We start from the raw sequence: 72,089 nt of genomic DNA, 5'->3' as shown, positions 1-72,089 counted from the left end.
CCCGCCTAAACCATATGAACTGAGAGTGAGGTAAAGGAAGTTCTCCAAGAAAAACAGAGGCACTGTTAGCCGCAGCAGAAGTAAATGGATGTTGGCAGGCTAAAACAACAAATACGCAGCACCGGCTCTAAATAACATCAGTGGAAACCATAATCACCAATATTTACTCAATGTTTATTGTGCTCTGGGATAAGCACTTTTCATTAATTTCCTCACTTAATCCTCACAAAAATGATCAATGCATATATTATTATAATTATCCCCACTTAAGGGATAATGAAACTGAGACACAGAAAGGCTAAGTATTCATCATTTGACTGAGGTCATGTTGCTAGTGAACAGCAGGGTTGAGGTTTGAACTTTAGCCATGGGACTTAAGAATCCACATGTAATTTTGTGAGCTGAATAATTCCCCCACCTCCACACCCCACCCCTACCCCTGCTAAGATATCCAGGTCCGAATCCCTGGAACCTGTAAATGTTAACTCGAAGGGACTTTGCAGGTGTGATTAAGTTAAGGATCTTGAGGTGGGGATGCTATTCCGAATTAGTCCAATGGGCCCCAAATATAATCACAAGTACATTTGTAAGAGGAAGCCAGAGGGAAATTTGTCAACACAGGAGAAAAGGCAATGTGATGACAGAAGCAAAGACTGGAGTGACACACTTTGAAGATGAAGGAAGAGGCCAAGACTAGAGGCATTTAGATGTCTTGTAAAAACTGAAAAAGGCAAGGAAGGAAACATTCTCATTTAGAGCCTCCATAAGGAAATTTCTCTTCTGTTGTCTCCTCCTCTACTCTCTCCTCCTCCTCCTTTCTCTCCACTTCTCTCCTCGTCCTCTCTTCTCCCCTCCAGATCTCCCAGCACTGCTTGCATATGGCTCCCCAAATGGCAACCCCATCTGTGTCAGGCAGAATTCTAAACTGATGCCCAAAACTCCCAGCTCCTGGTGCATGGGCCTTGCATAATCCCCAGGACTGTGAATACCATGGATTTCTCTGCCATGATTCAGTTATATTGTATGGTACTTTCTCCTTAAGAAAAGGGGTTTAGGCAGATGGCTCACCTAATCTGGTGAACCTTAAAAGAGTCTGGGCTCTCCCTAAGAAAAAGATGAAAAGCATGAGAAGAATTCAACAGAGGAAGATTCTCCATTGCTGGCTTCAGAGAGGAAGGACAAGGGTTACAAGTGGCCTCTAGGAACTAAGAACAGCACCAGTCAACAACCAGCAAGGAAATGAGAATGTCAGCCCTGCAACAACAACCGCCACACAAAACTGAATTTGGCTAACAACCCAAGAGAGCTTAAAAAAGAATTCTTCCCCAGAGCCCTGATAAAGGAACACAACTCAGCCAATGCCCTTATTTCAGCTTTCTGAGACCCTGGGCAGAGAATCCAGCCACACAGGGCCAGGTGTTAGCTAATACATGGGTACTGTTTTAATTTGCCAAATTTGTGGTAATGTGTTACACAATGATAGAAGACTAGTATATTACTCCTGGGTCTATGCAATCTCTCAATTCAAACACCCACCAACTATAGTCTTCATGTCCTTAAAGAATAGAGAGAGCTAGTGTGGTGGGGCATGTCTGTAGTCTCAGCTACTTACGAGGCTGAGATGGAAGGATCACTTGAGCCCAGGAGTTCGGGTCCAGACTGGGTGACAGAGCAAGGCTCTGTCTCAATAAATAGATGAATAAATAAATAAATAATAAATAAATAAACAATTTAAAAATGTTTAAGCAAAATAAAATCATCTTGTCCCTAGTTGGGTCAAGGGTCCACTACTAATCTAGACAGCACTGGCTGTCAAGGGTCCAACACTGGTCTAGACAGCACAGATTTTCCACCACCTACACAGTAGTGGTTGCAGATATACAAACTCAGGAAAAGAGAATAGGCAAGGCAGCCAAGCTGGCCGGTGTGTTCTGCTACTGTCCTTCCAACTTGTATGTGACAGCTTTCTATTAGTCTATCTCCTGCCTTGCATTATGCACATTTTCTCTCACCTAACTAGTTCCTGAGTTCATCAAAGGCAAAAAGGTGGTATAGTGCAGTAAGACAAACATTATCTTAGGGGACACAAAGAGCTGGGTGCAAATCGACCTATTTGCTGTGTGAGCTTAGACAAGTCACTTAACATCTCAGGATTCCGTTCCCTATTTGTGAAACAAGAGTAATATACCTACCTTGCAGGGCTGCTGTGAGAATTAAATGAGATGAAATAGGTAGTGTCCTTTGTGAGTCTTTGATAAATATCAATTCCCTTCTGCCATTTTTAATCCATTTTCTATCTCCACCGTAGCAGCTGGCACAACAGTGTAAGCTTATTCCTGCATCACATCAAACAAATAAAAACAATCCACACGCTGATGGAAAGGAGTAGGGCAACCAATAGCATGGAAGTAGCCCAATTATTACATGAGCAAGGTGTCAACACAGGAAAGGACTGGTAAGGAGTCCCTTGGATTCGAGTTCACCCTGAAAGTAATAACGAATAACAAAAGGATAGCATCAGGCATTAATTGGAAGCATTCTGTAATGTGTGCCAGGCACTGTGCTGCGGGTTCCCTTGATGTAACTCATTTAATGCCTAACAAGGGCCATTCATTGGTATTGTCATTACTCCACTTTACACATGAGGGATGAGATCCAGAGAGGTGAAATGATTTACCCAGGCTTGGAAAAGGCAGGGTCAAAATTCACCCCTGAGTCTATATGACTCCAAAGTCCAAAGCTTTTACCTACTCTTCTTTAAATCGCCATGAACATGACATTCCATTTTTGGAAATAAAGTTGGTGCAAACACCTGTACCCATGGAGACTGAAACTGAATGATAACATACAGTTCCTTTCATGGACTTCTAAACTCTTTTCAAATATTTAAATTTCCAGGAAATTTTTTTTAATCACAGGGAGAGAAAAATATCCAAGAAAAGGATAAAGGGCTTATGTCTGCCAAACCAAAAGTAGCTATTCAAAAAACTCCAGAGCACCTCCATTTCCTTGCCTAGAGGAACACTCCACTGGGGAAGTCTTCCAAAGAATTTCTGCTGGATTTTTAGTTGTTTCAAAAATTAAGACAAAACAAGAAGACTGTTTTCTGTCTGCAGAAGCCAATAGTCTCTGATTTTTTTTTTTTTTTTTTTTTTTTTTTTTTTTTGGTGAGGACTGAAACCTTTCCAGTGGCTAAAAATTCTGTGCACTGCTTGAGGTATCAGAGAAATTCTGTGTCACCCTTGAAAAACAGCATTTCCCCCAGGAACCTGGCATCCTTATCTTTATTCTTCACCCAGACCTGGCATGGGGTCCTCACCTCTCCACCACGTAGTTTCACAGCTCACCCTGGCTGCTACAAATGCCCCAACGTGCACTCTGATAGTTTTAATAACCTTCTCCATTCCCCATTTAAGAGTCAGCCATTATTGCTCAAGCCTTTTCAAGCCAGCTGGAAATTCACCTTGCCAAGAATTCTATCCTTGTTGGACACTCCCCCCTGGCTTTTCAAACTTAGTAAAAAGAATTGAGACCTAGCGGGAAAAGCCCGCCTGTCGTTGCTTTCTTTCTAGATTGTGTATGAAATCTCCCACAGGGCTGCCCTGGCTCTAGGCTAATTAGGCTGTTTTATTATACAACAGTATCAGGAAAAACTAAGGGCAGTTATTTACAACAGCCTCCAGGCCCTTGTCTCTAAGAGTCTGGAGGATCTGTAGAAATCAGAGAGCAAGACACTGAGGCCTACAGTATGATTTGCTTACATGGATGTCCAGGGTGTGGTTTTGGTGCCTAGGTTCTATTTAAATAAAGTGTTAACTAAAACCAAAACATTGGATATTAGAGTTTGCTAAGTGATCAGCGATCCCCAGTGACCATGTCTGTGAGTGCAGGGTTGGGCCAGAAAAGCTCCGTTATCTAGGAAAGTGCTATTCAAGGTGTGGTCCACCAATTATCAGAGACCAGCCCACCAGGAGGGAGGTGCAGACGTGAAGATAAGCATTTAGAAATCTCTGTAGTTATTTGACAGTACTGGGACATTTTACAAAAGTACCAGTCTGCAACAGATTAGAAATACAAAAATTAAAAATGAGGTTTTTATTGGCTTAATGCTTGTTTTTTAATCAGAGTTTGAGAAGCACTGGTATAAAAGACAAACTGAAAAGAAGAAAGGAAGAGGGGTGGAAGAAAGGAGGGAGAGAGGAAAGATAATGAAGGTAAGAGAAGTAAAAATAATAATCTTTGGATTACATAATTATTTAAAACATGCAAAGTATTTTTGCATGTATTATGACACTGGGTCTGTCATCTAAGATCTTCCTTCTGTGTTTCAAGCACTCCAAGCACCTGTCCATCTTTTTCCCTTGTTCTCTTCTTTCCCTGGGGTATGTTCCTCTACACTGGCTCCCTCTGTAATTATGATCCCAGTTCATATGTCACCCCTCAGGGAGCCCTTTTCTAGCCACCCAACCTAGAGTGTTCTCCCTCATCCATGCCACCCATCTCCGTCATGGGGCCATGTTTATTTATTTTTTCTTCTATGAAGCTTAATCCCAAACTATCGTGTTAATGTATTTGCTTATTGTTTCTAATCAATCTCCCCACTAGAATATGAGTTTCTTCAGAACAGACATGCTGTCTGTTTTGTTCACTCCATAACTCTCATGGCTAGAGAGTGCCTGGCATAGGGACAAGTACATGAATGAATGAATGAATGAATGATGAATGGCTGAATACCATAGGTATCAGTGTTTCCATTTAAAATGTAAAGAAAATAAGAGTTTTAAGATTTTACCCAAAAGAATTTAGAGTCTTTCCCAAGGATGCCTAGCTCCTCAGTAGAACCAGGGCTCCAAGTGAGCCTCCTGGCTCCAAAAGTACTGCTGCTTCTACCTTACGACGTTACCAGAGGTAGACGTTTCTGGAGAAAGATCTATAGAGCCTTGTAATACCCAATAAGAAAAGTCACATGGGGTGCATGTAGGTACAGGCAGCTTGTGCTGTTGTAAGTAAAAATCCCTCTGAAATTAAGGAGAAAACAGCAAAGGCGCAGGAGATTGAGTAGGAGATCTGCTTCCTACTGAGTTGACATCTAACCCTCGCTACCCTCCTCCCTGCCAGCCGCCTGCCAAAATCCCTTAAGTGCTCTCTGTACTTGTAAGACTGGTAAAAGTTAGAACTCTGGGGCCAGACACACTGGAGTTCAAATTCTGAATTTTTTTTCTTACTTGGGCCATAAGTAAATTCCTACTTTGCAGGGTATGTACACAGTTAAATGGGACGACATAGGCAGGTGCCCCCAGGGATATTCAACCAAGATGAATTCCCTTTTCTTCTTCCAGCTGACATCTCTTTAACATCAGCTAATTATGCTGGTGGCAAGTGGATGGAAGAATGAGTACAAAACGAATGAGCATTTACAGCCCACACAGCTTTTCCAGGTAGTTAAGGGCTTACCAGTTACCTTTACTGTGTGAATGTGGTCTTTACATTTACCATCCCAACTAAAAAAAAAATTATCCAGTCTATAACCTTACATGCAGTCTCACTGCTAAGAAAATGACCTGCTAAGAAATTGATCCTTATTCATCTCATAAAGGAGTAAATGGCTGCTTCCAACGCCAAAGTACAATTATGTGAGGAAATAGTGTTCTTGAAAACTCAGTCTCCACTTTATTTGTGCTTTTCTTCTCTGGCAGCTTAACAAGTAGAAAGATTATGAGCTTTGAAAACAACTAGGGAAGGGTTCAGATACCAGTCCTGCTACTTGTCTTCATATGTCTAAATCTCAGTTTCTGGATCTATAAAATGGGCATAACACTTCTTACCTTGATGTATTCTTTGGTGGGCCTGGAGATCGTATAGCACAGGCTATAAAAGGTGCTCAATAAATGAGAGCTTTAATCCTTTCTCCAAATATTTGGTCCTAATCACAGGAGAAAAGGTCTGACCACAGAAGCATAAAGTGAGGGGCACCGTTACAACAGAGCATGCCTAGAACATAGTAGGTATTCAATAAATATTTGGTGAATGAATACAATGGAAGTGTGATTTGTTTGCAACTGTCAAAGAGGAAAAAGGTTCATAACCTGAAAACTGGCATGGTGTCCAGAATTTCAGTTGATGACATTAGCACTTATTCACAAGAATCCACCAAGAACTAGAGCAGTTTTGTCTAAAGTCTTTCGTTGGGCCATATTTCAGCTCCTCCCCAACTTGGTTGAAGACCCCATGATCTAAGGTCAATTGTGAGTGATGACATGGTCTATTAGGAGTTAGGTTGAACGTACCAAAAGTAATATGTCCATGTCCACCAAAGCGACCCTATACTCCCTGAGGGAGGAGCAGACCCACATGGAAGGAAGATTCCAGGCTGCCACCCTCAAAGCCATCTGGCCTTGATTTAGAAACACACAGTTCCTTCCAAGCAAGGCCCCTTACTGCATCCAAATTTTTAACTGGGTTCAACCCTTCCTGTCAAGAAAATGATGCCTGAAATGCCATCCTGAAATTTAATATCAGAAGGAAGAGAGTCAGGCAAAAATTGAAGGTCCTGCGAGGAACCTCCGTGCTGGGGTTTGCAAAGCTATGCAGAAATTAAGATCCAGCACTTAGCAGCAGAGATGTAGTCGTCTGTCAGACATCAAGCCTGGTTTGCGAAGCTGTCAGTCACTGCTGTGAACTACAAAGTCACTGCATGAACTGGCCAGGACCCAGGAGGATTTCCACAAAATGAAAATCCAGATAAAGCAATGCCACCGAGTCCAGGGAACACTGGAATTCTTAATAATCCTGGTGTTCCAGGCCTCCAAAGCCACATCAGGGCTCCTCTCTCTTTGTCTCTCCCCCGTCCCATGTCCTCTTTCCCCCATCCTCTGGCTCTTCCCCCATCTCCCGCCCCACTCCCCTCTTTTATTTACCAAATTTTGCATTATTCAATACATTCTTTATCAAGCACAGACTGTGCCTTTCTCTCCTCCTTTCTGCCCCAGGTTAGTTTTACTACAAAGTTGTGGCCTTCAGCCTCCACTGGGCCTTACGTGCTACTTGGAGTCTTTCTGCATTTCTCTGGCTGGCACTCTCCCATCCTCCACACAGGCAACTTCATACTCAGCAAAGCTTCTAGCTGGGCATCACCCTCTTTACTGACAAAAGCTCCTCACCTCCTCCTTCACAGTGAAAATAGAAGCCATAATGCAAGACTTCCCTCACCCATCTACTGCCCGGTGCCCCAGTGTGGGATCCCCGCTGTTGTGATCGCAATGGTGAGAATGTTAGTAGATGCTCAGGACCCCATTCCATCCTGTGCTACCTCCTCAGGAAACCAATCCTGTGGGTCAGTCCTTCTTTCTCTCTCCAGATCTTTTCTACCAGTTCTTCTCCATCAGTATTTAATACACTTGAGGTTATCCCATCTTGAAAACAAGCAGACAGACAAAACCCCTCTTCTTCCTGGGCTAGCCCTTCTGGTTCTCTCTTGCCTTCCCTCGAACCTCAGACCCTCACTGTTGAAAGCAGGTGGACACTCACTGTCCCTCTCTTCTCTCTAATGAAATTAGGAATTAAGGATTAAAGTAGACTTGAGTCAGAGTCATTCTTCTCCCATCTGATTTGTGTGATGGGGGGCATAGTATTTAATTTCTCTACATCTAAGTTTTCTCATGTGAAGTGAAATAAATATTAGTTCTACTTATTGGATTGCTGTGAATATAAAATGTAGCAATATTGATAAAGAGCTTAGCACGGTGTCTGGTACAAAATAAGCTATCAAAAATGTAGCTATTGTTATTATTATTTGATTTTTTTAAACTTTGCAATCTGGCTTCTTCCCTTGTCATTCCACCACCATTGCTCTTCCCAAAAATGTCATTATTGCTAAATTCAATCAAATATGATTTTTCAGGCTTGGCATGGTGGCTCATGCCTGTAATCCTAGCACTTTGGGAGGGCAAGGTGGGAGGATCACCTGATGTGAGGAAATAGTGCTCTCAGTGTACTCAGGAGTTCAAGACCAGCCTGAGCAACACAGTGAAACCCCATCTCTACTAGAAATACAAAAAAATTAGCCAGGCTTGGTGGCCCACACCTGTAGTCCTAACTACTTGGGAAGTTGAGGCATGAGAATTGTTTGAACCTGGGAGGCAGAGGTTGCTGTGAGCTGAGATGGGGCCACTGCACTCCAGCCTAGGTGACAAAGTGAGACTCAGTCTCAAAAAAAAAAAAAAAAAAGATTTTTCAGAATTATCTCACTTGACCTTTTTGCCACAATTGGTGACATTTTTCCTTGTAAAACAAGTTCTCCATCCACTTGTTAGTCTCCTTCCTCTAACATCCTGATACCTATCGATATCTCTCAGAGTTTCATGCCTCAACCTTCCTATTTTTTAATCTTTATATTCTCTCAGTAATCTCATCTATTCCTATAGGTGATTCTATGGTATTTTAGGTATTCTATTCCTATGGCTTCTACAAACTGACAATGCCTAAATCTAAATCTGCACTCCCAAACTTTCTCCCAAGCTCTAGATTAAAACATCTAACTTCCTGTAGGGCATCGCTACTGAGATGACTCTCGGACACTTCCAACTGTCCCAAGCAGACATTATCAACTTCCCTGCATGTCCCTGTGTGGACCATTATCACTCACCCATTTGACCTTCCAGAAACCTAATGACACGCACTTCCTTCACTCCCCTCCATGTCCAATTCCAATTCTACCTCCGACATGTGTATCCCATTTGTGTATCTCCATTCCTACTGGGGCACTGCCTTGCTTAGCACATAATTGTCCCCTGTCTAAATTACTGTCACAAATTTCCAGCTGATGTATGTGTCACATCTCTTCTAATCTGTTCTCTACTCTGTAGCCAGGAAGAGCTGTATTTGTCTAGTTCATTTGAGTCAGACTTTTGAAAATACAGAAAAGTACAAAGAGTGGTAAAATGAACACTCATATTCCCACTACCCAGAATTAACAGTAACGTTTCTAAAACTAAAATCTTACCATATGGCTAGTCTGTAAAATGCTCATTGGCACCTCCTTGTCCTAAGGATCAAGTTCAAATTCAGTTGCAAAGTTGACATGACTCTCCACGATTTCCAATCTCTTCTCACCCACACCTCCCAACTCAACAATGTGAAATCCAGATCACAGCCAATTATTTGTGTTCCTCCCAAAATGCCAGGCTCCCTCTACCCTCCAGGCCTTTCCACTTTTGAGGAGGAGGGCATAAAAGGGATGAGAAACTGCCTGAGTAAGGAACAGTGCAGAAATAAACATAAGAATGTAGTTGGCAGTCAGCCCATAGAAGTGATGTTCAGAGCAGTACCTTAGATCATGCAAGTGACAACATCACAGAATCTTAGAATTGCTCAGAAATGTATTTAAATCCAGCCCTCCTGCAAACACCCCTGAACTTACCCATCATGCCTTCAAAGAACCTATATTTGAAAAGTAGTAAAGAACATGCACTGTATGTTTTGCATGTTATGGCTTTTTAATGTACTCAAAGGAAAGTATATTATACATGGAGACAGATGATTATAATTCTCTAAGGCTTTTGGAAGGCAGAAATCTTTCCCCTGACATCTCTCCCAGGGGGTAGAGGTGATCTTTGAACGCAAAAGGAAAGAAGGTCAGTAACTTCAATTAAGTAGTCCTTTTCATGAAGACAGAGGTTTCTGGCAATTCCTTTGTTTTATAGAGATAGTTAAAAGGAAACCAAGAAGGAAGAGAAATCTTTTCACTTCTTGTGACAGGCCTTGCTAATTGTCTTATTTTAAGGAAACACTGGTTTTTTGTTTTGCTATCCAGTTACAGTAAATGATGCCTAGAAAATGGCACAGCCATTGTAAACCAAAATTCTCTTATTTTAGTCTGTACCGAAGTCAGTTTCCAAAAACGCCTACGCCATTCAATGCCTGATGCCATTTGGATTAACAGAAAAATTAGTGAAATATCAGTATTGCACAGCCACACAAGCAGAATTATTTATGCAATGAGTAGCCAATGTGAAGGAAAATGGATTGTACAAATAAGCTGCCTAATCCACAAGGTTGTAATGGAAATTGCTTCAATTTCTGTAGATGATTTAAGATGGAAGCTTTGTTGTTTTTTTCAGGATTCAATAGTTGTTAACTGATCACACCTCTGCTTCTACAATGATTTTTGTAAAATATGAGAAGAAAACCAAAGGAACTTATTGCTGATTTTTAAAAGTTAATGAAAGAGAAAGAAAAGGAAACCTGTGGGTGAGTTCTTTATACGTTATGCGGGGTTTTTGTTTGGTGATTGATGGTCTTCATTACGTATGAGAACTACCCACCCCGCCTGCCATAGAAAACATTGATTCTGGAACATAACTGACTTTCCAGTAAAGTGTAATATTTTCAAAGTGTTGCCATTTCCATTATGTAAAAAGTACATTGCCTTTTAGAACAGGTGTTTTGGAAAAATTAAACTTGTGTCAAAATGGATATTTTAATTTGTAATGGGAAGTTAACACAGATGGCTGTAATGAGGGCTCTAAACTATCTTTTAATTTATTATTTAGAACCTTATATCATTATGCACACACCCTCAAAATGTGCAATCCTCCAAGCACAGTTCTCAGCAGATGTGCTCAAAGGTGTCAGTAATACCTAAGTGATGATCTGAACTGCATGGCAAAGTCAATAGAAGGTTGATGGAAATGTAGATTACAATGGAACAGACTTTTGGAAAACAGTCTCCGTGTGATGTATACGCCATGCTATTCAGCGAGGGCATGGGTGTGAGCACGTAAACACACACACAGAGGAATCCTTCAGAAGCACAGCAAGGAAGTCAGAGCATTGTGGGCTCATGCTTATTTCTAGAAGCATCACCCATTGGAAGGGGCTGAGTCAGTCCTTTAGATTAATATAGTGGTCATGATTTAGTACCAACTATACAGCAGGTACCACCACTAGTCCTTTAGAAGAATGATCTCATTTTATTCTCTCAACAGCTATATTTAGTAAATTGTAATATTCCTATTTTACAGACAATAAAATAGAGGTGTGCTTCATCACCAAATTACCACAGGACCCTTGGAAAAGGTAGCAAGGTCATTTATTTATCCAAGTCATATTTGTTTCAGAAACGCATGTTTTCCAACTTCAATAGGAAGCAAATTTGGTTTTATGTCAGATTTGTTCATTTATTTCAAGGAATTTGTAATTGAGATACAGAGAATAGCTCATTTTTATTTAGTTATATTCTTCCTTTGACAACAGTATGCTTTATTTGAAAAGCTGAGGATAAATATTGGGAAGAATGACATGGTACCAGGTATTAGAGATGGGTAAGGATGGCAAGAAAATAAGGCTGGAAACATCAGGGCCAAATCATTAAAATTCCATGTGCCATCTTAAGAAAGTTGAGCTTTATCCAGAGGATGATGAAGCACCTTTGAAGGACTTTCATCAGTGGCTACTTGATTTAACTCCACTTCTGTCTCCAGGATTGAGTATAGCTCTGCCTCAATCTCTTGTAGCTAAAATCTTCCAGAATTTTCAGCCTCATGGCATGTTAAAATTCCTAAAGCTTTTCTTCTGCAGTGAACTTTACCATCGGAAAGGAAAATCCCGATGTCGTAGACTTTCCCGCCCAGCCAGCATGCTCAGCCCTTCCCGCCTGTTCTTTGATAGGGTAATTCCTGTCTCCCAACTCAAGGAGCAGAATCCTCCTGATCCATTCAGAGCAAGAAGAAAAGATGACAGTGGCTCAGCACTTGTAGCATGAACCTGCATAACTGCCTCTGTAATATGTTTCTCCCTTTAGCCACCCCATTTACCTTTAGCTGTTTGTTCCTTAAGGCTGGAGCATTTATTTCACTCAAAGCTACTAAATGGAAGTATTCCTTAGTGACATCACTAATACTAGGCTAAATTCAAAAGTGTTCCCTCTTTAAAAGTTTAAAATTACAAATATGTTACACCATAATACAACCTTTAAGGTATAAACAGGTCATTTTTTAAAAAAAGCTTGAAGTGTGTTCTCTACAAGTTTTTTTTTTCTCCTTTTGGACAAAGAGAAAGTTCCTAATAAGAAAATGGAAAATGCTTTTGGTGTGAGATAATCCAAAACAAACAAACACACACACACATACACACACACACACTTCTTTTGAAGATTGAATGGAGAAAGAGTTGTTTAAAAGGAGTAGTAGAATGTCTACACAGATAATATCCCAAATATTTCAAGCACCACCCAAGAGGGAATTTCCACTAGCGCGTGCTGCAATTTGCCACAGGCAGATGAGAGCCTCTAATTCAGAACATAAGCTGAGCCTCCATCTATAAGAAATTCTACAAGCAACAGCATGACCTGGCTAGAATAATGATGTATGACTTGTGGCTGAAAACATGCCACAGCTCAACAGATGGCTCTCTTCTGGGGTTTGAGACAGGCAGGCATCAGGCAATATCCTGACAAGAGTGAAATACTGACCTGAGGAGAAAATCAGAGCCCAGGGAGATGGCGTATCTTTTGTGAAGCACACCATTTTCTAGGTGTGCCCTGCAGGAAGCGCCCCCTGAAAACAGCAGCAAAGCAATTGCTTTGTTACAGAAGCATGTCAAGGAATTTGTAAAACAAAACCATTGGTGCAAGTGAAATTCTGTTATTTTTTTTTTTTTTTACACTGAGATATTTCGATTTTTGTTTGTTTGTCTCTGCATTCAGAAGCTAAATCTTGTTACCATACATCTTGATTCTAACTCAAGGTTTACTTCTCTGGCATATTCCAGCCCAAATTCCTTGCATCCTCAGTCCAGATCCTCTTCTATTCCAGGGAGAAAAATAAACCATGCTTGTTAACTGATGATGAGCCTGTGCTTGGTGCTATAAACAGCCTCGCCCACCCACCCAGACAGGCACTGGATTAGTGCAAAAGCAGGGCTTCCCCCTGCCACCCTCAACCCCCAGACATATCCAAAATTGAGTTCATTGTCCTCCCTCCAAAACCCAATTCTCCTCTTAGTTCCACAAACAGACAAATAACTATACCATCCACCCTCCGTTATCCAATCCAGAAACCTAGAACTTGTTTTCACTTTCTCCGTCTTCCTCACGTCTCTGGCCAATAACCAGGCCCCGTCATTTTGACAACCAAATCTCTCTCCTGTCTGTTTTTCAACGGCCATCTTCCAGGCCAGCTCCTCCTGGTCTCAGCCGTAAATTATGCAACCTGTAGCCTGAGTGACCTTTCCCAGCACAGTTCAAATTGAGTTTCTGTTGCTAAAATCCCTTCTAGTAGCTCTCCATGGCTTTTAGAATAAAGTCCAAAGTCCTTACCATGACTTAGGAGGCCCCTCAAGTTATGACCCTTTCTTTTATTGAAATCTTCATCCCTCGCCATGCCCCACCTATCACTGTATGCCTCAATCAGTCTGATGCCATATGGCTTCCCCAAAGTATTGTTGGCATGCTTGCTACGTGGCCTTTGCCCCAAACGAGCGTCCTCCACTTAACTGCTACTTGTCCCTCAACTCGGCTTTCTCCTTCAATAGGAAGGCTTCTCTTTTCTCCTTTGGTGCCCTCCCTATATGTTCTCATAATGCTTTTTCAAGTCATAGAACTACCGCATCATGTTGATGGCTGGGTCCTGGTAGTATTGCATACCAAGATTTAGGCCCAGAACGTAGAACATTTTAGAAACTTAAATATTTGTTGAATGAATGAATGAAGACTTCTTGACTAACTGAATGATATACCGAATTAATAAATTACATTCCTGATTATTTTGGCAATTGATAACACATCTCTCTGCCTCCCCACACCATCATACGGTTCACTTCCTTCCTTGTCTCTTACTGACTTTGGCACGGATCTGGTTCCTAATCTAGTCCTTTCTCAGGCGCTCTTCACTTGGTGTACATGTGTGATATCCCTGCTGTCAGACCCTTGGCGTTCCCATGGTGTCTCTGATTTGGCCTGCCTTCTTGTTTCGCTATTCTTTTTTGGGTAGGGCTAGTCCCATAGAATCAATTGTTGGTCCCAGTCACTCACTTGTCCTGTGCCTGGGCCAGTCACTACTCCTGCCCCACCCTACTCATGAAATGAGGAGTCAAGCATATTAATAAACATCCACAGTTCCCAGAGTCCCTCCTCAAGACTCAGACAAAATTATGCCATTTTTATTCCCTTAAATTGTGATGTTGAAGCAGGACACACACAGCTTTGTGAGCAGAAGTTTTCTCTGCTCTGCCGAAGAATAAAGGTCAAAGCAGAGATATGCACATGCCCTTTGACCACAGGTGCCTCCAATGACCACCACCATGGAATCATTGGCTAATTTCTCATCTTTCTGTAGAAGAGTCACATGGCTTTATGTCAGAACAGTAGGTATCCATGCATACCCAGGGCTTAAAATCTTGGGGACTTTTTTCTTACAAACCAACTGCTGTGGGGCAGTGTAAAGAAGAGTCACCTCATCCTTGCACAGAAGACCCTATCAATATCTTGGCTACTCTGCAGGGCATTCTCAATGGCCACACCCACCATCCCGTTTGCTGCCAGGAGTCAGAGGCCCACATGGCTAGGACACTGCAGCTGAGCACTGCTCGTCTATAATGTTCTCGCACAACTCTTACAGTCTGAGTCCTCTCCCATTCCACCTCTTCAGGCACCATCCTCTGCCACTTCCACAGGTTTTTTCCACTTACTTTAGTCTTGATTTCTGCCACTCTAACCTTGGTGCTAAGATCCTGGTCTTGACCTTGCCTCTGACACTCTCAACTCGATGTCTACACATGGACTTCCAAGTGTGTGACATATGGCTTCCCTTTATGACTTTGATTGACTCATCCTCCAGCTTAAGATTCCAACTCCATAGAATCAGCCTATCCAAAGGCCCCTTGGAAAGAGAAGGAGGGCTGGTAGAGTCAAGCAAACAACCACCTTGCTTTGCCAAGTGGGCAGCATGCTTCCTGTGGATGCTCTTTACAGAGACCACTTTATCCTAGATTTGTGTAGACTGAGACGTAAGGCTAGTGTTGGAAGACAACTATATTGCAATTGACTGAGAGAATAAATGAGGTGGATTTTGAAGAGCATTCATGTCTATTTATGTCAGCTCCGGATACCCTGCTGTCCTTCCTTAAGGCATTTTTAATTTTAAAAGTGCAATTCTTAAAACACAAAAGGTGGAACTGAAAACATCACCAGACATCACAGAAGTGTGGGCAATCCTTTAAGGAAGAAGATGGAATCTTGATCTCAAAAGCTATTAAAAGCCCTTTTTTTCCTGTCTCTTCACCTGCCCACCTGATTGCTTTTAAGTGAAGAGGTAAGATCACAAGGAGAAGAGGGTGCAAAAAATAGAATGCCATTTTTTCTTCTCCATTCTCTCATAGATAATAATGTGGGAGCACTGGCCGGTATAGATAACCAGTGTAAATTAAGAGCTTAACTGGAAGCCTATTAAAGGCCATCTCCACTTGCTCTTGCCTATTCCTGTTCTCGCACAATACACAACACAACTTGAGAGAAGGCCAAAAAAATTAGCTCTAGAAAACTCAATTGCTATAACCAATTGTTCAGTGAAATGTCCTTTGTTAAGCCTCAAGCCTTTGATTAGTGTGTTTAATTTAAAAAGACTCCTCCTTCTCCACTTAAAGCTGACCTGCATCAAATACTGTCTTTGCTTATCATGGTGCTATAAAGTGTTTATAGGCCAAAACGGGTATTAAAATTCTGAGACAAAACATTTTAAACATGATCTTAGGGACAATATTTTCACCCCAATACTGTCCATGGTATAATTAACTTCATGGGAAATTTAAACCACAAAACCCACAATACAAGTTCAAATGTTCTGAAGGATTTACTCAATGAATTTAGAACTTGAGAAAGAATGCAAAAGTTCTTAAAAATCAGGCCACAAATCATCCTCTTATTCTAATTAGGAGCAATTAAAGGAAAATATGTCACTTGATATAGCTGCTCTGTCTAAATCTCTGCCCAAATCCATGCCCAGAGTCCTGTTAAAGACATCGGGAACCATGGGACCCTTCCCCCGCCCTACTGATGAACACCTGATGAAAGGTAAGCACTCAAGGGTCTCCTTCAACAGGAAGTTGAATTCAGACACCAACACTGTAGTTATTTAGCCACAGGTACAAGACTTGGAAAGCCATGTAAACTAAGGTGCTTACTACATTTTGGAATGGGTGAAGATAACACCCAATACTATGGGAGATTGGTGAGGGAGAGAGACAGAGAGAGGCAGAGAGAAAGAGAGAGAAAGAGAAGTATCTCAAAGCTTTCCAGTTTCAGGAGTTACACCTTCTTCAAAATACCATCAGAGTCCCCCGAAATAAATTGCTTTTCACACAAGCTTTCTTAGGGGATTTCTGTTGCTTGCCACCAAGTGATGACTGCCCATGCTTGTATCTTCCATGTGACCTTTTATTGTGATTTGTGTTTTCCTGGATTAAGCCATACCTTTGAACAATCATGTATTTTAACGACAGCCCAATCCTTACAAATGTCCCAGATTCCCAGTGGCTTTATGACAGATATTTTATTACACAAATTACAAGGATAGAAACCCTATCCCCAGTTTTCAAGAGTCTATAACAAAATAGGGTTTGAGTGAAATATCTTTGTAGTAAAGGAAGAAGAGAAGAAACACTTTAAGTCCACTGAGAGAATAAAATTGATGTCAAAGGACCCTTACAACTATACTTTAATCTCTACCTTCCACACCTTTCCCAATCTTCTGGAATCTTTGATGATGTTATTTTATTTTGTTTATGCTTTTGAAAGCAGTTGGGGAGGTGAGTAGGGTTTGCCAGATTTTGGAGATAGAAAGGGACAATCAACTGGAATCTTTGACACCAAAATAATAAAATTGTGAAGAAGACACGTTTCTTTTCTTTCCTCTATAAATAAACACGGAGCACAATCAAGTACATCAATTGCAGAGGATGAATGACATGTAGGCACAATGACTAGAATAAGCAAATGCATTGCAAAATACAGTATGCCCGGTCAAATTAAATTTCACATAAACAATGAATGTTGCACAGTATGTACTTACACTGCAAGAAATTTTTCTTGCAATTCTAGAAACCTTAACTTACCTTCTTGTCTCAAAAGTTCAACTGAAACTCCAAAGCTGAAAACACCGGGGAAAAAGAAGCCAAACAAACAAATGTCCCTACAATGAGCTGCTAGACACACTTTGCCTTCAGTTTGGATTCTGCCTCAACTTTTGTGCTTAGGGTTCCTTAACTTTCCATCTCTTCTATATACTCTTGTCAAAGTAGTCTATCTAAGAGTTCACTCACACACTTATCATTGGCTATAACATGCAAACTCCTTTAGGGCAAGGCCGTATCCAATTCATCTCTGTTTCCTCAGAATCCTGAGAGCACATAGAAAGTGTTCAATAAACGTTCACCGAGATAAAATATTGCCAACTACCTTTTGCCTCAATTCCAGACTTCCCTTCCTGGCTTTTTGAAAACTTTCTTTCTATCTCTAATCAAGCCTCAGCTGGCTAACTTTATTTTTTATTTCTTCTCAACAAAAGCATCCACGTTTATTAAGATTTTGTTTCTCCTATTTGTTAAATAAGCTCTGCCTCTCTGCTTGTGCTAAAGTAGATGCCCTTTCTGTAACACCTTACCTCTGCTCCCTGAAAGTTACATAAACATACTTAAGATCCAGTTTGACTGGGCACAGTGGCACATTCCCTGTAGTCCCAATGACTTGGGAAGCTAAGATGGGAGGCTGGCTTGATCCCAGGGAGGTTGAGGTTGTAGTGAGGTGTGATCATGTCACTGCAATCCAGGCTGGGCAACAGAGTGAGACTGCCTCAAAAACAAAACAAAGCAAAACAAACAAACAAACAAAAACCAGTTCAACTATCACATTCTTCAATTGTTCCATCCAATGCTATAATGCTATCTCCGTTTCATGAAACTTCCATATTAGAAGTTAAAGGAAAGTTTCACCTGCAATGGTTTTTGCTGCTCTAAGACCCTTAAAATAGAGGACTATATCATAAATCTCTCCCGTCTGCCCCTTTAGCACAATGTTATCCAGTGGGCATGGCCCACGAACAGGAATTGGATGGTATTTTTATTGCTACCAGCACAATTCATGGCTTAAAATCTCCCACAGCATCTAAGGAACAAGATATTGGAGGCTTTCATTATTTGCCTTGTCAAGTCTTACCCAGCCAATATCCAAATGCTCTGATTTACAGCAGGCTACTGGGGGCTGGAATTTGAATTGCCTTAGTTAATGGCTTTCCAGAGGCCGAAACCATATGTGCTAAAGATAATTTTTTTAAACTCCACTTTAGGGGCCAGCTATGGTGGCTCACGCCTGTAATCCCTGCACTTTGGAAGGCTGAGGTGGGAGGATAACTTGAGCCCAGGAGTTCAATATCAGCCTGGACAACATAGCAAGACCCCTGGCTCTACAAAAAAATAATAATAATAAATGAGAAATATTAGCTGGGAGTGGTGGTGCACACCTGTAGTCCCAGCTACATCAGGAGGCTGAGGTAGAAGGATCACTTGAACCCAGGAATTCAAGGTTACAGCAAGCTATGATCATGCCACTGCACTCCAGCCTGGGTGACAGAACAAGACCCTGCCAACAATAAAATAAATAAATAAGTAGATAAATGAATAAACCTCTACTTTACATAAAAAGCAAAACTCGGAAAATTGTTTAGGGAAGGGGTTAATAGCATGGGGGTTTAATCTTGGCCCTTCTACAAATTTTAATCCAACAAATGTTTTTACATCACATCTCATTTTGATACACATTTTTCAGACCATGAGAAATTGGCAACTTCACATTTATCAGACATTTCATTTCTTCTTCTTTCAATGATAGTTCATATTCTGATTTGGGTTCAGTTTGAAATCTGAGCTTGAGATGTAGTTTGGGGAGTAAACAGGGGTGGTCATTGAAGTATTGGTGTTGGAAAAGACAGACCAGGGAATGTGGTAGGTGTGACTACCTAACCGAGTTTGTAAAAAAAATATGGATTTTTATAGTTAATTATTCTGAATTATTCATTTAGCAATGGCCAAGTGAACCAGAAATGAGCAGTTTAAAGCCTAATCTTAAGCCCTCTGCTCACATTTGATGTTATGGGATTTTTGTTGGGATAAACTAAATCATGTTTCCAAGAATCAAACATATTGGTAAGTGGGAAATTTCCAGAAGGCAATATCAATAAAGCTGTGTCTGCCACTCCAATTTGACACTGTGAGATAGAGATAAATCTGGCAAGGGATAGCGGCTGCACTGGGTTCTTTGTAGAACTGATAGTGGTCCAAAATGATGAAATCATAGCATCTGCTCTGACTGGGTATAAATTGTTTAGAGCAATTTCTATGGTTACTGGGCCAAAGTCAGCACAATCAACTGCAGATTGGAGAATCAGAAATGTTGACACAGAGTTCAACATTAAGCAAACAAGGCACGCTGCTGTAAGTCAAACCACTATCATATTAGCTTTACAAGGAAATAATTTTCAGAGATGCCAAAGAGTCAGTATATCCCACACACCACTTTACTATGGCAGAATATACTAAGGACGCAAGGGGTTATAATACTGTAACTAAGAACTACTGAATATATAGGACTCTGCAAGGAGGAGTCAATGTTTTATTGGTCCCTGGTTTGGAGATTAGGAAAGTCATGCTTGTTCCTCCACATATCAACAGAGAAGCTCAAGGGGTAAAACTCCACCATCGTGAGGTCTCATTTTTGCTCTGACATCCTAGAACAAGAATAACGGGGGTCAATGAGGTTATCTAATGATGCTTTTCTCACTCTTAAATTTTAATCACCAAAATAGTAATAATGAGAAAACAGTAACAAGAGTTAACAATTAACAAGAGCTTATCTATACCAAGGACTGTACTTTATTTAATATTTAACCCAGCCAGGTGTGGTGGCTCATGCTTGTAATCCCAGCACTTTGGGAGGCCGAGGCGGACAGATCACTTGAGGACAGGAGTTCAAGACCAACCTGGCCAACATGGTGAAACACCATCTCTAATAAAAATACAGAACAATTAGCCGGGCGCGGTGGTGGGTGCCTGTAATCCCAACTACTCAGGAAGCTGAGGCAGGAGAATCTCTCAGACCCAGGAGGTGCAGGTTGCAGTGAGCTGAGATCACGTCATTGCAATCCAGCCTGGGCAATAAGAGTGAAACTCTCTTAAAAAAAAAAAAAAAAAAAAAAAAAAAAAAAACCCATAAGATAGGGTGGATCATTTAGGATCATTTAGGAAGTAACTCATGGCTTGGCATACTCTTTCTGGAGATCTTTCCTGTCTCTAGAACTTCCCGAAGATGCTGGTTAGAGGCAACATCCACACTATTATGGAAGTGGCATTCAATGCTAACCTCAGATGCAATATACAGTGTAAGTCCATCTTTGGCTTCCTTTTTTCTTCATCATTTCTTCTTCTTTGGTCTTGGTTAGATAGCTATGTAGCTGCATAAGGAATTAGATTAGCCTATGAGTGAACCCCATTAAATGTTGAACAGGAGCACATCCAAACTCAGTCAAACTCAGTGCTCTTATAAGATGTAAAGATGAAAGGATATGACAAAAGAAACTGATTGTTACTTTGGATGCCTAGTTTTAAAAATAAAAATAAAAATTTGGCCCACTACTTAGGAACTACTCAGATCTTGGAAGGACTCTGAAGAATTCTTGTTTTAGAGCTGTGCTATTCTCAAATAGCTATTTTTATGATTAACTTCTATTCTGAGTGATAAATGAAAAAAAAGAAATTCTTGAACTTTCAGCAAAACAATTGCCAAGATTTGTTTTATCATAGTGACTCATAGAATTACATTTATATTGTCCTGACCTCAGAAGTCTTCATTCTGTTTTGGAAAGTAAATAAACTAAAACAAGATTTTTTCTTTTCCACTAAAGAGATGTTCAGTGTTCTGTTCTGGGACAAGATTGATCCATTTTATATGGTAACTGAATTCTTCACCATTGTTCTTGTCTGCATATATCTGTCAACTTTGAGTCTGGGGTCTTAGACAATTGGCTAAAAAGTTAAGAATTCAGCTGTTCATTCATTGGCAAGTTGCATTGCCTTTTCTCCCTGTATTAGTCCTTTCTCACAAGGCCAGAAAGAACTGCCTGAGACTGGGTAATTTATAAAGGAAAGAGGTTTAATTGACTCACTGTTCAGAAGGGCTGGGGAGACCTCAGGAAACTTACGATCATGGCAGAAGGGGAAGCAAGCACATCCTTCTTCACATGGTGGCAGGAAGGAGAAGTGCTGAGCAAAGGGGGGAAAGTGCCTCATAAAAACATCAGATCTCACTCACTATCACAGAACAGCATGAGGGTAACCACCCCCATGATTAAATTACCTCCCACCGGGTCCCTCCTATGATGCATGGCGATTATGGGAACTATAATTCAAGATGAGATTTGGGTGGGGACACAGCCAAACCATATCACTCCCCCTTTGTGACCTGGCTTTGTCACTTACTCATGTAAAACTGTTAGAATAATGGTGAAAAATAGTAGCAGTGAAAAAGAATTGTAACAAAGTAAACCCAGCTAATGGAGAGACTTCTGTAGAAAGTGGATGTCAGAAAAAGATCTCATTCATTTGCGAAGTTTTAGTGAGCATCATGTGCCAGATACTATGATTTTCAGGCCTTAGGATGGAGGAAGTGAAGGATAGCTCATGGCAGCTTCACCTGGGGAAAGCATGGGCTGTAGAGGCAGGTAGAACTGCCCTTGATCTACCCTGGGGAATAGGTGACATTCAGCTTTACACCAGCTTCTGGTGAATCACAAAGACTATTCATTTGATTTTTTAAAATGTTTTATTTTGAATAATTGTAGATACACAATAATAAAGAGATATCCTGTGCACTCTTAACCCAGTTTTCCCCAGTGATAACTTCTTGTATAACCATAGTATAATATTACAACCAGGACATTGACATTGATTTAATTCACCAAACTTACTTAGATTTCACCAGTTTTACATGTACTCATTGTGTGTGTATGTGTGTCTATTTAGTTCTATGCAATGTTATCACATGGGTAGATTTGTGTGCCAACCACCACAGTCAAGATACAAAGCAGTTCTATGGCAACCATGAATCTGGTTCTCCAGCTCTATAACTGTTGTCATTATAAGAAGGTTAGATAAAGGAAATCACATAATGTAACCTTTGAGATTAGCTTTTTCAACTCCACATAATTCATTTGCGATCTATGCAAGTTGTTGCATGTATCAGTGCTTTGGTCCTTTTTATTGCTTAGCAATATTCCATTGTATAGATGTGCCACAATTTGTTCAACCAATTACCCACAGACACGTGTTTGGATTGTTTTCAGCCTTGAGCTGTATCAAACAAAGCTTCTATGAACATTAATGCAGATTTTTGTATGAATATAACTTTGCATTTGTCTGGGATAAATGTCCAAAAGTGTATTTTCTGGGTTGTATGTTAGATCTATATTAGTTTTATAAGAAGATGCTGAATAATTTTCTAGAATGGCTATACTATTTTACATTATCACAGCACTACATGAGTTTCTCTACACCTTTCCCTAATAAATGTGTAGCTATATCTTATTGTGAATTTAATTTGCATTGCATTTCCTGAATGAGTAACAATGCTGAACACCTTTTTCACATGCTTCTTTCCCATCTGTATATTCTTGTTAGTGAAATATCTGTTCATGTATTTTGCTCATTATCTAATTGGAAATTGGATTGTTTGTTCAATTTTCATTGTTGAGTTTTAAGAATTCTTTATATTATATGTTCTAGATATGTCTTTTGTCAACTATGTGGTTTGCAAATATTATCTTCCAGTCTATAGCTTGCTTTTTCATCCTCCTAACAGAGTCTTTGCAGAGCAAAAGTTTTTAGTTTTGGTGAAGCTCTATTTATCACCTTTTTCTTTAATGAATCATGTTTTTGGCATCAGGTCTAAGAATGCTTTGCTAGTCTTAGGTTTTCAAGAGTTTCTCCTTTTTTTTTCTAGAAGTTTTATAGTTTTACATGTTACATATAAACCTATGGTCCACTTTGAGTTAATTTTTTAAATAAGGTATGAGGTTTAGATTGAGGTTCTTTTTTTCCTATTGTTTGCCCATGAATGTCCAATTGCTCCAACACCATTTGTTGAGAACACCGTTCCCCCCCCCCCAACTGAATTGTTATTGCACCTTTGTCAATGATATGGTTTGGCTGTGTCCCCACCCAAATCTCATCTTGAATTGTAGCTCCCATAATACCCACATGTCACTGGAGGGACCCGGTGGGAGGTAGTTGAAACATGGGGCAGGTTTTTCCCACACTGTTCTCGTGATAGTGAATAAGTCTCACAAGATCTGATGGTTTCATAAAGGGCAGTTCCCTTGCATATGCTCTCTTGCCTGCCACCATGTAAGACATGCCTTTGCTCCTCCTTTGCCTTCTGCCATGACTGTGAGGCCTCCCCAGCCATGTGGAACTGTGAGTTCATTAAACCTCTTTTTCTTTATAAATTACCCAGTCTTGGGTATGTCTTTATTAGCAGTGTGACAATAGACTAATACAGTCAAAAAATGAGGCATCTATAAGGGTCTATATCTGTGTTCTCTTTTCTGTTTCATTGATCTACATGTCTGTCCCTCCACAAACACTACATTGTTTTGATTACTATAGCTACATAGTAAGCATTAACATGAGGTAATTTTCTCCCATTAGTTATTGTTTTAAAAAATATTTTAGCTATTCTAGGTGCTGTGCATTTCCATGGAATTTTAAAATAAACTTGCCTATGTCTATTAAAAACTATGCTGGGCTGAATATCCACATGCAAAAGAATGAAGTTCCAACCTTTCCTAACAGCATATACAAAAATTAATTCAAAATGAATCAAATACCTTAGGTAAGACCTAAGGTACATGTGCCCTGGTGGTTTGCTGTACCCATCAACCTGTCACCTACATTAGGTATTTCTCCTAATGTTATCCCTCCCCTAGCCCCCCACCCCCAAACAGGCCCCAGTGAGGAAGTTGTTTTTAATAGGTATAGAGTTTCAGTTCTGCAAAATGAAAGGAGCTATGGAGACAGATGGTGGTGAATGAAAGGAGCTATGGAGATGGATGGTGGTGATGGTTGCACATTATGAATGTATTTAATGCCATTTAAGTGTATATATAAAATATTAGGATGGTAAATTTTATGCTATGTGTATCTTACCATAATTTTAAAAATTGAAAACGAAAAAATCACACTGGGATTTTGATAAGATTTGCATTAAACCTACAGATGGATTCAGGGAGAATTGACATATTTGCTATGTCGAATTTGGCAATACATAAGACACCACCATGATGTTAACTTTACCATGCAGGTTGCTTTGCCTCAGCCCCTGGATTTCAACGCACCCTGGCTCATACCTGAGTTCACCACAACCTTTGGACCCCAGAACTGCCCTTGCTGGTTCTAGTCTCTTGCTAAATCCTCTATGGTTGCAGCTTTGGCTACTACCTATAGCCTTAGGGGAAAACCCAGAACTTGTGTTTGAATGCTACTACTGCCAGATGTTAACTGAGTCACCTCCAGCCTCAATTTCCCAATCTGTGGGATTCTTTGCACTGTAGACCTTAAATGGGAGTTATTGCTATCATTGCTGTAACATAAGCTTCTACCACTTGCCTAACTCAGCATGTGCAGTTAGATTTTAGCATCTAAAATGCCAATCTGCAATCATCTTTATTGGTCATATTTTGCCTATTTTTATCCATCATTCCAATTTGTTGTAATCATTTCAGTCCCTGATATAATCCACATTTTAATCTCAGATATTGTTGGCCGGGCGCGGTGGCTCAAGCCTGTAATCCCAGCACTTTGGGAGGCCGAGACGGGTGGATCACGAGGTCAGAAGATCGAGACCATCCTGGCTAACACGGTGAAACCCCGTCTCTACTAAGAAATAAAAAAAACTAGCCGGGCGAGGTGGCAGGCGCCTGTAGTCCCAGCTACCTGGGAGGCTGAGGCCGGAGAATGGCGTGAACCCGGGAGGCGGAGCTTGCAGTGAGCTGAGATTCGGCCACTGCACTCCAGCCTGGGCTACAGAGTGAGACTCCGTCTCAAATAAAAAATAAAAATAAAAATAAAAAAAAAAAGAAAAATAATGGCAAAGAAGACAGAGAGTCATGGATAGAATTTGACGTACCACTAGAGAAATCTGTCCTCATCTAGGTCCTTCGGTTACAGTTAACAAAAACACATTCTAGGAAATCAAAAGAAAGCCAAAGAACCATGCCTGGGAGCAACAGAACCAGATAGAACCAAAAACAGGTACATGACAGTCTAGCCTAGGAGGCTGGCTCTGGAATAAATAAGCTCCAATTATCATCTGTTTGTCTGTGTCACTCTATTCAAGATTTGCAGAGCCCAGAGAAAGGTATTATTTGCTGAGCTCAGGTCTCGTGACTGACTCCTGGTTGTACCATGGCAGTAAGAAGAAGGATCTGGCCAATGAGATTCTTTAGCATCTGAAATAGAAGGATTCCATCTGCACTTCCTGCCCCAGATGAATTCAGGGCACTGTCAGGAGAGGTCATGAGTACTCGGATGCCACAAAGTGCCAAAAATCCATTCGAACTTTTTCTCATTTGATAGTAATTCACTAATAAGCACTTTCTGGTGACGGCCATTCAGCCAGAAACAGATCCACCCAATTGTCCAGGAACATAGATCCACTAGTACTACCAAAGATGTGTTGACAAATTGTTACAAAGTCTTGTTGAAATACAAGTATGTGAAACCCATGGCATTCCTTGAATCTACTGGAACCTAGCGTAACATTCACATTGGCATTTAAGCTGCCACACTAGTTGTGTAGTGATCCCAAGTTCTTCACTTAACTTCAGTACTCAAGTCTTCTCATTGACGAAAGTGAGATAATGGTTCTAAGCTCACATTTTGGTGGGGGCGTTTTTAAAGTACTATACAGCTTATTTGCTATCTATGTGCGAGTTATATAATGCCTACTGCCTCCTTACAAGCAGAGACTAAACGGAAGTCCCTCACTTCTGTTTAGTTCTTTTGAGGGCTAAAAAGTTAAAACTAGGGAGAAGAAATCTGGAGAGAGAGTTGAGCTGCTCAGAAAAAAAGAGAAGAAATAGAAAGGGAAGACCTTGAGCCATCTAGAGAAACCTGGAAGGGACAGGTGAGAAACAGGACTGTGGGAGAGGGGGAAACCCTCTGCAAAATGGCAGTTTCCTATTAGAGTGGACAAATTACAGACCAAAGGCACACTCAAGGTAGCTGAACCCAAGTGGTATAGAAAGCCAACAGGACCCAATCACTCATCTACTGGCATTCCCATTCTAGAAAATAGCAGAAATCTTGGAGGTAAAGCTCTGTGAACCATAGAATTTGAGAGTTAAAGGCAAATTTACATAGATCGCAAGGGGCAGGAAAAAACCCCACCTGAATTTTGGCCTATATATATTTGCATTCATATACAAGAAGCAATAGAATAGTGAACTTTTCAGTCCTTGGGTGATTTTTGTTCAAGCAGAAAAAGGGGGAAAAACAGTCTCTGTGTTCTGTTATTCCAACTTTGATCTTTTATTCATTCTCTAAGGGCATAAATGATTGTTTATCTATGTTTTCATGAGTAAAACCACTCTTGAGTACTTTTTGTTTGTGGTTGTTGTTATTTCCTGCTGTGGATTTTAACACAGAAGGCTTTCGTTTTGAACCAAATGGATCAACAACGAGCATCCTACAACTGCCCTGTGCTAGATCACTTTCTTTGTGGGCTCTTTTGCCTTATGCTCATGTAGGGTACAAAATTAATTACAAGCATGAATAGCTTGTGTCTGCTGTGTTGGAGAACCTGAGGTGATATTGGCTGCCACCTACCATACCCCAGAATGTGCCTTCCCACAGCTTCTGCAGAACATGTAGCCCCAGGAGGATATGTTTTATACCATGCAGCCTGGCCATTCTGGTCTCAGTCAGGGGTGCAAATCTAAAGCAAGAGCAGCCAAACCATGGCCTCTCCATGACCTCTGGAGTGGCCACAGGTAAAAAGACAAGTTATGGCCAGGCGCAATGGCTCACACCTGTAATCCCAGCACTTTGGGAGGCCTAGGTGGGCAGATCATGAGGTCAGGAGATTGAGATCATCCTGGCCAACACGGTGAAACCCCGTCTCTACTACAAATACAAAAATTACCTGGGTGTGGTAGCATGTGCCTGTAATCCCAGTTACTGGGGAAGCTGGGCACGAGAATTGCTTGAACCCAGGAGGCGGAGGTTGGAGTGAGCTAAGATCACAGCACTGCAATCCAACCTGGCAACAGAGCAAGACCCTGTCAAAAAAAAAAAAAAAAAAAAAAAAAAAAAAAAAAAAAAAAGTTATTCTAGTCAGAGTCTCTTCCTCAGATATTTGAAACAGGAAATGAGTAAGAGAAGATGATGACAGTGTACATCAAAGAAGGCCATGAAATACCTTTAGAAGCCATGAGGAATCACGAGCAAGCCAGAATTAGGAGAAAGCAAAGTCTATAGCAAAAGTAGAGGGAAGGTGACATAAGAAACTCGATAGCACTGTGTTAACCTCAACCTGTTCCTGCCTCAGGTATGTATGAGCACATCCAAGCCATTCCCTTTGCCTACCTTTTACATTCTCTCTTTTTCCTCTTCTCATCTCCCCCGTTCTTTGCTTGAAGACAACAAGGCAGAAGAATTAGACTGTTGCCATCAGAAATCATGGAAATGCACCATCACAATTCCCTTGTTTTTCCCTATTCAAGCTGAGCTTTATGAAAGATACATTAACCACGTTGTCAGATGGAGGCATAATGACAACAAGCCCGCCCTTCATCTTTTCAAAATGCCCAGATAGCAATAATGTCTGAGAATGTAAAGTTTTCCCATCACAGCACTCTTCTCTCTTGTTGAATCTAATTGTAGCACTAGAAGAAGAGAGACTGACTCTTGCAAACCTCCCAGTGAAATGCCAACTGTAACACATCATTAGCTAAATAAGAAACAACAAGGTCAGCATGGTGTGGGAGAAATGGCAATGTTGTACTTGCTGTTGATTCAGAACTGGCGGGTTTGTGAGGAAGGGAAAAACAAATGTATATAGAAGTAATGTTGGCCAGGTGCAGTGATTCACGCTGGTAATCCCAGCACTTTGGGAGGCCGAGGTAGGTGGATCACCTGAGGTCAGGAGTTCGAGACTAGCCTGGCCAACATGGTGAAACCCCATCTCTACCAAAAATACAAAAAAAATTTAGCCAGGCATGGTGGCACACCAGTAATCCCAACTACTCAGGAGGCTGAGGCAGGAGAATTGCTTGAACCTGAGAGATGAAGTTGCAGTGAGCTGAGATCGTGCCATTGCACTCCAGCCTGGGTGACAAGAGCGAAACTCCATTTCAAAAAAAAAAAAAAAGAAGTAATGTCACTACAGGCCACAATATATAGGTGTGCATGGGAAAATATAGTTGAGTGTATTTTCAGGATGTGGCAAGCGGATGTGGCTCAACCAGAGGAGGAATTTATAGCAGCAAGTGACAGCCATAGCACCATAAAACTGCACAGAAGCTACTTTTAGGCTTTGAAGATCAAACAGCTAGATTCAAAACACAGATAATAGAATAACAACTGCTGCTTAACAGGGAGTAGGAGATAAAAATAATTTGCTACACTTCGCTGGATTCCACCCCATTCCTCTAACATAGCAATCCTGAGCAGTTAATTTATTAGAGTATGTGTGGTTGCCGCAGATGAAGGAAACTCTATCAGTGATGGAAGAAACAGTGGACAGGAAATCCTGAGCCAGCCGTTAAAAGAGGAGTAAGATTTCTGAAGCCAGAGATGATACAATAGGAGGTGAACTGAGTTACAGGAAACAACTCCTAGTGAAAGAAGATCTCTTTGCCCTAAATCAGTAAAAGGTATCTACATTAAAAATTCATATTTAATTGTTAAAGTTTATTTTAAAATAAACTAATGGTTGTTATGCCTTATTTAATTAAGAAATTAAAAGAATTTCCTGAAATCAACCTAGTTTCTAACTTGGACGTCAGCCATGATTATTACAGACCAAGAGGCACACACAAACACACTCCCTCCCCTAACCCATCTCTTAAACAAGAGATCACCCTCCAGTGACCCTTAAAAAGATTTTGAGAACTATAAAGTCACAAGAATAAAATCTTAACACTGACAGAATATAAGCTGGCTACAGATGACATTTCCAACCTCCTCTCCTTGTCAATACAAAAGATGCATTGGATGTGGGAGACAGATCTGCTGACATACTCATAGACTTGTACATGTGGCACTTTATGAAAAAATGAAAAGGAACCAGACTTCCCGTTTAAATTCTCTCACCACTACCCCTTCCTTACCTTTTTTCCTTGCCCCCCAACTCTCACAGGATCAGAGTAACATGGGATAAAGAGGATGAGAGTATGGAAAGTAAATGATAAAAATACGTGCTCTTGAGTCATTGGAAGATTTTGATCCAAAGTAATAGGTGATTATTACTCCTTGAAGCCACAGCCAAAACCAAATTTAAAATATTCCCTCTCTTTCTCCTGATGTCTTTTTCTCCAATCTGGCAACTGGCAATGCACTAAAGGAATGTTTTCATCAATGTGTCCAAATATGTTATTCAAAGTAAGATTTTATATGAGATAGCCTCAGGGAACTTTCTGGAAGAAAAAGGCAGCCCCAAAATTGGATGCACAAATTGCTTTAAGGTTTTAAGATGTGGTGAAATATATTGTGCCTTCATCGTACCTCAAGCCAGAAATGGAAAAAAGAAAAAGAATCAGTACAAAGAACGGCTTTCCAGGCAGTGCAAAGGGACTCAGTATTTCCACAGGTTTGCAAGAATGCAACAAGCAAGGAAGCCAGTGTCCCCAATACAAAGTGACCAGACCTCTGAGCTTCTAGCTGGCAAGTTGTCCAGCAGAGATAATAGGATGTTATTGAATTTTCAGGCATCTCGGTCAGTGATGGAAGTGGAGGGGTGTTGCAAAAGGATAATGGAAGGAGCAGGGATTGGGAAAGCAGGGATGGAGGGGCAGGTAAATTCTGGAAGTGGAAAATTATTTTTCAGGCATAGAAAAACTTTAAAAAATACTACTGTACTACTGTGGAAGTCATGTACTAAAAGTGTCCTTATAAGAGGAGATGTGAAGGGTGGTACATGGGTCATAAAATAAACTTTATGGCCAAGACCTTCTGACCACTAAAACCACAGATGCTTAAACAGAAAAATCCAATAAAGAAGAAGGATGGTATTCCCCAAGTAATAAGCCACTTCAGTGAGTATTCACACTCTAGTCCCAGGCCCATATTCATAATAAGGGCAAAAATGTAAACACACACGCACACACACACATGCATGCGCACCCCCACACACAAACACATGACTAGAGGCAGAGCATCCCAAGGACCAAGTGTAGGAGGAGGCAATGGGAAAACGCATTCACTCATTCAGTGGGAAAACTCATCCTTTCTAATTGCTTTGCATTTGTTTTTCATCTTCTCTCGCCTTTCTTCTGATGGTGATTATGATTGTATTTTGAAATCATGATCCACCGCTGCCGCACTGTAATTACATAAATATGGCATTATAAATGAAGGTTAGCACCAGAAATAGCAAAGCAGAGAGGAGTGCAAGTTGTCTTTGTGGATGCAAGTGTATGTGTATATGTTTATAAATACCTCTTTCATGTGGCATTTGGAAATAATCTGCTAGTGCAAGCAAGGGGGTCTTAGGAAACAAAACAAAATCCTCAATCCCATTTTCAGCTGAAGAATACAAAGGTGAGAAAAGTCATGATAAATGGAGATTGTTAAGTAAGAGCTAGGCTTAAACTGAGCTCCGATTTCTCAACTGGCCTGAGCACCATTGGTTCTTCTTGAGGACAGGAATCAGTCTGCGTCAGTACAGCTTATCAACAGCGCTCTTCAGCAACCCGAGAACCTCAGAGAGTATCTCTTAACCTCCTATATCTCCTTCTGAACAGGAGAACATCTCTCTCCCTCTTTCTCTCTCTCTCCCTCTCTCTCTCTCTCTCTCTCTCTCTCTCAATTTCACTTACTTTTGGCTGCAGCACACCACCCAGTATCTTCAACCAATCAATAACTCAGTTCCTTTCACTCTCAGGGAAAAGGAAAATTCTGAAGTGTGTACCACACAGGGTGTGTGGTAGTTCTAAAACATGTTAACAAACTATTAGAACCTTCTCTCTTCAAGAGATAGAGACTGAGTTTTCTCCCCTTGAACGTGGGCTATACTAAGTGACTCATTTTGAATCACCAGAAGATGACAGTGATGCTATGACATCATAGCATCATTTATGACCAAACCTAGGTCATAAGAAGGCAACTTCTCTTTGGCATCACTTCTGCTAGGAAAAGCCAGCCTCCACATCGTGGGAACACTCCAGCAGCTTGTGGAGAAGTTGATGCAGATAGGAACTGAGGTCTCCTGCCAACAACCATCACCAGTTCACAAGTTACATGGCTGAGCCACCTTGGAAATAGATCATCCAACCCCACTCGTCCCTTTAGATTATTGCAGCTTTGACTAATGTCTTGACTATATATAATTTCATGTGAGATCAATCCTGAGCTAAAACCACCTGGATAAGCCACTCCAAATTCCAGATGTAAAAAAATATGAATGCAGTAAATACTTGTTATTTTTAAATCACTAAATTTTGGGTCAACTTGTTACATAGCAGTAGCTAACAATACAGCATCCTCATGGTGTTGACCCCCAGTTACCCATACCTCTCACTTGCTCATCAATTACCTCACTATGCTTCCTTGCATCACCTCCAAATTAAAGAAACTTCACTCAAAATTCTTGTCTCAGAGTTTGCATTAAGAGTCTCAAACATGCCAAATAAGATAGATATTATTATTATTCTCACTGTAGGGATTTAAAAAATTAATATGCAGAGGTGACAGTTATATGGCAAATAATAGCAAAACCAGGTTTTCTGAATCCTAATCCACTGCTTCCTGATTCATTATAGCTGCATCTCCCTGCCACTCATACCCTCATTCTGTGCCATTTTAAGCAACCTCTTTTCTCTCTCCAAGAACAAATCAGTTAATTTGCTCACTCACTGCAGGCCTAGACACTCATCTTAATCTCAAAATGTAAAAACCAGTCTCAACAAATTCAATAACCGAAGCAGGAACTTTTAGTCACTGAAACCTAAATGTATTTGTTTTTCCTAATGATACCTGTACACAGCAAGGAGGAACAATTAGCAAATCAATGGATTATTCTTTTGTTGACATTAATGCAAAGACTATATGTGGCCCTACCTTGTTTTATGTCTAGACTACAGGTGGTGGCCTGAAACTGCTGACCAAAGAAATGACCATGCTGTGTGGGCAAGAAATGATGAAGATAAAGCCCATATGTGCTGTATTTTCTGTTTGGATCAAATAAAATGTACAGCCAACTCATCTGTCAGATATTTAATCATAATTATTATTGTGTTATGTGGTAATTAGGCATAAATGGGACACAAATGACTCTTGCTAGCAGTACTTCATATATCAAACAATTTTTGTGTTTCCAAATATCCATCTCTTTGATAATTTTCAAGTGTCTGTCTCTACTTACTGTCACTGCGTTGGTTTCCCCTGAGTCAGACTGGTAAAGAAGAACACATACGGGCTTTGGAATCAAACAAATCACTCACACTGTGTGATCTTGATCAAACCACATAACATCTCTAGGCCTCTTGTGTAAAATTGAAATGAGTGCCTCTCCAGCAGGGTCACTATAACGATCAAATGAGAAACCGAAATGCAGTAGCTAACACAACGTTAGTATGTAGTAGGTGCTCAGTAAAGATCTTCTTCCTGTCTTTTGTATCAACATTACTTTCACATGCCTTAATGAGAGGTTCTTGATCCTCTCCCCATGAGTTTTTTTAATGCCTGTATCCCTCCCCTGAGAGCAACTACTTTTATTCTCCAAATCACCGTCCCATGCTAAAATCTTAAATTTGTCCACGCTTTCAAAAATATACCTCTTATCAGCTGAAAAAAAATTTCTACAAAACTTTTTTGTATATAACATGACAGATGGCTTTGGTCCACAAGTAGAAATAAACAGACTTAAAATGCATCTGGGAATAGGCATGTCAACACTTTGGCATGAATGAGTTCTAGTTACAGGCAATTTCTCTCTCCATTTGATTCGGTTACGGCTGGTGAGTAAGCTAGAAGAGACTGGTCATTTGAAAAAGCAAAAGAAGAAAATGGTGCTATGGCCTGCAGTTGTGTTCATCCAATAGGAGGCTGGTCATATTTTGGAATAATTTGGCAAACATGTACAGACAGGAAATGTGCTCAAAAATATTTCATGTCCTTGTGGCTGTGTGCTCTTTGGAGCCTTGCAGGCACTATGAAGATGAGGAGTTTGCCTCTTTCATCTAGAAGAGATTTGTAAAAGCAATGTTCACTGATAGACACAACGGCTCATAACAACAGCAGCAACAGGGTCAAGGTCAACTTCCACTTATTAAGGGCATAACATTTATTTGCATACCAAGGTCAACAAATCTCTTTTATGTCTTTTTTCATTTGGTCCTCCTGCAGCCCAAGTGAGTACTATTATTCCATTTTACAGATAAACAAGGTGAGACCAAGAGAGTTTAGATGTCATGCCCCACAAGCCCACAAATAGTAGGCAAAAGAATCAGGTCCGGAATCTCAGTTCCACATTCTTTTCTCTTACCACATTCCCCTATTAATAAATAGCTTGTTTGTCTGAAGGATAAATGGAAGCGAATTTATAAATTCTCCAGCTAGCTTTTCTTGCCCTATACTGGTGTTTAGAGCCACAAAACCACACATCCACATTACATAGGGTGGTGTAAAAATAATTTTTAAATAATCACATATTAATCTTTGAGAAGAATAACCTGCCATGAATAAAGAGATGATTTCACAGGGTCCAGGGTAATTGCAAGCAGCTGTGGACTTAACCATGCTAGATAATCCAGTGATAAAATGTGCATTATTTTGAGCAGTTGAGGCAGCCAACTTCTTTAATCAGTGCCTGTAACTTCTGCAGAAGGAAACATTCAGATCTCACCACAAAAGAACAGACCTTCACTGGCTCATCTGTGCACAAACTGACAGTCAGATTTTTTTTCAACTTCTCACCACAACATGGAGACTTTTGACCACAGATATCAGATTCATGTATAAAGCTCTCAACCCCACCAGACAAGAACCACTTTCAAATACAATAAATATAAGAATCACTTTCAAAACAAGAAAGTGAGGCATGGAGTATAACAAATACAAATTGAGCCAGGCACTATGCCAGGAGTGGGGTCCCTGACCTGAAGGGGAAGATAGAGCCGTGGTTCTTAAGCCTGGCTGGTTAATAGTGTCATCTCAGGGCTTATTAAAATCCCAACACCTAGGTCTCAATTTATTGACAATTGATTTTTCTCAAATCAGAAACTCTGGGAATAGGACCAGATATTAATATTTTTACTTGGTTCCATAGCGCAGCCCCGCAGTTGAGAAACACAATTATAGTGGAATCCAAAGTGTTGCAAATGTATTTGATAGAATCACTTGAGGTCCTGGTTGAAAATGCAGATGCATGGACCCTGAACTGTAGCTCCTGATTCAGAATTTCTAGGAAAATGATTTGGGAATACAATATTTTTTGAACAAGAGCCCAAAGATTGTTATGATTAGAGAAGTTAGGCAAAAACCTGACATTGTCTTCAAAAAATAATAATAATAAAAGTGAGAAGACAAACTACAGAATGCGTGAAAATATTTGCAAATTACATATCTGACAAGGGGTTAATATCCAAAATATGTAAAGAGTTCCTACAATTCAACAACAACAAAAAGGACAAAGGACTTGAATAGACATGTCTCCAAAGAAGATATACAAATGGGCAACAAACATATGAAAAGATGCTCAACGTTATTAATCATTAGAGAAATCAAATCAAAACCACAAAGATAGGAGATATCACCTCACACCTATTCGAATGGCTGCTGTCCAAAATCAAAAAAAGAAAGAAAAAGTAAAAAGTAACAGGAAATGGCAAGTGTTGGTGAGAAGGTGGAGAAATTAGAAACTTATACACTATTGTGGCCACCATGGAAAACAGTATGGAGGGTCCTCAAAATATTCAACATAGAATTACCATAAAACTCAGCAGTTCCATTTCTGGGTATAAATCCAAAAGAATTCAAAGCAGGAACTTGGAGAGATATTTGCACCTATGTTCATCACAGCATAATTCTCAATAGCCAAGAGATGGAAGCAAACCAATTTCCACTGAGAAATGAGTAGATTAGAACATGTGGAATATACCTGCAATGGAATATTATTCAACCTTGAAAAAGAAGAACACCCTGTCACATACCACAGGATGCATGAAGCTTAAGGACACTCTGCTAGACAAAATGAGCCAGTCACAAAACGACAAATACCATATGATTCCACTCATATGAAGTATCTAAATTAGCAAAACTCATAGAAACAGAAAGTAGAAAGGTGGTTACAAGAGTCTAGGAAAAAGGGAGACGGCAGAATGGTTGTTCAATGGGTGTGGAGTTTTGCTTTTGCAAGATGAAAAATTCTAAGGATCTGTTGCACAATATATAATTAATACTACTGAACTATACAATTAACATGGTTACAAGGGCTGGGCACGGTGGCTCAAGCCTGTAATCCCAGCACTTTGGGAGACTGAGGCAGGTGGATCACGAGGTCAGGAGTTCAAGATCAGCCTGACCAACATGGTGAAGCCCCGTCTCTACTAAAACTACGAAAAAAAAAAAAAAAAATAGATAGGCGTGGTGGCATGTGCCTGTAATCCTAGCTACTCAGGAGGCTGAGGCAGGAGAATCGCTTTAACCCAGGAGGCAGAAGTTGCAGTGAGCTGAGAACACGCCATTTGCACTCCAGCCTGGGGACAGAGCAAGACGCTGTCTCAAAAGAAAAATCAAAAGTTACAAGGATAAATTTATGTTACGTGTTTATTACCACAATTAAACATTGAAAGAAAATCTCTTTATTTTCAAAATCTGATATTGTCTAACACTTCAAGTTTCCGTTGTCCTGTCTGTCTTTTTTGCAGCCCAAAGAACAAAGAACTCAGGGTTTCCCAGTTTTCTGTTCTGCAATAACAAAACAAAACAAAAAACATGTAAGCCAAAATAAAAACCGTTTTTCCAACTGCTTTCTAAGGAAGAACTTTCTCAGTTACAGAAAGTTCAAACATGACTATAAATCTAGACAAGCCAATACATAGATTGCTCTGATTAAGAGAAGAGAGCTTTACAAGTGTGTGGGATGGGAAGTCCTTGGATACTAAGGAAAAGAAGTGCCAGGAGCCTGGGCCTCCTGTGGGATCAGGACTGAGAAGGGTGCCTCAGGCCATTTGTGGGGCCCAGGACATTTGGGGGATGACACACTCATTGTGAAGAAGTAACACTGCACTGGATGTCATGGAATGTGGGATGAAGGCCATCTCCGCCGCTCCTAAACTGTCTTTAACAAAATTTACTTGCTCACTCATCTTTCAGCGTGTCAGAACCCTTCTGTGAAAAGTGAAGAACTGCACCACACACTGGAGGGCACACGGCTCAGGCAGACCCCCAGCCCAGCCCAGCAAACAGCACTGCTGCTGTTCCCATCCGTCACCATATTCTCCAGAGCCTGCCCCTGACCCAGATCCGTCCTCTGCCTTTCTCCCCTCTGCTCTGTACCCCAGATGGCCACAGAAGGTTCCTTGCTCTCTGGCTTCTTACAGGGGCCAACTAATGTGAACTACTAGAAGGAAATGTGAGGACAGGAGAAGGGAGCGAGGCCAGGATATTATTCAACCCAACCCTCCCTCCTTCTGCACCACATTTCTGAAGGTGGCTACATCTTCCTGTGAAAGATGGGCAACCCCTCTTCTATGGCTCCATTTCTCATGGGGCTCCCATAACACTGCCTGCTGCCCTTGTCCCTTCAGGTCTAGGGACAGTCTAGTCTCTGGGGGGTCTCAGCATCCCTGTGGGTCCCCTGAACCCTATGCACACCTTTTACAGTATCATTTTAAAATTATCTGCTGTTTCAGTGGAATTCAACTTCCTTCCGAGACCCTGAAACCTTATTGTTTGTGGGGCACAAAAAGGAAAGAATTCAATTAAGAAGAATGTAAACTAGCCAAGCTTACCATGAGTTCTTAAGAGCCAGTTGCACCCAAGCATGGTCATGATCAGTGCCCGTCACTAACCCAAGTGCAATAATAGGAACACTTGAATTACATAATCCTCTACCTGGAAAGAGTCCAAGGTACTGCTTGTGCTGGCATTTCCTATGCTTAAAACACAGAGACAAAAGCAAAAACAGCCACACTGCTTGATTGAGGTACCAGTGTCCCCCAAGTCTTATAAGATCTTTCAGAGAAGCTCCTGGCAGGGTCACATGTTGGCAATGCTTTATTTCAGTGGTCCCCAACTTTTTGGCACCAGGGACTGGTTTCATGGAAGACAATTTTTCCACAGAATGGGTGGAATGGGAGGGGGATGGTTTCAGGATGATTCAAGTACATTACATTTATTATGCATTTTATTTCTATTATTATTACATTGTAATATTTAATGAAAGAATTATACAACTTGCTGTAATGTAGAATCAGTGAGAGCCCTGAGCTTGTTTTCTTGCAATTAGACAGTCCCATCTGGGGGTGATGGGAGACAGTGACAGATCATCAGGCATTAGATTCTCATAGAGTGTGCCACCTAGATCCCTCGCATGCACAGCGCCCAACAGGGTTTGAGCTCCGATGAGAATCTAATGCCGCCTCTGATCTGACACGAGGCGGAGCTCAGGCACTTACAGGAGCAATGGGTGTGGCTGTAAATATAGATGAATCTTCACTAGCCGGCCGCTCACCTCCTGCTGTGTAGCCCCAGTTCCTAATAGTTCATGGCCCAGGGGCTGGGTTCCCCGGCTCTGTCGACTCTTGTTGGGGGGGGGGGAAGTCCCCTGGAGATACTAGAAGGACAGAAGGAGAGGGTAAATTAGCAAATAGTGAGAGGAAGACAGCTAAGTTCTAGGTAACCACAGTGGGAAAGTTCAACACTTTTAATCACAGAGTTCCTGCCAGAAACTGTCTTTTAAACTTCTGAGCTTTCAGGCTGAACTTGGAAACGGCCGTATTCTCAGGGATAAGTTCTCAGCAACGTCATGGAGAAATCCATTCAAAAGGTCTTCTCAGGGCCCTGCAGGATTGCAAGTGTCTCTGAACAACTAGCAGGGGGAAAACAATAACCAATTCCTCTTTCGCCACTCCTAGCCCATCGCTCATACTCAGAGACCTCTGTTTTCTCAAGCCCTATCAAGGATTAGAGAGGTCCAGAGAAGGACAAAAAAAAAATCCAGGGGTTTCCAGTAGGAGAAAAGGCAATTTCAGAACATGCAGGGAAGGAGATTGTTTGAGCTTAAAAAAAAAAAAAAGAATAATAATAATAAATTGAGAAATGTAACCAAAGGATGGGAGAAAATCCAAATTGGTAGCCAGAAAGTAGGTGAGCTGTGGAAATGAACAGAATAATGATGCATAAGTATTAAAATGGACCCAAAGTGGCTTAGTCACTTTGTCTCTGAAAGCCACTTCACTATGTCCCATTTTAGGCAGAGAGGTTAAAAAGAAAGTCTGGGGGTGGCTCTGTGCTTTGGAATTAAAACAGCATCTGTGATATTATTAGCTGGGCCAAGATGTGCAGAAGCTATCAGTCTCTCTGCTTGGGGGAATAACTGATTGCCAAAGGGGCCCAGACAGGCCGCTTCTCCCTCCCTGAGGTCTGGCCCTGAGCTCGGCACAATTAGCTAAGTGCTTCTGTGCTGGAGAAGGCTGGGAGCACAGTTGGCTCCCTCTTAAGCACAAAGTGCTTAAGGAAGGAGAACCCTGCTTTATATCTGTCCCCAACTGGGAACAGCACCATCCACTGATATTTCTTGTGAGTGGAAACACTGAGGGGTGGGACTGGGCTCTTCTTTAGGATTTGGGAGATTGGTGAAGCTTATAAGCACCTTCCCTGAACCATGTTTTTATGAATATAAAATAATTACTAAGGACAACAAAAGAATACAGCTACCAAGATATTTAAAAAAAAAAAAATTGGTGATGTACTGATAGTTGTGTGTCTTTATTAAACATTAAATAATAGGATCTAGTGGTGGGTGCAATAACTTAGAGTTATGGAAGTAATGAATATTTCAAAATATCTACAATAGCTGTGTGATATGAAAATACCTGTATAATATGTGCTGGAACTGCTAATTCTTTTTTTTTTTTTTTTTTGAGACAGACTCTCGCTCTGTTGCCAAGGCTGGAAGGCAGTGGTGCAATCTTTGCTCACTGCAACCTCTGCCTCCAAGGCTCAAGTGATTCTCCTGCCTCAGCCTCTCAAGTAGCTGGAATTATAGGCACACATCTACCACACTCGGCTAACTTTTTTGTATTTTTAGTAGAAATGGGGTTTTGCCAGGTCGGTCAGGCTGGTCTCGTACTCCTGACCTTAGGTGATCCGCCCACCTTGGCCTCCCAAAGTGCTGGGATTACAGGTGTGAGCCACTGTGCCCTGTCTGGAACTGTTCTATGGTGGGTTTCTGGCCTACACTTATCACAGAAAGAAGTGCTAAGATTCTTTCAGATGTTAGTGAAAATAAATAATTTTTTAATCTAAGTTTATAGATCCCTGAAGTCTCTCCATGTGCCTTAGGTTAAGCTTTAAAGCTGTGTGGGATGGGAAGTCCTTGCATACTAAAGAAAAGAGGTGCCAGGAGCCTGGGCCTTGTGTGGGGTCAGGAGTGAAAAGAGTACCCCAGGCCATTCTTGGGGCCCAGGATGCTTGGAGGGTAACATACTCATTGGAAAGAAGTAACACTGCACTGGAAGTAAATGGTAATTTAAAATGACAATGACCTTCTCCCATCAGAGTGAGTTCTACATGAAAGTACACATTCACCTTTTTAATTTAACTGGGCTAGCAGCAAATCCCTCAAACTGCTGGCCTTGAAAAGTCCTGAAATCTGGAATGAAGGAAAGCATTACAGACAGACGATAACTCCTTTCAGCTCCAAATCTATCAAAATTAGTTGTTGTTCATCCCTCTTCCCTGCTGCCACACAGAAACAGACTGCGCCACTTCCTCTCTTTTCCTTGGTTCTTCCTCATCCCATTAGCGTCTTCATATGGGGGTTTGGAATAGATGGCTACTGAGTCCTTAGAGTAGTCCTCACCAACTGCATCGTGAACAATCTAGGACTTTGGGACGGTTTTACTCAGTGACATGATCAGGTTTGTATTTCAGGACAATCACTCTGGCTTTAAGATTGAGAACATGACTCCAATCCAACCACCATGTTCCATCTCACGGCCACCATTCTTGTCCAAGTCACCACCCACTCTTGCCAGGGTTGTTGGAGTAGCTGCTTAACTGGTTCATCTTGTCCCTTCCTGCTGGCCAGTTCTAGCCTGCACCTGCTTTTGTATGGTCTGTGAGCTAAAATAACTTGTGGAAATTTGTTTTCCCTCTTGTTATATAAATACCTTCATAATAAGTACCTCAATTTTGCTTCCTGGCCCACAAAGCCTAAAATATTTACTATCTGGCCCTTTATAGAAAAAGTTCGCTAACCTCTGCCATGGCGTATCAGTCAGATCCAGTCAGGAAACCAGGAACAGTTTGCACCACTCACATGGGGGGAAATCTACTAGAGAATTGTTTTCCCAAGGGTTATAAGAACTGAGGAGACAAACAGAACACAGTGAGTGAGGCAGCACCGAGATTAACAACTGCAGGAAACTGCTACCACCCTGCCGTTGGAGGAATATGGGAGGACGTGGTGTAACTAATCAGGACCAGGAAGCTGCAGGCGGCCAGCAGAACTGAAGGAGATGCTGCTAAGCAAGAGCTGCCACCCAGGGAAGTGGCGGGGGTGGGTTGGAGGGCGGGGGCAGTGCTTAGGGGAGAAAATCCTGGGTCCTCACTTCCTCTCACCCCCAATTTCATAGCAGTACTTCCTATCGACTGAAGCTACCTGGAGGGTTATTGTCAAGGGGGCCTAGAAAATGTAGTTCCCTGAAATACAGAACACAGCAAAAGAAGGAACAGGCAGGAAATTGATATTAGAACAAACAGGCAAATGGGCAGCTCACTTAAAAAGTGAGGATAAAACTTGGCTTTCAAGTGTTCTGTAAGAGCTGGAGATGACTGAAGTAAGGGCTCTGTGTTTCATTCCTGGAGCAGAGCAGTTAATGTTATTATCCTCATTATTACTATCAATAATTAACTTCTACCCTGCATTTGGGTTCGCTATATTGAGTTGTCCAAGCTGAGCATGATGTTGTGGCAGAAGATGGGACTGTAATTGACCTGATTTACCCAGAAATTGTGAGGAATAGGATGAAACTGGACCACATTTATAACTTCCACACATATGGGGCTAGGCCCAGGAACTTGCACCAGCTTCCGTCTCCCATCCAATGAAATCATTTCACATCATTTATTACAATCCAGAAGGATAGTGAAATTAAGAGTTTGCTGTTGCAAAATGCACTCAGAGATGCTTTGTGCTAGTGGGGATTTTTTTTTCTAGAAGTATGTTTGTATGTTGTTAGGAGAGACACACTTCTGTCCACCCATGCACGCTTCTTCCTCTCTGATAATTATTTGCTGTGCCAACCTCTAAAACCACAAGCATAACAGCTTAGTTTAACAAGCTTCCTCTTTTAAATGCCAGCCAATGAAATCAATGATGGGTGTAATAAGACGAAGAATGTAGCCACTAGGGAAAGTTTCTGCCACCTTAAATGTCATACGCAGGGATGAAAAGATGCACAGACTGGATATGCATCACAAGCTCAGGATGGCCATCCAAGAAGAACCTTGGGAACTGGTTTTTTGGTAAACACCACCTCTGATTACTCCTGGTTTAACTCCTTGCCATTTGAGCACCAAAACCCCAAGCCTAAGAGACTTTAGGAGTTTTAGGCTTGTAGAGAAGTATATGTCTTCTTCAGCTGCCCCTAGGGGATTATTTCAACTCACTCTGCCTCTCTCTGCTTATCTGTCAGGGTTCAGGCGTAGTGTGGATGGCAGCAATAAATAAATGCATGATTAGGTCTTAGAGTCAGCCTCCCCCTGATTCTGCTCCTCCTACACCCATTTCTGGGTTAAACTTATAAGTATCATAATCAGAGCTATTTAAATTGAATCAAAGACTTCAACTGAGAATAAAATTAATTATTTCTACGCAGTTCTCATATTAATTTCCAGAACAGCCTTCTCCTGAATTCCTCAAGGACCAGTTGGGCTTGGGATAGGCTTCTGGGGAGCTGAGGGTAGAAGGAAAAATTGTTCTTATCCTAAGCTAGTGTTACCCAAACTTCAATTACTCTCAAAAGTCTTCAAGATCATTGTTATATCCAAATGTCACCTCTACACTTATTTACATAACATTTTACTTTTAATGAACCCACATTTTTTATTTAAATTCATTTTGGTGGTGGTTGTTATTGTTGTTATTGTTTTTGACAGAGTCTCACTCTGTCACCAGGCTAGAGTGCAGTGGCACGATCTGGGCTCATTGCAACCTCTGCCTCCCGGGTTCAAGCGATTCTCCTGCCTCAGCCTCCTGAGTAGCTGGGACTACAGGCACCTGCCACTGCACCTGGCTAATTTTCGTATTTTTTGTAGAGACAGGGTTTCACCATGTTGGCCAGGATGGTCTCGAGCTCTTGACCTTGTGATCTGCCCATCTGGGCCTCCCAAAGTGCTCGAATTATAGGTGTGAGCCACCACACCGGGCCTTAAATTCATTTTTAATGAAAACTTCCTATTAGTTCCATAAATGAAAAAGTGGTATCACTTGCCATAATAAAAGAGAACCATGAAAGAAAATGTGTTCTTATGTGGCCCTGGGATGTTATTAGTAGGCCCAAAATCTGAGGCCCACTTTCTACATTAGAAAGGAGAGAATTAGCAAGTGTCAAGAGAGCTGTTAAAGATATGCTGGCACCAAAATGAAATATTTTTCTTGAAATATTCAGAAGGGTCTATGGCCATACCACCCCGAATGCACCCAATCTCGTCCGATCTCAGAAGCTAAGCAGGCTTGGGCCTAGTTAGTACTTGGATGGGAAATAATCAGAAGGATTGAAAGATAAATGAAAAGGAGTCCCTTTCCTTCTTCGAGTGACTCAGTGTCATTCATTGTTGTGCCCATACACTACCTAAATCATAGTATGGGACACATGAACAGCTCTATTGTTTGAAGGGCACATTGCAAAATGAAAATGTGGGTCCTTGTTTAAAAAATTATTAATATACTCAAAAGAAAACACACAAATGTCAAACAGGCATATGAAAAGGTACTCAACATCACTGATCATCAGAAAAATGCAAATCAAAACTACAATGAGATATCCTCTTACCTCAGTTTAAATGGCTTATATCTAAAAGCCAGGCAATAACAAATGCTGGTGAGGATGTGGAAAGAGAACCCTCGTCCACAGTTGGTGGGAATATAAACTAGTACAACCACTATGGAGAACAGTTTGGAGGTTCCTCAAAACACTAAAAATAGAGCTACCATATGATCCAGCAATCACACTGCTGGGCATATACCCAAAAGAAAGGAAATCAGTACATTGAAGACATACTTGCACTCCCATGTTTGTTGCAGCTCTGTTCACAATAGCTAAGATTTGGAAGCAACCTAAGTGTCCATCAACAGAGGAATGGATAAAGAATATGTGGTACCTATACACAATGGAGTACTATTTGGCCATAAAAAAAGAATCAGGTTGGGTGCGGTGGCTCATGCCTGTAATCCCAGCACTTTGGGAGGCCAAGGTGGGCAGATCACAAGGTCAGGAAATTGAAACCATCCTGGCCAACATGGTGAAACCCCATCTCTACTAAAAATACAAAAATTAGCTGGGCATGGCAGCACGTGCCTGTAATCCCAGCTACTCGGGACGCTGAGGTAGAAGAATCGCTTGAACCCGGGAAGCAAAGGTTGCAGCAAGCCGAGATTGCACCACTGCTCTCCAGCCTGGCAACAGAGCTAGACTCTGTCAAAAAAAAAAAAAAAAAAAAAAAAAGAAGAAAGAAAAGAAAGGAAGGAAGGAAGGAAGGAAGGAAGGAAGGAAGGAAGGAAGGAAGGAAGGAAGGAAGGAAGGAAAGAAGGAAAGAAGGAAAGAAGGAAAGAAGGAAAGAAGGAAAGAAGGAAAGAAGGAAAGAAGGAAAGAAAGAATCAGAATCAGGCATGTGCAATAACACGGATGGAACTGAAGGTCATTATGTTAAGTGAAATAAGCCAGGTGCAAAAAGACAAACATCACATGTTCTCACTTATTTGTAGGATCTAAAAATCAAAACAATTGAACTCATGGACATAGATAGTAGAAGTATGTTTACCAGAGGCTAGAAAGAGTAGTGGGGGCATGGCGGGGGAAGTGCAGATGGCTAATGGATACAAAACAAATAGAATGAATAAGACCTAGTATTTAATAGCATAACAGGGTGACTATATTTGACAATAATTTAATTGTACATTTTAAAATAACTAAAAGAGTATAATTGGATTGTTTGTAACACAAAGGATAAATGCTTGAGGGGATGGATACCCCAATCTCCATGATGTGATTATTAGGCATATCAAAACAGCTCATGTACTCCATAAATGCATACACCTGCTATGTACTCACAAAAAAATAAAAATAAACTTTAAAAATTATTAATAGTTTCAAGACAGTAACAGAAGAGCATGAACCCAAGCACTGGGCCCTTCTAAGTACAGGACCTCACACCCATGAAGCCAACTTTGATGGTGCAGGCCCCATACTTTCTACATTACAGAGAAGGCAAGCATCCAAGGGAATGAGTGCATGTCAACACCCTGTAGGTAACCTGAAGGGAAGTACAGAGGGCCGTCAAAGCTACCTGAGGCAGGAAACAAAGCCAAAGTATGGGACTAATCATTCTACATCATACTGACGAGAAGAACCACAAGACAGTCAGGTCAAATACAATAATGAGGCATGTGGCTGGAGCTATTGCCTGGAACTGTTTGTGACTTCGTTTTAGAAAACCAGTTTCCTGTTTTTCTAAATAGTCAAGGTTACAGTTGAGGAAGATGAAGGCGATAGTAATGGCATGACCTGATATATCTGGCAGCATCCTATCAAGAAACATCTGGGGTGCTTAAAGATACAGCTGCAGAAAGTTTATTAAAGGGACAATACACAGAAAAGTGTAGGCAGGGTTACAAGCACCAAAAGGGACAATCACACAGAAGCACTAACAACAGCAGGAAGCTGTTACCAGCCCTAGACCTGAAGGAGCAAGGGCAGGCAGTGGTTATTGGAACTTAGAAAGGGCTGAACCCCTGGGAGAGGGATGGCTCACAGGAGCCAAGACCTTAGGGGAAGAAATGCAATCACTGACAAACCACAGCCCAGTAGGGAAGGGGCAGGAATAACAAATGCATCAACTTATTTATCTTTCCAGGACCTCCCATTGACAGAACCCAACTCAGAACAGGAGGGCAATAGGTCCTAGATGATGCAGCCCAGAAGTCAGCCTCCTGGGGCACAGAGCAGGGAGGACAAGGAGGGAGATGGGCCTGGAGGGCACCTGGAAATTAATCAGCACATCTGGTGATATGTATCTCTGGAGGTTCTGGGGAGTGCGTGAGACTGTCGGCGGCGAGGATCAGGAGGCAGCGGTGGGGTCAGGGCTGGGGAGTGCAGTATTTAAGAGAGTAGCTGATGGTAGCCAGCTTTTGGACGAGGTAAACTGGGTGAAAAGTGACTCCATTCACTGAGCTAGGGAATTCAGAAGAGGGACATTTGGGGGAGGAGTTAATGCTTTCTGTTTTGGCTCTGCCATGTTTGAAGGCATAAAGGACATCCAGGAAACAGGGTAATCAGGACTGGCACTATAGAACTGGAGGTCATGGATCTGTAAGAGGCAGTTGAAGTCAGTAGGAAGAAAAGAAGGCCAAGGGCAAAGATCCAGCAACACCAATATGCAAAAGGAAATCGGGGGGTAAACTAAGGAGTGGCCACATGGGTAAGAAGAAACTGAAAAGAGTTTTGTTGGAGGGAGTGGGGGGCAGGGTGGAAATATTCAGCCAAGTTCATTTCCAGAGGGAGTGAGCCTTAAGTCATTGTACAAGAAGTCATTAAGTGGAATCCTGCATTGCATAGGTGTCTGGATAAGATGACCCCTTAGCCATATCCCATCCCTATGTTTCCACCATGATCAGAGATGAAGTCGAGCAGCAGTTCTCAGCTAGCTACTCCCCTACCGAAGTTCCCAGTCTGCCCCGAAGACAGACGCCAATGCCTCAAACACCACAATCCCCAACTTGGAGAAACCACCTCTGGCTTCCAACCCCCTCGCCACCAATCTCTCTGTTTCTTCTGAAGCCAGCACAGAGGGATTAGCTGAGAACGGTTGCGTTGAGGGAAATGGAGGCCCAAGAAAAAAAAAGAGGAAATGAATCTCCCTTGGATTCCTTGAGGCAAATCAGGGCTAACACGCCAGCCACAAGCTGCAGTAAGTTTGGCCTGCTGGTCAGCTATGCAGGACAGATAGCAAAGAAGCCGACTCCCCTTGTCAGCCCTGAGCAAAGTTCCTCTGCAGATGCAGTTCTCTGCTATCTGCCAGTCCACGCTGCTGCCCCTCTCCACCCTTGTACTACCCTCTCCAGCCACACAAGCAAATCCTGTGATTTCCTCTCTCCGGGGCATGTTCACCTTTATCTGACTCGATGTTGAGGGTATAGTCACATGAGAAACTAAAGGGAAATAAGGTTAGAGAGAGCTTCCTCTGGCCCTCCGCCCTCACCCCACCCCTCACAGGCAGGACAGCCCCATGCCCAGGTATCATACAGAGGCCTCCCTCCAGCTCCCCTGCATGCCCTCAGTCTCTTTTTCAGGGAAAGCCATAGTCGAGCTCACAATCCCACCTCTGAAAAGCCTTAAATGCCTCCTAGAAGATGCATCTTGCTTTCACCAACACTAGTGGCTAACACTTCCCCTTCCACAATTCAACCTGCTGCCTCTCCAGGAAAAGCCTCTTTAACCAAGACCGCCTTAGGCCACTAGCCGAATGAGGCCAGTTCCTCTCAGCTGCTTCTCATCTGCCTTCTGCCTGCCCTGTCAATGGCATTTGCCAGTACTCAGTTAATGTCTCTGGAACTCTGGAACCGTTTTCTTGTTCACTGAGGTAGCCAAACTAGAGCGCTTCCCAAAAGCGCTGCTTCTGACTCTCTACTAAAACTGTCTTTGATCGTCTTGCCTGAATGTCATGGTAGAATACCAGCTGCTTCAGCGAGAAATGACTCATAACCCTTTCCTTTCAGAAGCTCATAGTCTGGCCGGGCGCGGTGGCTCAAGCCTGTAATCCCAGCACTTTGGGAGGCCGAGACGGGTGGATCACGAGGTCAGAAGATCGAGACCATCCTGGCTAACACGGTGAAACCCCGTCTCTACTAAAAAGTACAAAAAAAAAACTAGCCAGGCGTGGTGGCGGGCGCCTCTAGTCCCAGCTACTCGGGAGGCTGAGGCAGGAGAATGGCATGAACCCGGGAGGCGGAGCTTGCAGTGAGCTGAGATTGCGCCACTGCACTCCAGCCCGGGCGACAGAGCGAGACTCCGTCTCAAAAAAAAAAAAAAGAAGAAGCTCATAGTCTTGGGGGAGAGACAGGGAAGTGCGCAGTAACTCCATTAGAAGTTATATGAGAAAGTATGAAAAGATTACAGAGGAGGAAGCCATTAAATCCAACTACAAACTGTCATCTCAATAACAGCCACATTTAATGCTGAAATCCTACTATTATGCACTAGACTGTGTATTAGCTACTTAAAACATTAGACTATTACACCCCATGATGTAGCCAGTCTCAGCCTGGTTGTATACACAAGGAGACCAAGGGAGACAAAGCCAGGAAACTTGGCAAAGGCTACAGGACACCAAGTAAATGACATTGGATGCAGACAAACCCCTCCCATTCCAAAACCCCTGTTTATTACCATAGTAGACAGTAACTGGACCAACATTGGCACTTACTAAACACAAGACACTGCCCCATGCATTTAACACACATAAAATTTGGCCAGGCATGGTAGCTTACACCTGTAATCCCAGCACTTTGGGAGGCCGAGGTGGGCAGATCACGAGGTCAGGAGATTGAGACCATCCTGGCTAACACGGTGAAACCCCGTCTCTACTAAAAATACAAAAAATTGGCTGGGCGTGGTGGCGGGCACCTGTAGTCCCAGCTACTTGGGAGGCTGAGGCAGGAGAATGGTGTGAACCTGGGAGGCGGAGCTAGCAGTGAGCTGAGATCCAGCCACTGCACTCCAGCCTGAGGGACAGAGCCAGACTCCATCTCAAAACTACAACAAAAATACATGGTGAAGAAGTTATTACTTCAATTCTTCTTTTACAAATAAGACACTGAGGCTCAGAGAAGTTATGTAACTTGTCCAAGATCTCACAGAAGCCAGAATTCAAATGCAGACCATAATTATCACACAATTTGGCCACCCTGTTTAGAAGACATAACGTGTGAATGACACCATAAAGGCTGTTAGAAAAGAACATGTTTTCTTAGTTTGAGTTCCTCCCAATAGCATGACTTGAGACAAGAATCTAGATGCATGTAGATTATTTCTAACATGATCCCAAGGAGCAAAAGATGGGGTACAGCAACAGAAAAAAAAAAAGACAAAATAAAGGTTTATTATGGGGGTTACCACTGTGCTCTCACAAGGAGAGGTGAAAAAGCATTTCCCCAGAGTTCCCCTGACCCCTCTCCAATGATGTATGGGTCTTCCAAGCTTCCTCAGGCATCCCTGGTATCAGGGAATGATACCAGGGACAGAAACCTGGGATGGAAAGCAGAAATATAAGACACATGCTGGAAGTCAGACAGTCTGAGCAGGAGGTGAAGCACAAAGCTGGCTCTGAACTGCTCGCCCCAGCCACAGCTAAACTCAGAGGTGATGTGGCAAGCATAAGAGTCTAGCTCCAGCGTAACAGTCTAGCTTTGTGTACCTGCCTCACAAAGGGACAATGCAGTAGGAGGGGACACTTCACACACAGAAGGCAGCAGGATTAGGGCAGGAGCAGGAGAGCCATGCACGTTCTACCATGCGCTTATGAAACATTCCACTGCTCCTCTACTGTATCCCCAGCAACCTCCACCGCACTGGGTTGACAACTCTCCTCTTGAAATTATAGAAATAAACTCTCAGTCAGCACAGTAAGCTGAAGCGAAACAACCCTTGATGCCACAGGCCAGAGGCAGCTTCCCCTTTCTTCCATCTAACCATGAAAAAGCAGTCCTCTGCCTCGTGCAGTGGTATGGCTGCCTCTGTTACTAGTATTTTCTGAGGCTGGCAGTATAGAATTGCAGTTGAATGCTTGAACTCTGTGTGTCCTTGGGCAAGTTATTAACCTCTCTGAACCTCAGTTTGTTTCATCTCTAAAGAAGGACACAGATACTTACCTAGTAGAGTTGGGTGAGGATTAGATGATATTCTGGCTATGATGCATTTAGCACAGTATGTGGGGTATAGTGAGCATTTAATCAAGAATTGTTGTGCATATTTTAACATTTTTGAGTCAATTCACTTCAGTATCAAAGGGGAGAACTAGAGATAAAATTAAATGATAAATTACTTATCATTTAAAGAAAGAGGATAATATAATGCAGACAGCACTAGACTTGCTGGGCGAAAAGATTTCATTTCCCTGCTGTAGGATCTTAGGGCCAGTAATCTCTCTGAGTTTGTGTTATTCTATCATAAGTGGAGATAACCATTTTTGTCTACCTTTGTTGAGGCTCAATGGAGGCTCAATGGAGATCACAAAACATTGTTGAGGCTCAGTGGAGATCACAAATGTAAAATGCTTTGTAAACCCTAATGTGATATAAAAATGTTATTATTGTGATTATCATAATGATAAGAATCAAAGCTTCACTCTCCCCAGCACAAGCACATACTCGCTCTGTGAGACTGACTGCTCCTCAGTTGCTGGAACAAGAGCAAGGCATTTTCACCTTAAGGTCACTGCCATTGGAGGGAGCGTGTGATTAATATCAGAGACACTCTGTAACAGCTGCTCAGGGTGAGCCATTCATACCATCAGTGTCAAGGGCTGGGCTGCTAATTTATTTATGTATGAGGATGACAACCAGGGAAAGCAATTAGGACTTGGGCATCTGTTGTGATCCTTGCTCGCTGGACCTGTGGCAGTGGGGCACCACGAAAACCTTAACAACAGTTGCTAACTGCTAACTACCATCCTTCTGCATTGGCTCGGGATCACTGACTCTTTATTTGCCAAACAAGTCATGTTTGTGCCCCAATCCCTTGTCTGTTCCCTTCCTCATGCCAACCCAAATTACAGGACAAGTGGCAGGAGTGCCAAAGGGAAATGAGCTTGGAGGCAAAGATGTGTGTTGGGCGATGGGAGCTGGGAGATTCTAAAGTATTTTCAGAGTTCTTTACAGCTATCAATTAAATGAATCCCTGCAACAGCCCTGGGAAAGTAGGTCAATATTATTATCCCTGCATCATGGATGAGAAAACAGGCTTAAGAAGAATGGCTTGCCCAAGGCTCAGCCACCCATCAGAAGAGCTGAAGCAGAATTAGATGGACAAATTCCTGACGCTGAACCCTTGGCCAAGTGTCTGCTTACTTAGCATGCAGCAGGTGATCAATAAATAAGGTAGACTCCTTACCGACTTGACTCACTGAGTCTTAAAATGATGCATTAATCCCTCCTGGACACAGTGGCAGATTCTAGGCCCAATTCAGATCCTAAAGCCAGAGGAGCTTTTAAACGCAGGTCCTAAAACCCGCACAATTTAAGAAGTATCTTTGGAGGCACCCCAGCTGAAAGAAAGATGAAGAGGTAGCGTGGTCTTCATAGAGCACGTTGTTTGGGCTGCCTAAAATCTGACAACTGTCTTTACCAGAAGGCACAGAGAGGTTTGCAGGGGTTCCCTTCCCTCTCCCCCACCTTTATAACCCTATGGAAGCCAAATCTGATTCCATTTCACATCTCAGAGGAGGTTAGAGATTGTACGTGGTGCAGGGAGGGCAAGGTCTGGGGTGGGGTGCACCACGGAGATGCCAGTGGTCATAGGCGTTATGCCTGGAGATAGGATTCCCATGAGACTGTTCCCATCGCACATCTTTGCCTGTTTTTTACTTCCCTTGTCTCCCCAAAGTCTGTGCTCCAGTTTTCCAATCGATTCCAATAAACTCTTTCTGCCTTAAATTAACTGGACTCTCTTTCTGTTGTTTGCAACCCTGACTAGTACAGTTTCTGACCTAGAAATGTAAGTGCTTGCCAAGAGGGATTAAAACTGCCAGCTTCAGATTTCTGTACATTGCTGGTGAGAAGGTAAACGGGCACAACAGCCATGCAGGGCAATTTGGCAATAGCTATCATGGATCCTTTGACCCAGCTCTCCGCTTTGGGGAATTTGTCCTACACATACACTTGCACAATTGCAAAAGGACTTACATACAAAGTCATTATGCGCTTCTGTGCCTATGCACCGAATTATTCACTGTAGCGGTATTCATAATAGCAAAACACTTGAAAGGCTCCAAAGGTCTACCAAGAGAGGACTGATTAGGTAAATTATGGCATATATACATGATGGAAAGTTATTCAGTTTTTTTTCCAGTGGGTACTTCTTATCTATTGATATGGAAAAATTCCCCAGATATGCCAGTAAGTAAAAAAAAAAAAAAAAAAAAAAAAAAAAATTAAAGAAAAGGTTCAGAACAGTGTGTACAATATGCTATCTTTTAGAAAAATAGGAGAAAATGGATCTACATTTGCTCTTTCTTAAATATACATGAGGCAACTCTAGCAGGTCACAAAGAAACAGTAAACTGTGTTTTCCTGTTGGAAGAGAAAAAATGAGGCACCTAAAAGAACAAGATGGGGGAACGGTTATTGCATTTTTCACTGGGTACCTTTTCAAGTTTTTACAGTTTTTGAATCAGGTCAATCGGCATCTATTCAAATTATTAAATTCCACAGTTGCCACCCCAAAGACTGAAAACCAGCCCAAATTTAATTCATTTGATCACCCCCCCATCCCCCGACACACACACACACACACACACACACACACACACACCAATCCACCCATCACCCTCAGCGTGTGGCTAGGGCAAAATGGTTAATGGTGGCCATCGGGTTGTCAGATTCCAGCGCGTGCAGAAGGCAGGTCAAAGACTTCTCTGTGGAGGATTGCCTTCACACAGCAAGAGGAGACCACTGAAAAGACAGAATAGGCTGCTGAAAACACAGCGAGATGGTTTCTATCGCACGGGAAAAAGAAGGTTCATAGAATCTTTTGATTTGTAAAATACAAAGACATTACATTTCAGCGCATGTTCTTTATTTTTTTTTTTTTGTAATAGATATATATTCAGAATATAAAGTCAGAAGACATCCAGAATAAAATACACTTTGCATGACCAGAACAATTAAGTCCATTGCCCCTTTAAACTCACAAAAAAGGGTTTTAAAAATAAGTTCTCTCCTACTAAAACAAACAACTACCCACCTGGGAAACTTTGAACTTACTGTTAAATATCACATGTCAGCTTTTCCAATCTTATAGCAAAATAATTTTAAAACAAATCTGTTTCTGGCATAAGCCTGAATAAAAACTATTACCAAATCATTCATTACCTAAATACACAGCAAGATGTCTAATGATAATCAGGAGGTCCTCGCTACATCTTATGGCAATAAAGTGTTTTCAAAAGCTCATGTAATTATGTCAGGCATACATTATGCTCACCTGCATTATTATAAAATATCAAGTACTGGTCAACATTTCCAGTTAGATAAGTAAATACTTTGGAATGACAACCATACGATGAACTGTAATAACTTAATGAGGCCCATTTTGTTCATTTTTAATATTCACTCAAGTCAGTTTGTCCAACTCCTTACTTCAAACATATCATTTGATCTAACTCCATTTCTTGGTCTTTCCTTTTTTTTTTTTTTTTTAATTTATTTATTATTATTATACTTTAAGTTGTAGGGTACATGTGCATAACGTGCAAGTTTGTTACATATGTATACTTGTGCCATGTTGGTGTGCTGCACCCATCAACTCATCATTTACATCAGGTATAACTCCCAGTGCAATCCCTCCCCCCTCCCCCCTCCCCATGATAGGCCCTGGTGTGTGATGTTCCCCTTCCTGAGTCCAAGTGTTCTCATTGTTCAGTTCCCACCTATGAGTGAGAACATGCGCGCATGTTCTTAAGAAGTGTCTCCCCAAGTCATACAATTCACTGGCCCTGCCATGGAGACACCCTCCTCACAAACTGGAAAATAGCCCATTCAGCATGAGTTACTGGGAAATAAGGAGTCCTGGCAAATTATTTGCATCCGTGGAATATATCTGGGGCGATTATTCTGCAAATACTGCCTAATGAAGAGATTTGAGATTTCTCGCCTGCAGGTCTGAGATCAAACTCAGACAAAGCTCCCCAAGATAAAACTTATTTATCCTCTAAGTCATCTACTTGAAAATCAATAATATTTCAAATTGAGTGAGTTGTAAGACAAGTAAATTAGAGTTTGGCATAATCAATATTGATTAGATGATTCTGTCAACTGGAACCCATAACTATCCTCTGTAATTAAGTATTCCACGTAGGGTACAATGCACTCAATGCTAGGTGTGAGTATATCAGAGGTCTGCCTATTCCTGTAATAAAAGTCTTTTTCATACAGTGGCTGGCAGTCTGTGCCCTGCCTAGTACGGGTGTCCCTGGCCTTTTTCTCGGCAGCAGCAGGCTTCAGTGATAAGTGGATTTCCCCAAGCGCTAATCACCCCTTGCTGTAGTCACAGAGCTTCAGCAAATTTAAACATCAAAATGAAGAACGGCAACTAAAAAAAAAAAAAAAAAAAAAAAATCATGTGGAAGAAATGGCCTTCAGTAAAAGAGCTTCTGCGGAATGATATGCAACCGTTGGGAGCCACTCCTTAAAGTTCCCCTAGCAGTTTGCATTTCACAGAAGCGTGGGGATGGCCAAAGTAAATTTCTCACTAAATTGACTAGAGAAAGGAGCAAAAGGGCAGAATCTGAAACATCTACTGTCGCCATTCAACATCAAATGTCCTAGTCCTACCTCTCAAGATGAAATTACCTTGCCTATATCAATCTTTTCTGTCCCTCCTTAGGGAAACCTTATTTTTTAAATCTAAGTAATGGCTGCTTTTTAATTAATTAATTTCATTAATATTAAATGGAATCTCCGACATTTTAGTAGTCCTGGGATCTCTGGAGCACAGTGTCCCATAGTCCATTTTACTCAGGAAAAGAAACATCAGAGATTGCACACGAAATTCTCCATGTTGCACTTAGCCCCCAGCTGTTTTAAATAGCGAAAACAGAAAGGCAAAGAGCACTAAATCCTCAACACTGAGCGTATGGACTAGACAGATTTAGGCACCACCTGGAAGCTTGTTAGAAATGCAGGCTCTCTGGTCCCATCCCAGACCCGCAGAGTCAGAATCTGCAGTTTAATCAGGTCCCCAGGTGATTCCCGTACACCTTAGAATTTGAGTAGTACACCTAGGTTTGAATCAGGCTCTGCTCTTACTAGCCGTGTGAACTTGGCCAAGTTACATAGCCTCCCTGTATTTCAGTGTGCCTGGTACATAATAAACACTCAATAAATGTTAACTATTAAAGGAGACATATTTCTGGAATAAAGGAGAGGTTCTTGGGCTTTGGACAGAGATCGATCCTTGGGAGAAAGAACAACGTATGCCTGATATAAATTGACAAAGATTTTACTGGAGCCAGAGAAACAGAAATGGGTGAAAAATAAGCAGTGATATCTAAAAGAGGAGATAACTGAAGACAGAGATGTGTCCATATTGCTTCTCCTCCTTGAGCAAAGAGATTCGATAAAAGGATTTTAAAAGGAAAAACAAAAACAAGATTTGAAATTTCACAGCCCTGGATTGAAAGCCCGCCTCCACTATTTCCCAACAGTATAAACCTTAGCAATTTTCTCACCCCCCTGAGCCTCCATCTTCAGTATATATAAATTTGATGTGGACATTGGTAGTTACCCGTAGAAGTTGTTATAAAGATTAAATTTAAACTATGTATAAGAAGAAATGTGTGTTTCATATAGCAGCAGAGTTTCTGGAAGGCCAAACCAGATGAAACTCTGCAGACATGGGCTAGATTTTGAGTGATTCTCAGCCCTGGCTGCGTATTTCAAAACACATTAAGCTGAGTTTTTTTTAAAAGACCTATGTCTGGGTCCCACACCAAACCAAAAACTAGAAACTTTTGGGATGGTGCCTAGCCCTTAGTATTTTCAAATGTTCAGCCCAAGATTGAGTCCTACTATGATAGAAGGAAGCAGAAAAGAGATAACAAAATCAGTCTGAAAAAGAAAATTAAACAGTAACCTTGCGTGAGAAAAACAGATGGAAAAAAGGAGGCCTGGAGAGAGTTGAAAAAGGAGCACCTTGGGCAATCGTGGGATGTCTGTAACTACAGCAGCAAAAATGGTTAAAGGTCTTACTAAAGAATACAGAAATCCAATATGATTGATATCGGCTACCCCCGTCAAATCTCCAGTGAAAGCAATCACGCAGTTTATTGTGTGGCATATTCGGGAGGAAATCAGAAAGACACTCACGGAGAAATGGCCATTGACCTTCCTTTGGGTTGACATGAAAGCTGATATAGGACAAGAACACAAGTAGAATGTAAGGATTCAGCACCAGCTAGAAATGGAGTCAGAGATGACCAGGAGACCCAGAAAGCCACAGGAAGTTATAGAAATACTAGGGAGAGAATTGGACTTTCCATGCCATAAAGAATTAGGGTGTGAGTCCATTTTCTCCGGAGCCCAAGAGGAAAGGTGAACTCAGCTGATTTCTGATTTACACATGGACACAGTTCACACTAAACAGGTGGTGGTAACTATAATTAGTCCTGAAAAACTGAAATCTCAACTCCGTCCACATATTTGATATTCATTCCTCTGTATTAAAGCCATCATTATAGAAACTCTGCTAACTAAGGTGGAAGTTTCAGAGACGTTATTGTGGCAGTTTGCTACCCATCACGTTTGCAAATAGACCTTTTGATTTTAAAGTTACCCAAATTTTGTATTAGCAAATATATCTTGGCACATGGATTTTTACAACCATTTGTAAGGGGGAGACATGGCCTCTGTTAAATACACTTCTGTTAAGATCTCCAGTTTCCAGAATCCTGATGTTTGTCACCCAAGAGTCATGAAACTGACAGGGATGCAGGGTGAGAGGAGCTTTACTGTGTGAGCAAGAGGCTGACACATTCACATTCACGAGGCTTTCTTCAGCCTCCTCCAGGGTTCCCATGATGCTGCTGTGAGCAGAAACAACTCAACAGAACTCCAGTTAAATCAAGTGACTGTGTATCACATAACATTTAGGAGTGCACAGATTTTTTTCTGTATAGATGGCCTCTTACAGTCATGATTAAACTTTAACACATAGAGTGAAATCATTTACAAAGAACCAATATCAACCAGTGTGAGGTAAGGAAAATCTTTAAGCTTTCAAGGCTGAAAATGAAGGGAAACTTCTTCCTCATCTAAAGATCATAAAAGTCATTTGTCTCATTAAATATTTGATTCTCTCTGCATGGTTATTTCTATAAATGTTTAAGACTTCTGATTTGTTCTCTTTTCTATGAAATAAGAAGGAAATTACTAAAGAGTAGAAACTTAGTTTTTCTGGCTCATATTCTTCCTTCTAGACTCAGCTCAGATATCTCATCCTCCAAGAAGCTTCCCCTGACCTCCCGGCCAAGGGAAGCTTTTCCTGTCTCTGAGTGTCCTTAGCAGCCTCTTTGTGTCGCTACTTCATAACTTCTTATTTTATGTTGAGGTTATCTTTATGTGCCTGTCTCCCCTATAAGATTGTATACTCCTCACCATTGCACCCCTAGCACCTACTGTGCCTAGCACAAGATAGAAAAATCAGTGTTTGTGAGATTGTTGAAATCAGCAGAAAAATGAATGGAAGAGAATTCAATATATCCCAGAATCTGTGTTACTATAAACAGGGGCACCCATTGCTTTCTTCCTCTCCTGAATAATAACTGAGGGCATTAGCCTGTTGTCCCAATTCTTGGTGAGACAATCTACCTGAAGAAAATTGTTCCTTTGAAATAATGAGACAACTGAAAATTCTCCAAACCAGCTTAGGCTGTTAGCTCCACGGGATGAGGGAGTTTGTCTTCCCAGTTCAGCACTGCAACCCCAGTACTTAGCTCAAGGTCTGCCCACAATAGCCACCAGCACAGGACATGAAGATGAACCACCCAGATCCCCTTCAAGGGAAGACCTGCTGCCCCTGCAGAGTGTAGCCAGCACACAGCCTTCAGCTGTCAGGGCCTTCAGAGACTGCAGTTGTGCCTTACCTCACCTGATGGCATGCCCTTCCTGGGGCAGCCCTCATCCAGTGAATGAGCAAAGTAGAGGTACAAAGTACAGTCATCGAAGCTACATGCAGCCGTAGGACAATTCCAACACGCAACGCCCACTCCAGATCGCCCCATTGGCTTCCCATTTGTCCTGTATTGTACTTTAACTTTCCCTCTGCCCAATCCTGCTTTCTCCCCATCACCATTACAGGTGTTGACTCCTAATCAATATTTTGTTCCTCAAACTCTGTCTGAATGTCTCCTATACATTGGTAATGTCTCCAACTACCAATAAATGCTTGTTGAACGAATGAATGAAGGAGTTGTAAAAAAAAAAAATTAAAAAAAAAATCTGTAAGTAAATTAATGTGCAAACAAATGAGTAAAAGATGTTAACTAGAAAATATTTTACCTGTGTTAAATGACTACTACTGTCAACCACAAATCGAGGTGGAACAATTAGGGAATCCCCAGAACGGTTCTGTACAGAGATATTAGAATATAACTACCACTTTCAGAACATGTCTTATATTAAGTGCTGTGTTATCTCACATAATACTTTCAGCTGCCCTGTGGGTGGAAAATCATTAGCCCCATTTTAGAATATGAAAGGAGTATCTCAGAGTTAAAGGAGCTTGCTCAAGATCATGTAGCTAGTCAGCTCAAAGTAGGGATGCAAATTCTTTCTGCCAATGAAAACTTCTCCATGCTTCATATCATACTCCACAATCCATCACAAATGTTTTAGTTGGTAACCCCTTCTCAATATGGTCAAACAGACTGGCTGAAAGCAAACATTTGGCCTGAACGTTTCCGTCTATCCAGCTGGCTGCTCCAATAAGAAACTATTACCCTTGTTCCAAATGCACAAGCTCATCCCTGTATGGGAAAATAGATGCTACTTGGACAATTCCAGTTTTATTTTTGCCATTAGTGACATATACAATGCTGTTTTTTCCATGTCAATAATAATAACAATGACAAATTTAATTATAATGATAAAATAATTATTATAATAATGGTACAAAACTATCTTTATTAGCTTAAAAATTGTAGTAAACTTTCTTGTAACGTTTGTCTAAAATGAGAATGGAATATTTTCTGCTAATTATGCAATGGTATGGCTTATTTCAAAAGCAGTTTAAGGGGAACGTAAAGGTATACTTTTGACTAAACACAGTGAAGGACTTTCAGGTCATAATAGCACCTCCCATCCCATTGAGGTAAAACTGAAATATCACTGGAAACCAGACATGCTAGCATTTTCCCAAACTTTTGGATGAATTCCTTCTGATCACAATGCAGAGATGGGCCCCTGTTCTTCATTCGTTTATGTAGTCCATGCTTTTTGCCTTATAATTTCATACTGCCTTTCCACTCTGATTTCAGGGCTTAACCTGTGACTGACTTTGGCCAATGATATGTTAGCAAATGTGATGTAAGGAGAAGCTTGAAAAGTGCTTGTCAGATTGGATTTGCTCTCAGTCTTACTCCTATGCAATTGCCATGAGAACATGCCTGGGTTAGCCTGCTAGAGGAAGAGAGACATGTGAAGCAAAGAGGCCCCAGCTACAGTGCCCCATTTGGAATTCAACCTTAATGAGGGACCTAAGCTAACTCTCCAGTATTTGAGAAATAAATACTTACTGTCATATGCCACTAAGTTTTCCAGTAGTTTGCCACACAGCAAAATTTAACTGGTGAAACAGTCTTAGGCAAAAGACTATTGATAGTGTTTGCTTGCTTTGACTTTTGAAACAAAATAATAAAGACAGGATAAAGCTTGACAGAATACATTTCTACAAGCTTTTCATGTGTATTCTCATACCAGAGACTCAGGGCCAGTGCTGATCTGAAAATGACTTTCTGAAATGACCATATATTTTTGCCCCATTCTCTATTAGTGTTTCTCTATGTTGGCATTGTCTAATAGAAATAGAATACACATCAGATAAACAATTTTAAATTTTCTAGTAGCCACATTTTTGAGAAGCAAAATGAAACTGGTAAAATTAATTAGAATATTTTAATATATCTAAAATATTTTCATTTCCACATTAAATCAATGTTTTAAAATTATTAATGAGATATTTTACATCCCCTTTTTATTCCACGTCATGAAATGTAGTGAGTATTTTACATTGACAACACATCTCAATTTGAACTAGACACATTTCCAGTGTTCAATAACCACAGGTTACTAGTGGCTACTGTATCATACACACAACTCTGAATCCACTGGAGATTGTAGTTCCATTGGCCCAGAATGGAAGTAGACAGGAAATGAAGCATCGTATCCTGGGATTTTAGCAGCCATTGGAAAAGAGAAAAGCCAGAAGAATTGAGAATAGTAGTTATTGCAACTTATGACATAATAATTACACATTGCTTCAGATTACTCAGAAATAATATTCTTCATCATATTCAGAAAATAAACTAAGAGAAGACAATGCAGAAAATCTTTGTCAGACAAGTGTCTAAAAAACAACAGAAACGTGGTTAGGAGCTGTATATATATCCATCCACTCTTCAGTTGTGATACAGGGAGTATGTGTCATCATCTAGGTAGGAGATAATGGGATGAAGAAGAACTCATGTGCTTATTTGTTTGAAAACTCCAGGAGTATATATGTATATCTATATATCTACTTATCTATGTAGCTATACACATGGACACACACAATAAAAATAGTTCTACAATTTTACATTATTGAAGAAAGAAAGTATTTCCCTGACAACACAAATAAGTAAATAGCATACTTTTTAAAGAGAAATTACAGGTAAAAGAAAAATATGATACTTTCAATATAACTTAGATGTGAAACCTATGAAACAAGAGTTGAATGGGAAAAGAGATTTAATTTTGGCCTTAGACAAAAAATGGAGCCAATTGAAAAAGGCAAAGAGTTCAAGGAAATTAAAAATGCAATTAAAAATAAAAAGATAAATAAGAAATTGGTAAATAGAATGAGGATAAGAGACCTAACTTATATGTAATTGGTGATACCAAGAGAAAATCCCAACAGTTTAAGCAGATGCTAAAATCAAACCCCAACACTGGAATACAATGGAGCAAATTTATAAAGTTTCAAAGAAAAGTGACCAATAATTCTCCACAAAATAGGCTGTCAAAAGAAATATACTCTTAGACAGTAAAGTGTACCCATTGTCTATTGCCACAATAATGCTGCAAAGCAAACAACCACAAAATCTCCGTGAGATAAAACAATAAACATTTATTTTTGTTCACAAGATTACGGGTCATCTGGGGATTTCTGCAGATCTGAGCAAGGCTGGCTACTTCACGTGACTGTGGCCTTCTCCAGACAATTAGATTCACCTGACTGATCTCTATTTCTCTCATCCTCCATCATCTTAGCTTGGTCTCGGAGTGGTAGCAGGGGTTCAAAGTTACTGGGTAGAGGAGGTAGATATAAGGAGGCTAATAAAGAGGAGCATCAAAGCAATAATTCTCCTTGTGAATGCCCTCCAGCTATAGACCACCACAAACACATCTAAAAATGTTGGGTTTATTACTCATTTCAATGAGGGAGAATTCACACCATGGGAAACCTTGAGTCTTGTTAGTGAGAGGGCATTAGAAAGCACTTGTAGGATTTCTGTTTTGTGTTAAGTGATTTTAGTGTGTAGGGCTTTGGTTTGGATTGGATGATGTCCAGAATCAGGGGTATCGTATGAACAGGTATCTTAATAAATCTTATCTATCTAGAATGTGGGAAGACCAGAAAAGATTAACGCTCCTCGACTTGGTAAAGAAGCAGCAATCCCTTGTATTAGCCGTGAGAAGGGGATGGTTGGTCACTTCTGTGGCTTGGACAATGTATATGTTTTGTTGTGTTCTGACATGGTCATGAAGTGGTCTTGTCTTTGCCACGCTCCACCACCATCACAGAGTGGCCTGGTCTGACACTGATGCTCTGTGAAGCCATTTTCAACAGGAGAGCACTAAAGCCTAGCTGTGATGCCAACGAGCTCCAAGAGGTCAGGCTGCTTTTCTTCTCATGCCACACACACACACTCCCAGTCGGTTACCCTGGCAAGTGTACGTAATGCTTTCACTCATCATGGCAAGAGGTGATTCAAAATAAATGAACTTGATTTAAAAAAAAAAAAAGATTTGGTATAAAAGCACCAACAGTAAACACAGAATTCAGTTAAACACAGAGCTATATCTAAATGAATATTATAAATATGGTTACAATATATCAAAAGCAATCATGAAATAAGACATATAAGCCATATCATAACAATTTAATAATAAGAAGAATTTAGGTATAAACCCCAAATTATATCAACAAGAGTAAAGAATGAAAAATGGAGAGTAGGAGAAAGTTGAAATGTAGAGCATTTCTTATTTTAGAGAATGGGAGGTCAAAAGACAATGATTCTTTTTTTTTTTTTTTTTTTTTTTTTCCTTTATCAAGTTTGGAGAACTAGAGGTGCCATATGTTTTTGAAAAACTTAATGAAAACTACTTGTAGTGCTAATAAACAGAATGCATACCTTCCAAATGATTACAGAAAATAAAAGCCACCCCTAAAAAATTGTAGCATAAGATGGAAAACAAAGAAACTAATCAAAATCATTTTTTAAGCAAAAAACAAAATGGCTGAAATAAGATGGAAAGTCTTGCTCATTCACTGGTCTTCCCTCCTTTTCATACCCCTGCTCTTGCCTTAGACCAGGCCCTGATCTGCTCTCTGTCTTCTAAAATACTGCATACAACCTCCTAATCAGCCTCTCTCCCTCACATCAGATCTTTGCAAAGCAGAGGCTGCACTCGTGCTACCATTTGCAGAGTGACGACATCGGCAAACTGTTGATTACAGGTGTGCAATGAGGAGAGAACAGAGATTGAGACAAGCATGTGAAGTTTTGTTGCAATCTGACAAGCTATTTTGTGTCTGTTGAAACTAATAATTAATAATTGGTGCTTGCATCAATTTGTATCTTTTTATTATACTTTTCTAGTAACTCATGTTTTATTATAGTTTCTAAAAAGATCAGTCTGTAATATATGAAAAAAGGCAGAAAACAGCTGGTCCCTCACCACGGATGGTTTGAGAAACCCAGAGCATGTCTAAGTGAATTCCATGAAATCTGTCACTTCTCTGCCCACAAACATTCAGTGGCTCCCTCCTGTTCCTAACAATGGCTCTTCTTTTCCTGCCTCCACACTATTCCTGTGGGCAATATTGCCTATCAGACATGCCTCTTATTACACAGGGATTCTCAAAGGGAGAGGGCAGGGATGAAAATCTCAAACCTAGAAGGAAAGCAGTGGGAACGTACACTTTGAAACATAAAACCCTAAAGATTCAGATACATCTGCAGTGTGTGTGTCCCCTTCCCTTCCACCCCCGCTACCCTTGGGCCACAGCTCCAGGCCCTCCCCGACAGCATGCCCAGAACTCAGGAGCTCAGAGACTGCACCCTGGACACACCCCACAGACCCCTGCCTGCCCCTTTTCTCCTCTTCAAAGACTGTCACCTCTCTGCTCCACCACACTCTGCTCCTTCTTGAAGCCCCAACTCGAAAGTCATGCTTTCCTGTTCCCTCCTTCCCAACCCCTCCCAGGCAAATTTCCTTGCTCCTTTGAGGCAAAAACTCTATACACATACCTAACTTTGATACTGAGACTTCAATGTTAGGGGTTCTCCTAAGGACAAAATTAGGGTTTATGTACACATTTATCTATAAAATTATTAAATTCAGAATAGTACAGGATTAGTTCAATAACTAACTTCTGTCCATACAATAGAAAAAAACACAGCTACTAAAAATTTTGAAGAATACATGTAACATGGAAATACATTTGCAATGATCTGTCAAGTAAACAAGTAGATTATAAAATAAACTGTGTAGGTACATATATGGGAAATGTTTAAATGTTATTTAAACATAGTGATAAATATAAGCATAATCTAGATCTAGTTACAGATAAAAACACACACATAGACAGAGGGACAGGCACAAATGTAGGCAAAGATACAAAGATACATACAGATGCGAATACAGACCAAATGTGAAGAAGTGTTATTTCTGTGTTATGGGATTATGAGTAGTTTTGGTTTTTCTCTTTTTTCCTATCTGCATGTTCTACCAGAAATGTTGATTATTTTTTGCAATAAGAAAAAAAAATAGTTAAAGAATTAATCGTTGCCCATGCAGGTTGCCATGGAGCTCTGCACAGTCTTGGAGGAAAGCACTTCTCCTTGTACCTTTGGTTGTTTACTTTGCCGGCTCCCACTGGATGTGGTCCCAGGGGGCTGAATCACCCTGCAAACACAGCATCCCAACACTGAACAGTCTCCAACGACACGTTTGCAGAACTAAACTGAATGTGTTGAATTGCCCAAAGACGAACACTGAACAGTCAGGCATCCATGCCATTTCCCAGGAAACCAAACATTGAATTGATCAAAACGACCAGGGCAGCTAGATATATGAAACATGAGTCTTTAGTACTCACCTGTCTGGATGAAGTGTGAGTTGAACTTGGTCAAGGGAAAGGTGAACAAACCCTGTTGGAAGTGCCCGTTAGCCTTAATGGACACTTCATTAAGCAGCCCTCCCCAGCTCTGTTTGTGGAAGAAACCTGGGCTGTGATGATTCATCCAGTGGCTATTGATTCTTTTCAGGTAATTCAGAGAGAAAGTTTTTCATGAAACTGCCTGGGAAATGGAGCAAGTCCCCAGAATGAGCATATTAGCAGAGATGATTCTTCGCTTAGTTTCTGTGTGTTTGTGTCTCTGTGTAATAACAATGCTCTCTGAAATGTGTAGACTGGCTTTCCCCCGAAGAGGATACAGTTCTTTCACACATATTGAGCCCAATTTTCCCATTTCTCAAGTTTCTCTCAAAGAGTGTGAGTACATCAAGACACATTAGCTCTGCAAAGCGTCTGGACTTTTATTTACTGACAGACGGCTACTGCTGAAGGAATCAAGGCAGCTTAACGCCATCTGACTGTGTTGCCTTCCAGACACTCACAGCCTCCCGGGACCTCTCATTCATCCTTATACATCATGTGTGAAAGAGCTAGCGGCAGGTGGAGCATCACACAGTTATAGAGACAGAGGCACTGTGCATTGCCTGGCACTGTAAACCTATTCTAGTGAGTTGAATGGTGGCCTCCAAAAGGTATGTGCATCCAGAGCCTCAGAACGTGTCCCCTGTTTGGGACAAAGGTCTTCACACATGTGATTAGGGTAAGGATCTGCAGATGAGGTCATCCTTGACTAGGGTGGACTCTAAATTCAATGGCATGTCCTTATGAGAGAAGAGAGGGGGAAATTAACACAGAAACACACTGGGAAGGTCATGTGAAGACAGAGGCAGAGATTAGAGTGATGCTGCTGTAAGCCAAGGACCTCCAGGAATCACCGGAAGCTGGAAGAGGCCAGGAAAGATTCCTGGAGCCCTTGGAAAGAGCACAACCCCATCTGACAACTTGATTCTGGCCTCTAAAACTGTGAGTAAACAACCTTCTGTTGTCTTCAGCCACCAAGTTCGTGGTAATTTGTTGCATCAAACCCAGGAAACTAATATATTCATAAAATCATGATTCTAGAGTATACTTAACAGATTGAAGAAATCACACGAGCTCATGGAACTGTATGTGTGTTCACAAGCATGCAAGCTTAGGCTTAATTTTTCAGCCCTGACTTTTTAAATATATACTCTCCCTCACTTGTGCCATGAGCAAGTTAGGGCTAAAAAATGTGATCCTAAAAATGGGCATCTGTTTTAAATAACATTTTACTTTTAAAACATAAGAAGACAGGATGTTTCCTTTCTCTTCCAGCCCACCCTACCCTCCACTCACCCCTAGTACACCACACATATCACCAATCTTGAAAGGTAATATATGTACGAGTTAAGAACATGGGTTATGGAGTTAACCAGACTTGCCTTTCCCTGGATTGCATGACCTTGGCCAAGTCGCTTAATGTCTCTGAGCTTCAGTTTCTTTATGTGTATACTGAAATAGTGCATGTCATAAGCTTAGCACATGGCCAGGAATACAGTACTCAGTGTTGAAAGTGTTCAGTCAATACTGAAATAGACAAACAATTGCTAGACTGCAGGACAGATATACAAAGACTGAAACCAATAAGCAGCAGAAAGAAATATAATAAAAAACAGGACAGTACAGTATAGTACAGTAAAATGCAATGCAACAGAACACAGTACAAGTCTGAATACCACTCCACATCTCCCACTTCATTCTTTGGAGTTTGAAAGTAAATAATTACATTGTAGGAGTTAAAAACAGAGAAGTTGGATGGGTGGATAAAGCAGGTACCACCGAATGGAAAAACCCAAGGAAAAAACCTCTAAGCGTGCTCAGATTTGTTGGGGGATTGGTGGCAGAGAGCCAGGACAAGCTATAGCCATGGGTACAGCTTCTAGTATCACTGAGCAATGCCCTCTCAAAGAAAACTGGGTTAGCAGATGCCAGATATCAGCAGTGGGAAGGAGAGAGAGCCACTGTGAGGCTGCCTTGGATCTTGGCCCATACTTGGAGGAGGACAGGTAAGCAAGGAAGCTATGCAGAAAGAAGCTGGAGGTGATCCACTAAATGCCCTGGAGCTAAGGGAGGAATCTCAAGGGACCACCTAGTATAGAAGTGCAACAACCAGATTCGATGGCATCCTAGAAAACAGATTCCCACCAAAAATATCCTACAGAGCCCACAAAAAGAGGCCACCATGAGAAATAGCAAGCTTTAAATGTCTATCAGTTTTGGCTAGCACAAAGACACCCAGCCAAGTGAGAAGACATCTCCCTCCGTGTCTTTTTCCTCCTCTCCCCCACATCACTGGGGAGTGAAACCATGCCTCTGTGGAGGAAGAGGGGATGAATTAGCAGAGAGAAGCAAGCCAGGACCCCTCAACCTTCTCCACCTGCAGGCTTCTACCCTGAAACAGCCCAATCCAGAGAAGGGGAAAAGATTTACTGCCAAGTTGAGATTTGTTTATTTCACAAGGAAGGGGATTCTAATCTCTGGATCAAAAGAGACATAGGACATGAAATGATCATATGACTTTTACCTAAAACATAAAGTTGCAGTTTTAACACTATGCTACTCATAATTGCTCAATATACTTCTACCCTTTCTTAAAAATTAAAACATTTCATGAAAGCCCAGAAAATAATGTAAAAGGCTGCAAATATCCACCACTTAAATTCGTTATAATTTGCTTCATCACTCCCTTTTAAACAGAGAGTTATTCAGAATACAACCTATTCCCATTCTCATCTTTCCCTTCTCATTTGAGAAGAGCCACATTGCTCTAAGGCAGTAACCTCAATCTTGAAGTTGGTAAATATTATTCCCATGCATTTTTCATAATTCGTCTACATCCTTTAAGGTTGTTATGGAGTCAATGGGTGGGAGGATGGAAGAGTGAAGAGGGAGACTGGTTGGAAGACTAACAGTGCTCAGCGAGGGTAATGGCAGCATCAGAGGCAGCGGAAGCAGTACAGACACTAACATGGGCCTTGACTGAGAGTAAATGTGGTCACAGGCAGTGGACATAGTCACCTGGACACAGGATAAAGAGAGGGATGAAGGATGAGCTCAGAGTAAGAAGATCTGAAGGAACCACCAAAGGAGCTGTCTACCATACTAGGAGAAAGGTTATGACCAACACCAGAGAAGAGACTGAGTGGCTTCCACTTCCAAGCAAGAGCCCCATATGCCCATGGATGTTGTGACCTTATGCCAATGGTTCTCAACTGGGGGTAATTTCACCCACTTGGAGACACAACTATGGGTGCTTCTCGCACTGATTGGGAAGAATCCAGGGATGCTGCTACACATCCTACAATGCACAGGACAGGGCCCACAACAAAGAATCATCCAGCCCCAATTGTCAGTGGAGCTAGCTTTGGAGTTGAAAAGCCCTGCTTTATGTTAATGCATACCAAAATAAGAATTAGGACGGGCAAACTTCTTGATTTTGGAAGGCTCTTGGGAATCATTTTATTAATGTGGTGAGTGGCATCGAAATTGTAAAAAGGAAAAATAAAAGTTTCACCAAGATACAAAGGCCATGATTTTTATGTAAGTCACCATAATATATTTGGAAGTGTTGGCTAGCAAAATATACATTTTATGTAAGTCACCGTAATGTATTTGGAAGGGTTCACTATATATATTTGGAACGATTGGCTAGCAAAATTTGTATTTTACTGCCAATCACTACACAATTTGTATCTCACTACCAGTCACCATACAAGGAGTTATTAGTGTGCACTTTGAAGTTTGGTAGATCTGGATTTAAGTCCCAACTCTGTCTTTTAACAGCTATGTGTATCAGGCACAGTTCAATTAAGGCAGAAGACCATAATAGGTAGTACGAAATAAGGGATTGGAATAGGAGTGAGACCTTACACAATTGTGGGAAAAGCTGCAGAAATAAGGGTCACAGAAGGGGAGTTGGGGGATCAGAGAAAAGTCACTAACCAGTCCCCCAGAAGCACTGGCACAGGTGGGCTAGTCAGAGCCTAGGAATCTGGATAGCCTGAAAGTCTAGCTACTGATGTGGGACCACAAAAGAGTGCTGGTGGGAAAGTCAACTGAGGAGGTTGCTTTGCATCTGATGGTGGGCCTGGAGCCACTGTCGGTCAGTAGGGCTATCACTTGGGAAGAACTGAACATGGAAAAGAGAAATTGGCAGAAAAGCTTGAATCTGCTGGCACATCTGCATCTGTCTCTCACCATTTCTCACCACAACAACCTTCAGAGAGTAAACGCTGCTGTTCTACTTCCAACTTGCAAATCTCAGCCAAGTTTCCCTTTGGGTCAGCTCTAGTCCAGAATGATGGAAAGAAAGAGGGTTCTAGGAAGATGATTCAAGTTTAACCAGGTCGACACCATATAAAACCACTATGGATGTGACTGGGCAAGTTACATCACCTCTCTGAGTCTCAGTTTCCGTATCTGCAAGCTGGTGATAATAGCAATACCCCATGCGGTTTTTTGTGAGGATTAATGGAGAGGATATAGGTAAGAAAAAGAGCACCTGGCACATAATAAGTTGTTCACAAACCTCAGCTACTATCATTGTTGCTGTTGAATAGAGATATATTCTGGAACTGGTATTCCTTCAGATGGTTCACCTTGCAGAGTTTCATTGGCTGACCTTGACTTCAGCAAGGAAACTCTAGCATGACTCAATAGACAACTCCTCCCATAAACAGAGGTACTAAAAGGGGGAAAACTGGAGACCAAAACAAAACTTATTGTGAACATAGTATTTTGTTGGTGACAACAAAAAGGACAAGCCTGAGAAGCTGTCTCCTGCAACTGGCTAGGTATACTGCTCTTGGACAAAGTCAAGGCCCCTGTCATTCCTGTTCTCCCATCCACAAAAGAAGGAAAATACAACCTGTTTCCCCTCCCTTTTGGGAGGAATGGGAGCAGACCCAACAGGACTTTGTGAAACGTGAGTGCTGTTTGAGAGAAAAATGCTATCACGGTGCTAGGTAATCTTCACCCTTCATAATGTTGCTTCACCTCCACAATCAGAAATGCTTCCTTTAAAGTGCTGCTGGGTGTAGATTATCACAGAGTTGGGATTTTAAGGTACCTTTCCCCTCTTGGTATTAGGCACTGATCAGCAAATAGGTTTATAAAGAGGGAGTGTCTCCTTTCTGCTGTTCATGATTTCCCATGCCAGAACAGTGGCCAGAAGTGACAGTAAAGCCTCCCAGGAGAATTACTGAATTTGCCAAGGAGCTAAAATGTACCTCATAGTTTACATATTAATGCATTATGCTTACTACTGTCACCATATTCATTTATAGACCCAGAGAGCTGTTGAATGGTATGATCTCCTCCCATATCCTTCAGGCTGTAAACTCTTAAGAGATAGCCCCTCTTTTCTCTTACCTTCCCTCTCTGCCAACAGGAGAAGCCACAGACAGCACATTCTGCTGTATCAAGAGTCTCAGAACCTTAAGAGTGGAGCAATCAGTCCAACTTCTTCATTTTCCAAGTATGGACACCAGGGTCTAGAGATGTAAAAACCTTGATCAAGATCACAGGGTAAGTTAAAGAAACAGAAACAGGCAACCGTGGGATCCCTAGTGCAATGTTGTTCCCTCTACACCAACAGAAAATAACACTGGATGTTGAGCTTTGTCTCCCATACCCACCACTTATATGCTGACAATGTGGGTCAATGCGAGAAAATCAGAGCTGAACTAAAGACCAAGTCTTCAGAATGTCACCGTGGTCCTCCCCAAAAAAGGCTGCATTTCAGTGATTCATTATTTAGCCACAGTTCCTGTTGCAATTCATCATAACTGCATTCTCTTCACCGCTTCCCCCCACCTCTTTTCCCTCCAGTCAAGACGAATGTAAAGACCTTCTACAGCTCTTCTCTCGTGAAATATACCTTGGACTGGAGGAATCCAATTATATTCTTCAGTGAAATGTTATCTATTAAAGAAAAATTAAAATAAACTGGAAGAAATGAAAACCATCTGTGACCTCAAATTTATTTTTTCCCCAGGTTCCCTCTTCCATGAAAGTAGAGTTTTGGAGACCTATCTAGGGTCCACTTCCCAGTGACTCTATCAGCTAGTGACCCTTTTCTCTAACATCCATTGTGCATTCAGTTCAGCCTAGCCCTTCACCTTGAAACCTATCATCATGCTGTAAGGCCAATGAAAAGAAGGTGTCTTTTCTTGCTTTAGAGACAGTCTCTCTTCTGGATTCTTCGGTCTTCTTGTTCCCACCCTGTCTTTCAAACTGCTCCTGCTCCCATACCTCCCCTCTCTGGCACTGGCCACTGGAACCTAACACACTGGCTCTCTCAGATTCACCTCAAATGCCTTTTATTCAGGTAAACGATAAATAATGATTGGTTTTTCCCAGCCACCACTGGTTTGTTCTAGGCACAATGCTAGTGGGTATTTGACTTAGTCCATTTGGGCTGTCATAACAAAATAGCATAGACTGGGTGACTTAAAAAACAAGAATCTATTGTCTCACATTTCTGGAGGCTGGAAGTCCAAGATCAGGGAGTTGGGCATGGTTGGGTTCTGCTGAGGGCTTTTTTCCTGGCTTCCTAATGGTTGTCTTCTTGCTACGTCCTCACATGATGGAGAAAGATAGAAAGAGAGAGATCTCACTTTTCATCTTCTTATAAGGCCACCAATCCTACTGAATTAGGACCCACACTTATGACCTCATTGAATCTTAATTACCTCCAGAAAGCCTTACTTCCAAATATAGGGTTTTGGGGTTAGAGCTTTAATATGTGAATTGAAGGTGGGGCTTGGAGAGGACACAATCCAGTACGTAGCAATGTTGTTGTCTATAAAGACAGACATTTATCAAATAATCACAAAAGCAAACATAAAATTCCAAGTAGTTCTAAGGAAAAGTCACACTTGCAGGAAGCTGTCTGACAGAGAAATGCAACCTAGTCAGGGAGTTACAGGAGGACTTTCCCGAGAACGTGTCCCTTGAGCTGAGATGTAAAGGAACAGTAAAAAATTCACAGGCATAGACAGGAGTGGAGAGGCTTCTAGGCAGAGTAAATAGAATAGGCAAAGTCCTTGAGGCAGGAAAATACATAATGAGTTCAAAGGACTCCTCTTAGGGCTAGTACACAGAAAACGTGATACAAAAGGAGACTGGAGAGTTGGGTCAGTCCAGGCAGAGTGTTGTGGAGTGTTGTAAGGAGTTTTTATTAGTCTAATAACACTAGGAAGCACAGCAAGATTTAAGGCACAGGAATGGCATAATTAGATTTGCATGTTTGAAGAAGGCACATCTTACAGTCTATCTGTTGTGCAGATTTAGAATCTGTACATACAATGGGCTTCCATTTGTTCCCTTGGATTGAATTTACTCCCCACAGCACCAAGTAACAACCTAATTCCCAAAACTCCACGTTTTTAGGAACCCACATGGCCAGCATTGCTGGCAATTTTATCTTGTTCCTACAGAAAACTTATACAGCATATGATGCAGTTTTGTGGGGAGTTTTTTATATACATGACACTCATCCAAACTTCTGGTTCATAAGATTTTGGGAGGCTATAACTTTGTCTACCATAATAACTGGCCCACATCATAAGCCCTCAAAAGCTGATCAATTAAATACATCTTTTGATTAACTAAATAAATGACTTAATAAACTCCCTTAGAGAGCAATTTTCCCTTTGAAGAGGCTGAGTAGCTCTTGTTGAGCCCAGATTCCATCTGATCTTGTAGCCTTTAGGGTTGTAATAGGAAACACTATCCCACGGGTGGTTCAAAGCTCCATGAAGGACCTACTTACAGAGAGGTGTGGGCAGACTTAAGCAGTGAAGAAGTGATGTTGTGGCACCCAGAGACCAGCCATATTGTGGAGATAATACCACCCACTCCACCCTCAGGGTTTCAACACCCTATAGAAATATTGACTTTGACCTAATTTTA

At 41.3% G+C, this 72,089-nt stretch overlaps 2 long non-coding RNA genes across 2 annotated transcripts; both read right to left on the bottom strand.

The window, feature by feature from the left end:
* Window positions 1-19,645: 19,645 nt before the first annotated feature.
* LOC139361736 (uncharacterized) lies at window positions 19,646-28,191 on the bottom strand. The gene is made up of 4 exons (XR_011619317.1): window positions 27,682-28,191; window positions 27,239-27,374; window positions 20,405-20,495; window positions 19,646-19,772 (listed from the first exon to the last, which is right to left on the bottom strand). It is a non-coding gene; the product is annotated as an uncharacterized lncRNA (long non-coding RNA).
* Window positions 28,192-69,544: 41,353 nt separating this feature from the next.
* LOC139361735 (uncharacterized) lies at window positions 69,545-70,755 on the bottom strand. The gene is made up of 3 exons (XR_011619316.1): window positions 70,653-70,755; window positions 70,054-70,097; window positions 69,545-69,667 (listed from the first exon to the last, which is right to left on the bottom strand). It is a non-coding gene; the product is annotated as an uncharacterized lncRNA (long non-coding RNA).
* Window positions 70,756-72,089: the final 1,334 nt, after the last annotated feature.

This window comes from Macaca nemestrina, chromosome 2, assembly GCF_043159975.1.
Source record: "Macaca nemestrina isolate mMacNem1 chromosome 2, mMacNem.hap1, whole genome shotgun sequence".
In the NCBI taxonomy this organism is placed as follows: domain Eukaryota; kingdom Metazoa; phylum Chordata; class Mammalia; order Primates; family Cercopithecidae; genus Macaca; species Macaca nemestrina.
Note: the sequence above shows the minus strand (reverse complement) of the source record. Positions and strands in the feature narration are given on the sequence as shown.